Source organism: Triticum dicoccoides, chromosome 2A (genome assembly GCF_002162155.2).
Source record: "Triticum dicoccoides isolate Atlit2015 ecotype Zavitan chromosome 2A, WEW_v2.0, whole genome shotgun sequence".
Classification (NCBI taxonomy): Eukaryota; Viridiplantae; Streptophyta; class Magnoliopsida; order Poales; family Poaceae; genus Triticum; species Triticum dicoccoides.
In genome coordinates this window covers 50,742,918-50,815,006 of record NC_041382.1, presented here as the reverse complement: position 1 = coordinate 50,815,006, position 72,089 = coordinate 50,742,918, and the positions used below count along the sequence as shown (strand labels likewise).

At 48.0% G+C, this 72,089-nt stretch overlaps 2 protein-coding genes and 3 pseudogenes across 2 annotated transcripts; all 5 read left to right on the top strand.

Moving 5' to 3' along the window:
* The first annotated feature begins 37,228 nt into the window (after positions 1-37,228).
* Positions 37,229-38,828, top strand: LOC119358900 (annotated as a pseudogene).
* Positions 38,829-42,360: 3,532 nt separating this feature from the next.
* On the top strand, positions 42,361-44,497 carry LOC119358899 (L-type lectin-domain containing receptor kinase SIT2-like). Its single transcript, XM_037625294.1, has one exon. The coding sequence runs from the start codon at positions 42,388-42,390 to the stop codon at positions 44,464-44,466; it is 2,079 nt and encodes a 692-aa protein (XP_037481191.1). The 5' UTR covers positions 42,361-42,387; the 3' UTR covers positions 44,467-44,497.
* Positions 44,498-49,564: 5,067 nt separating this feature from the next.
* Positions 49,565-51,512, top strand: LOC119358898 (scar-like domain-containing protein WAVE 5). The gene is made up of 4 exons (XM_037625293.1): positions 49,565-49,757; positions 49,837-50,214; positions 50,337-50,471; positions 50,580-51,512. The coding sequence occupies exons 1-4, from the start codon at positions 49,591-49,593 to the stop codon at positions 51,115-51,117; spliced, it is 1,218 nt and encodes a 405-aa protein (XP_037481190.1). The 5' UTR covers positions 49,565-49,590; the 3' UTR covers positions 51,118-51,512.
* Positions 51,513-52,979: 1,467 nt separating this feature from the next.
* LOC119358897 lies at positions 52,980-56,000 on the top strand (annotated as a pseudogene).
* Positions 56,001-59,349: 3,349 nt separating this feature from the next.
* On the top strand, positions 59,350-61,404 carry LOC119358896 (annotated as a pseudogene).
* Positions 61,405-72,089: the final 10,685 nt, after the last annotated feature.

Genomic DNA, 72,089 nt, shown 5'->3' with positions numbered 1-72,089 from the left:
TCTCTTAATGATGTGATCCCGTTAATCAAATAACAACTCATTGTTCATGGTTAGGAAACATAACCATCTTTGATTAACGAGCTAGTCAAGTAGAGGCATACTAGTGACACTTTGTTTGTCTATGTATTCACACATGTATTATGTTTCCGGTTAATACAATTCTAGCATGAATAATAAACATTTATCATGATTATAAGGAAATAAATAATAACTTTATTATTGCCTCTAGGGCATATTTCCTTCACCAACACCCCTCCAATTTGCCCAAAACCCATCTAACTCTGCTCCATCACCTAGAGCGTTCGATCACGATCGCGTGGCCGAAAACCGCACCTCATTTGGACTCTCCTAGCTCCCTCTACCTATAAAACTAGCCCTCCTCCAAAAAATCCGGATCCCCCCTCGTCCAAAACCCTAAATCTCAGATCCGCCGCCGCCGGACACGTCCGATGGCGCCGGACACGTCCGGGCCAACCCCGCCGCCGCCACGTGGCACTCCGCCATTGGTCTGCGCCGCCGCCCCCCGCTCCGGCCCGGGAGGCCCGCAGCCGGCCCCCGCGAGCCCGCTCTCCGCCGCCTGCCTCCTCCTCCCCCGAGCCGGCGAGCTCTGCCCGAGCCGGCGAGCTCCGCCTGCTTCTCCTCCTCGTCGCCGGCCGCACCACGCCGCCCCGCCTCCTCGTCGACGCCGGCCCGGCCCCGCGTCGCCAAGCCGCCGCCCGGCCGCCACCGCCATCACCACCGCCGCCTCGCCGCTCCACCGCATCCGGCCGGCCCTCTCTCCTTCCTCCAGCGAGGTCTCGTCGCCGGCGAGCTTCGGATCCGGCCGGCTACAGTGCCCCGACCCCGCCTCGATTTCCGCGTCGGGCAAACCCTAGATCTGGAGGTTGATTTTTCGTCTAAGTCCCGAAATTCCAGATCCAAGTGCTCATGTTCATGGCCTCGTAACTTTGCATCCGTAGCTCTGATTCATGCATATAGCATATAAAAATGTTCATCTCAGAGAGTACATCATTTCATTCCATTGCATCATTTTCATTTGAGTTCATCTTGATGCCCAAAATGCTGTTAGAAGAGGGCTACTTGAGATATTCGTCAGATCTGCTACTCCATTTAGTTTTTTGTCATTTTTGCCATGATTATTGTGTGCATGATATGCCCTGATGCTCTACATATGTTTTGTTAAGGGTTTTGTAATCTTTCCATAGGTGCAACCCATGTATTTTTGTGATGTGTGTGGTGCCTAGTGCAAGCTTGCAAAGTGGTGCACTTGATAATTCTGTTTTCAGGGACTTAGCATTTCCACCAAGTCCTTGAGCTGTTTAGTTCATGATGCCATATGTTCATGTTGTTTCCTAGTGATCCGTGCCTCTTTTGAGGATGATCAGTAAGGATGTTTTATTAATGTTGTTGTGCTATATCCATCCATGTCTTTGGTGGCAATTATGGAGCACCCTAGCTTGAGTCAATCGAGCTCTACTTTTGCTACTTTGTGAATCTGGGCAGATTGTCAACTTGTTTGCAATTTTGCCGATGATGTTGTAGTTGATCCGTGCATGCCATACTATTGTTCTTGCCATGTCTAGCTTGCATTTTGTGCCTTCTTAAGGGATGTATGCTTATCTTATCATGACTTGCACCGTAGTGAGTGCATTGAGCTCGTTATCATGCCTACTTGAGTTATGTTTCAGCATGTGCCAGTTTTCACTAAGTCTGAAAACTGATTATGTTTTTGCTATGTTCCCATGCTTGTAATTGTATTTTCTGATCCCTTTTGGCTCAAGGTCACTAAGGGACTTTTGTTAAGATCTTTGAGTAGCTCCATGCCATGCTTTACTTTGCCATGTTTAGATCCTGTAGCATGTAGTTTTGTTGCTCTGAAGAGTGCTACCTGATCTGAAATTCCAGACAAGTGTTAATTTCACTAAGTCTGAGATCTGTTTGCCATATGCATTTTTGCCATGCTTGTTTGAACCTGTTAATGGATTAATTGACCGTAGCTCAGTGCTAGACTTTTGTTAAGCATCTTGAATGCATCACTACCATGTATTTTGTTGTCTTGTTTGGGTGCTGTAGCATGTTCATCTCATTGCATTTAGATGGCTACTTGCTGTAAATCGCAGACCGGTGTCATATTTGAATCGCTTGCCATTTTTAAACCGTAACTCCGATTCCGGCGTTCTTTATATCGTTTTCAATCGTTTTCATCTCATCTTTCCAGTGGCACACTTGGATTTCCATGTTGAGGCCAGGATCTTGCATTTCCTGTCATATCTTGCATTTTGCATCCCGCATCGCATCCCGCATAGCATACCATCCTTGCATCATTTTGTTTGAGTCTTGCACGTGGTTGATTGTGTCCTTGTTGCTTGTTTGTCTTGTTGGGTAGAGCCGGGAGACGAGTTCGCAAACGAAGAGCTCGTTGAGTTTGCTTTCGAGGATCCAGTCAACTCTGACAGCTTTACAGGCAAGATGATCATACCCTCGAAATCACTACTATCTTTGCTATGCTAGTTTGCTCGCTCTTTTGCTATGCCAATGCTACGATGCCTACCATTTGCTTTCAAGCCTCCCAAATTGCCATGTCAAACCTCTAACCCACCATGTCCTAGCAAACCATTAATTGGCTATGTTACCGCTTTGCTCAGCCCCTCTTATAGCGTTGCTAGTTGCAGGTGAAGATTGAAGGCCGTTCCTTGTTGGAACATTTATTTTACTTGTTGGGATATCATTATATTGCCATGTTATCTTAATGCATCTATATACTTGGTGAAGGGTGGAAGGCTCGGCCTCTCGCCTAGTGTTTTGTTCCACTCTTGCCGCCCTAGTTTCCGTCATATCGGTGTTATGTTCCCGGATTTTGCGTTCCTTACGCGGTTGGGTTATAATGGGAACCCCTTGATAGTTCGCCTTGATTAAAGCTTTTCCAGCAATGCCCAACCTTGGTTTTACCGTTTGCCACCTAGCCTTTTTCCTTGGGTTTTGCAGACTCAAGGGTCATCTTATTTTAACCCCCCCGGGCCAGTGCTCCTCTGAGTGTTGGTCCGAACTGAGCTGCCTGCGGGGCCACCTCGGGGAAACTTGAGGGTTGGTTTTACTCGTAGCTAGTCTCATCTGAGTGTGCCCTGAGAACGAGATATGTGCAGCTCCTATCGGGATTTGTCGGCACATTCGGGCGGTGTTGCTGGTCTTGTTTTAACCTGTCGAAATGTCTTGAAGAACCGAGGTACCGAGTCTGATCGGAACGTCTCGGGAGAAGGTCTATTCCTTCATTGACCGTGAGAGCTTGTCATGGGCTAAGTTGGGACTCCCCTGCAGGGATTTGAACTTTTGAAAGCCGTGCCCGCGGTTATGGGCAGATGGGAATTTGTTAATGTCCGGTTGTAGATAACTTGAACCTTAACTTATTTAAAATGAATGAACCGAGTGTGTTACCGTGATGGCCCCTTCTTGGCGGAGTCCGGGAAGTGGACACGGTGTTGGAGTAATGCTTGCGCAGGTTGCTCTCTAGTTTCTCGTTCGCGCTTTGCCTTCTCTTCTCGCTCTCTTTTGCGAATAAGTTAGCCACCATACTTGCTAGACGCTTGCTGCAGCTCCACGTATATTTACCTTACCATACCTATAAGCTTAAATAGTCTTGATCGCGAGGGTGCGAGATTGCTGAGTCCCCATGGCTCACAGATTACTATTACACCAGATGCAGGTCTAGATGATTCTGCTCCAGGTGACGCGCTCGAGCTTAAGTGGGAGTTCGATGAGGACTCTCAACATTACTATGTTTCCTTTTCCTGATGATCAGTAGTGGTGCCCTGTTGGGGGTGATCGGGACCATGTCGCTTGTTGGGTTGTCTTTTATTTTGGCGCCGTAGTCGGGCCATGAGTGTTTGGATGATGTAATGTTATTTATGTCCTTGATTGACGTGGCGAGTGTAAGCCAACTATGTTCTCCCCTTTTATTATTATATTACATGGGATGTTGTGATGATTGCCTGACTTGCGACATATGCCCTCAATGCGATTATGTCTCTAAGTCGTGCCTCGACACGTGGGAGCTATAGTCGCATCGAGGGTGTTACAACATGCCTCCCTCCGAAGACGAGGCAAGCCTCGGCGATGAAGAATTCGTCGTGCCAGAGGATCCCGTCGAACAAGAGCGCTTCAAACGCCGGCTTATAGCCACGACAAATAGCCTTAAGAAAAAGCAGCAGCAGCTTCAAGCTGATAAAAATTTGCTAGCTGACAGATGGACTGAAGTCCTGGCGGCCGAGGAGTATAAACTCGAACGCCCCTCCAAGAGTTACCCAAAGTGCAGGTTGCTACCTCGACTGGAGGAGGAAGCACCGAAACCTACATCCCCAGCGTATAACGCGGCTGATCGGCCACCTCGTGGCCGCGACAAAGAGACATTCCAGCCAAAAGCTCAGCCCGCACCCCGACGTCATTCAAATAAAAAGGTAGGGGGAAATACGCCAGACCTGCGAGACGTATTGGAGGAAAAAACAAAACATGCAAGATCGGTCTACGGATCAAGAGGGCGCGCCACTATGCGAGACGATAATTGTCACGCCGTATATAGTAAAAGTAAGTCCGGCCGGGCCGAACACTGCGGGAAGGACTCATTCGAGCTGCGTCGCGATATAGCCCAGTACAGAGGCGCCACACACCCCTTATGCTTCACAGACGAAGTAATGGATCATCAAATCCCAGAGGGTTTCAAACCCGTAAATATAGAATCATACGAAGGCACAACAGATCCTGCGGTATGGATCAAGGATTTCCTCCTGCACATTCACATGGCCCGCGGTGATGACCTACACGCCATCAAATACCTCCCACTCAAACTCAAAGGACCAGCTCGGCATTGGCTCAACAGCTTGCCAGCAGAGTCCATTGGATGTTGGGAAGATCTGGAAGCCGCATTCCTCGACAACTTTCAGAGCACTTACGTGCGACCACCAAATGCCGATGACTTGAGCCACATAATTCAGCAGCCAGAGGAATCGGCCAGGCAATTCTGGACACGGTTCCTAACAAAGAAAAATCAAATCATCGACTGTCCGGATGCAGAGGCCCTAGCAACTTTCAAGCACAACATCCACGATGAGTGGCTAGCCCGGCACCTTGGTCAGGAAAAGCCGAAATCTATGGCATCCCTCATGACACTCATGACCCACTTTTGCGCGGGAGAAGACAGCTGGCTGGCTCGCAGTAATAACATATCAAAGAACCATGGTACTTCGAATACCAAGGACGGCAATGCCAGGTCACGTCGCAACAAGCATAAGCGTCGCAGTAACAGCGACAATACCGAGGATACGACAGTCAATGCCGGATTAAAAGGCTCTAAACCCGGTCAGCGGAAAAAGCCATTCAAAAGAAGCACTCCGGGCCCGTCCAATTTGGACCGTATACTCGATCGCTCGTGTCAAATACACGACACCCCCGACAAGCCAGCCAACCACACCAACAGGGACTGTTATGTGTTCAAGCAGGCCGACAAGTTAAATGCCAAAAACAAAGATAAGGGGTCACATAGCGATAACGGGGAGGAGCCCCGACAGTCGAACACCGGAGGACAGAAGAGGTTCCCCCCACAAGTGCGGACGGTGAACATGATATACGCAACCCACATCCCCAAGAGGGAGCGGAAGCGTGCGCTCGGGGACATATATGCGTTGGAGGCAGTCGCCCCCAAGTTCAACCCATGGTCCTCCTGTCCGATCACCTTCGATCACAGGGACCACCCCACTAGCATCCGTCATGGCGGATTCGCCGCACTGGTCCTAGACCCAATCATTGACGGATTTCACCTCACTCGCGTCCTAATGGACGGCGGCAGTAGCCTGAACCTGCTTTATCAGGACACAGTGCACAAAATGGGTATAGACCCCTCAAGGATCAAACCCACTAAAACGACCTTTAAAGGCGTCATACCAGGTGTAGAGGCCCATTGCACAGGCTCAGTCACACTGGAAGTGGTCTTCGGATCTCCGGATAACTTCCGAAGCGAAGAGTTAATCTTTGACATAGTCCCGTTCCGCAGTGGCTACCATGCACTGCTCGGGCGAACATCTTAGTACTACCAGGATGAATCGTGAGAGGAGATTCATGAGCCTCCTTAAGGATCAGTTGCCGAAGATGTTGATTCTTGGGAACTACCAGGCGGTTCTCAAAGAAAACAACACCTCGATCATCCATAGAGAAACAACCAATAATACCCTTGGCAATGTTTCTCTTGATCCGGGTAATCCCCGTATCATGCTTCTAGGCTTCTATGATATGATCCACAAGAGTAGGTTTCGCCACCAAGGTAGAAAGGAATCCATGAGGAGCAATGTGAAGGTTAAGCTTACATAATTGCTCATGGAGAAGTGGCTAACCCTGTTGCAACATGAGATTGCTGCAATAGGACTTACGACTTAGTGCATCAGCCATGACATTGGCCTTACCGGCAGTGTAAGTAATCCCTAAGTCATAGTCTAAAATTAACTCCAACCAACGTCTTTGCCTAAGGTTCAAATCTGGTTGGGTGAAGATATACTTGAGACTCTGGTGATCGATGTAGATCTCGCAACGTTTACTAAGAAGGTAATGTCGCTATGTCTTAAGTGCATAGACTACGGCTGCAAGCTCTAGATCATGTGTAGGATAATTCTCCTCATGTGGATGCACCTATCGAGATGCATAGGCAATCACATGATGATCCTGCATAAGAATGCAACCTAGTCCCTGTCGTGAGGCATCACAATAGATAACAAAGTCCTTAGTGAAATCCGGTGGCACAAGTATGGGAGCAGAAGTCAGGCGTCTTTTCAGTTCCTGAAAGCTGTGCTCACACTGTGGGGACCACTCAAGCTTTTTATCTTTCTTGAGAAGTTCCGTGAGAGGTTTGGCCACTTTGGAGAAGTTTTCAACAAAGCGGCGACAATAACTGGCTAGACCAAGGAAACTCCTAACTTATTTAACCGATTCGGGTGGATTCCAATCAAGAACGGCCTGAACTCTCTCAGGATTGACAGCAATGCCCTTAGTAGAGATCACGTGGCCGAGATAGGTCACTTCTGGCAACCAAAATTCGCACTTGGAGAACTTGGCATAAAGGCGGTGCTCTCTGAGTTTTTCTAGCACAAGTCTAAGATGTTCGGCATGCTCTTCCTCATTCTTCGAGTAAATAAGAATATCATCGAGGTAAACCACGATGAACTTATCTAAGTACTCCATGAAGATCGAGTTCATCAAGTGGGAGAATGTAGCTGGAGCATTGGTTAGACCAAAGGACATGATGGTGTACTCGTACTGGCCATAATGAGTGACAAAAGCCGTCTTAGGAATGTCCCCATTTCTGATCTTGATTTGGTGGTAGCCTAACCTCAAATCCATCTTGGAAAAGCTGTGGATCCAGCGAGCTGATCATACAGATCGTTGATCCTGGGGAGCGGATACTTGTTCTTTATCGTGACCAAATTAACGGGACGATAATCTACAACCATCCGATCCGTACCATCCTTCTTCTTGACAAAGAGGACATGACAATCCCAAGGAGAAGAACTAGGATGGACGAAACCCTTTTGCAAGGACTCATCAAGCTGTTTCTTAAGCTCAGCTAGCTCTAAGGGTGACATCTTGTAAGGTCTCCTAGAAATTGGGGTGGTTCCTGGGATAAGATCTATGACAAACTCTACATCTTTGTCAGGTGGAATGCCTGGCAGTTCCCCTGGAAATACATCCGGGAAGTCACGGACTACCGGGATATCCTCAAGGTCTGGAAGAGGGCTAGCATTAAGTGAATAGAGTTGGCACTTTGCAATCCTGGTGGAGACAGTGACTATCTTGCCAGATGGGTGTGTAAGCTGAACAGACCTAGTGTAACAATCAATCTTGGCGTAATGAGCTTTAGTCTAGTCCATACCCAAGATGATGTTAATATCTGAAGAATTGAGGGCTACAAGTGATGCAAGGAATACAAGTCTGTCAACAAGGATTTCATGACCATGGCTTATTCTGGTGGTTTGCCATCTAGACCCTGGGGTCTGGATTTCAAGCGGAGTTGGCATATCACAAAATGACATGTCGTGCAAATGAGCATAGCCTTCGGAGATGAAGGGGTGAGATGCTCCAGTATCGAACAAAACCGATGCTGGATGACAATTGACAAGGAGTGTACCAAGAACGACATCCAGATCATCATGAGCGTTTCTAGCTGCGACGTGATGCACATGTCCATGTTCCGTGGAAGCTGACTTGACACTGATCGTCTTGTGTGATGGCTTACCACGACCAATAGACTTCTCGGGCTAGGATGGAGCATAACTGGCTTGAGAGCAGTCACGTGCATAGTGTCTTGGCTCTCCTCATGTGAAGCAAGTCCCTGAAGTAGGACATGGACCCGCATTGACAAGCAGTCTACCAATAGGCCTGGGTGGAGCGTACTGCTTAACTGGGTGAGGCACCACATAAGATGGCCTTGGTGAATATCCGGGTGGAAGAGCGGAGTTCGGAACCCAAATCCGATGCTTCTGAGAGCTAGAGCCGGAGGAGGAACCCAAATCACGGGTGTGCTTACGAGACTCCTCGTAAGTGAACTGAGCTGTCTCTGCATTAATGGCCTTGTTCACAAGAGCCTGGAATGTATTGCAATGATGCAGGTGAAGATCACAGCATAACTTGGGGTTGAGACCCTTCCGGAACCTAGCCCGCTTCTTGGCGTTCGTGGACACCTCTTCTGTACCATAGCGGGCGAGGTTCTCAAACTCTCTACTGTAAGCATCAACAGCCGTCTTACTCTGGGTGAAACTATAGAACTCTTCTCTCTTGCGATCGATGAGGGCTTCAGGAATGTGATGCTCACGAAAGGCCTCAGTGAAATCTCTCCAGGTAGGAATCTGACCAGCTGGAAGCGTAGCCTCATAGTTCTGCCACCAAAGACTAGCAGGACCCTCTAGGTGATATGTAGCATAGGTGACCTTGTCACGTTCAGCTACGTTCACAAAACGCAGCTTGTGTGTGATACTACGGAGCCAGTCATCTGCATCGAATGGCTCAATGGCATGATGGAAGATGGGTGGGTTAAGGCCTATGAAGTCGGTGATGGAAACCAACTTATCATTCTGATGCGTGGTGTTCTGCTCAATCCGCGCCAACAAGCGGTTAGTCTCACGCTTGTTCATCTCAACCTCTAACATGAACTTTACCAATGAAGACTGATCGGAAGGATCCTCATCCCTACCATCTCTGTGGTTCAGGCTACAAGCAACGGAACTTCGGGTAACTGACGACATTCTGGGAAACGAAACCAAGGACGGGATCAACATCAACTATGGGATGGAGAATATAGCACAAGGGAATTAGTATCTCTCGAACTCCTAGGACAATTTCGGCAGCATAACGGCAGTAAAATGCTCAAAATGAGACATCCTGCAAACAATGGGGTAGTACCATACTTAACATCATCACTCAAGGTTCTGTGATACTACTAAACAACTACACCAGAAGTACTCAAAAACTAGAATATGACTCTGATCAACCAATCCTAAGAGACTATGGAGTAGTAACACGTGATCCTGATAGACGGAAGAGAAAGCCTAGTTCCTTAACCCCGTAGGAAAGATAGGATGATTCAGATCAGAAGGACATGAGGTATAAGGAGTAAAAAGAGCCTTACGTTCCCTTCCACAATCAATTCCCCTATATAACTAAAGAATTTCTAGACTCAACTTCGACCAGTTTGGCTTGGTAATCCTACAGGCAGTCAGGCTCTGATACCAAACCTTTCAAGAACCCAATCCTAAGTCACATTGATCTAACATGTAACACATCATATCACTTTGCGGCCTCATGCACGGTATTCCCATGGGTGCCACCATACCTGGCCCGAGACCGTTTGCGCCTTTTGGCTCACATATATGATAGTGTCGCTAGCATCCATATGACAGAGAACCCGGGCCGACATGACTAGTCGTGAACCCAAAGTGGCACTAACTTACAGGGACATGCATACATGACCCAGCAACGAACGTGTCGATCATCAGCGAGTGAATTCGGGCAATAGCAACAGGGCTAGCAGGACTCCGGGAATCTGGGCTGTAGCAGGCGAACAGGACTCTGAAAGACACCGCGTGACATTTCCCCGAAGGGACAGACACAGGATCAAAGAAGGACACATGCCGGCCAGTCTAAGTGTTCCGGAGCAGTAGCAACTGGGCTAACAGGACTCTGGTAAACCGGGCTGTAGCAGACTACCATGGCTTAGTGGAAGCACTAGACTACATTTCCCCATAAGAGAGGCTACCAAGGATAGACAACTAGGTTGTTGGATCCCACACATACCAAGCATTTCAATCATACACACAATATGCTCGATATGTGTAAATACAACATGGCATCACAACAAAACTCTATGACTCAAAGTATTTATTCATTAGGCTCCGAGAAGCCAAGTATTACAAACATGGGTCTCATGACCCAATAAACAGAGCATACAAGCAACAAGCGGAAGCATAAACATGTATGAGTACAGACAACTACAAATGAAAAAGGCTGAAAAGCCTAACTATCTATAAGACCCTCCCAAGGGTACAAGATCGTAGCTGAGGTAACAAGCTACTCGTCGAAGTCCAAGCGGAACTACTAGTGAGACAGATGTCTCATCTGCAAAACATAAATTAAGCAAACGTGAGTACAAAGGTACTCTGCAAAACTTACATCAGATCCTATCATACATGCATTAGTATCAAGAAGGCAATGTGGGGTTTAGTTGCAGCAAGCCAGCTTTGAGTCAGTGGCTATCCTGTTCTATGAGTACGAGTATGTTTTTTGAGGTGAGAAAGCGCACACGAGTCCACTAATCACCACATCGATACACTACTATGGATTCATTCCTGTCTCCCTATGAGAAGGACATCCATAGCACACACACTTGTCTTGAGCATTTAGAGTACCCACTTCAAGTTGTCTATGTACCACGTAAGCATCCAAGAAGTCAATAACCGCGGACCCGACTATTTGAATAGATCATGTTAACCCTGCAGGGGTGTACTTCTTCACACACGCTCTCACCACTTACCACCATCTACATGTCATGTATCTCGGCAACCTTCAAGCGGAAGCCTGGCGAGGGTGTCGGCCACGACCTGACTAACCACACAAGACTCTAGTCCAGGTTTATTGCCTATTCGGGTTCCATCCACAAGGAGATTCGGCCAGGGTTTCACTCACGGCCCCAAACGATATGTGCAGGGTTCCCAAGCCCACCAAATGGGTGCCACTTGGTACACCGGGCCACGGTGCCTAGTCTGTCCCAAGTCCACCTTGCCAGGTGCCACTCGGTAGAAAAATAGCACTACCAACAAACACCAGAAACTAGTTGCGACTCCTGGACAGAGGTCAAGTTGGTTAATAAGTCGAGAGGGGTCGAGTTACCGGAACCCAATGCATGGTAGTAGCTGGTCATGGGACATCATACACAGAACTCGGTTCTTAGGGACGGTTCCAGTGAGACAACCCACCATGTACTCCTACATGGCCTCTCACCGCTACCTTTACCAAATCATGTTCACACACTTAACTCTCAGCATCAGAACATCATCACACTCCAATCCATTCCCAGTAGAAGGCATGGCATGGTAGGAACACAACATGGCTCAATCAACTCCTACACATGCTAGTGGGTTTCAACTATTTACTATGGCAGTGACAGGTCATGCAGAGGAATGGGTTCAACTATCGTAGCATAAAGTAGCAGTTGAATTGTTGTTGTCCTAATGCAATAAAAGAGAGCAGGAGCGAGAGAGTGGGATTGTATCGGAATAAACAAGGGGGTTTTGCTTGCCTGGTAGATCAACAGGGGGGCATTGCTCCTCTGACAGGTACTTTGGAACGGTCTCCGGAGCAGGACCTATCGAGAAGGACGGTGTCGACAATCAAAACACAAGTAGATGCAACAATTCGATGCAAGAACATGGCATGAATATGCGATGTTGTTTGAGCCAATGCAACTAGCAGTTATTTGGATAAAGTCCATTTGAACCAAAGGTTCAAATGCAACTCCAAAATAAGCTCTTATAAATGCCATTTATATGTTTTCACTTATACAGTAGGTATAAGTTCGTTTGTCATGCATGAAACTAGTACAAATGGATAGATTGAATTTTTCTGATATTTTTTCATATAGAAATTATTACAATCTGAGCTATGGTTGAATTTCTATGAATTTTTGAAGTTTATATCATTCTCTAAAATTTCCTGATTTGTTTTAATACCAGAAAAGAATAACTGCGTCAGCATTGCGTCATGCCTGCGTCAGCAGGTCAACGGCGCTGACCAGGTCAAACCTGACGTGTGGGGTCCACATGTTAGTGTCACAATTAACTAACATGGTTAGTTAACACTAATACTAACCTAACTACAAATTAGCTAGGCAGGACCCACATGTCAGTGTTAGGGGTTAATTAGCTAAATGGTGATTAGCCCTAAGCTAATGACCAGACCCACAGGGCCCACCTGACGGACCGGCGAGGTCAAACCGGTCAAACCCGCCGGCGTTTAACCGCCGGCGAGGCCGAACACGGCAGAGGGGCACGGAAAACACCCTCCGGTGACCATTCGGGTGACGGAGACCACCTACGCAAAGCCCAGGCTCGCATGCATCCAGTGGGTCACGCGGGAGACCATGGGGTGGTTGGAGCTCGCCGGAGCAGAGCTCACGGCGGCGACTGGAGCACGGCCAAGTGCGGGTGAGGTGATGCAGTGCACGGGGAAGCGAGCAGAGAGGCTCTACGGCCTCCTGGCATCACCAGGAACACGGTGACGCGTGCGGTTGCAGGCTGCGGTGGCTTGAGCGACGGCAGCGACATGGACGGCGGCGAGAAGCTACGGCCATGGTGAGGATCGGGGCTATGGCGCAAGAACGGCGAAACAGAGAGAGGGGAACGAATCAGAGGCTCACATCGATCTCGATGGCGTCGTTAGCGAGCTCGAGAACACACTGGAGGAGGCGGGGCAGTGAAGACGATCTCCGGTGGCCGGAGATGAAGGCGACGGCGGCCCTCCAGGGCTTCCCGTGCCGTGTGGCTTGACGGAGAGGACGAGGAAGACGCGGCGAAGCTCTTGGACTCATCGGAGAGGCGAGGCCGTGGCGGTGGGCGCGGCAACAGCGAACGGCGGCGACGATAGCGCTCGGCCACGAGGTGCAGAGCAAGAGGGAGGCAGCAGAGGAGGGGATCGACACGAGAGAGAGTGAGAGGGGTCCGGGGTGCGTCATGGCAACGTCCGGAGAGACCGGGGCGTCGAGGGGGAGGGCAGGCAGGTAGGTGGCGTGGCGCCCATGTGCGCGGGCGGCGAGCGCGTGCCTCTCGTCCTCCTGGCGCCAGGAGGACGACGACTAGCGCTGCCAGTTGGCTGGGCCGGCCTGTTGGCCGCTGGGCTGCTAGGTAAGAGGCCCAGGTAAGTTCCTCCATTTCCATTTGTTTCTGTTTTCTATTTCTGACATTTGTTTTTAATTTGATTTTTAACCAAACTAATTTTTTTGCTTCTGATAAATTTTTGTAGGGACTAGTTGGATTAATCCAAAGCCCTTCACCAAAAATCAGAAGTATTGGAGCTACTAAATATTTTATATGAATTAATAGCCCCAATTCAAATACAATATGAATTGATTCAAAAATCGAAATGTCAGGGAAAAATGTGCATCACCTCTGGTTACTGTTTCCAGCATTTTCCAAAAATGATGAACATTTTTGAAGACATTTGAAATCAGTGAAAATATTTTTAGTTGGACCTGGTGGATTCCTTTTGATGCTAGGGTTTGAACACCCCCCATTTCAAGTTCATTTGAAAATTAAACATGATGGAAGCAACAGTAGCTAGCCTAGAGCATACTAGAACTAGGGATGTGACAAACGGCCTCATAGATCGCACGGTTCTCCGCAACGAAGTTAGTGTTCGCCGCGGCAATGGCAGCCATGGCCTCCTCGTTCGCGCACTCGTCGTCTATCTGGCCTTCCCCCAACTGATGTTGCTATAGGAGGAACAAGTTGTACCGTTGTTTCACCTGCTCCTGCTGGAATTCCGTCATGAAGCCGGCATGCACAGGCGTGGGCTTCGGTGCGCTGTCGTCGGAGCCCGTATCTATCATGGGGTTGTCATCGCCAGAGACCTCGCGCGAGCCGGCGGGCATGCCGGCCTCGATCCGCGTGGCAGGATGGCTCTGTCAAGCGGCGACAAGGGCGGCCAACTCGTGCTTCATCTCCGTTGAAAAGCTACCCCACAGAGCATTGCCGCCTGCAATCATGGCAAAAGTGGTGCAAGGGAGGAGGTTGTGGAGCGGCTTCTGTTGTGGTGTGGAATAAGTCGGGTGTAACCGCCTTTAAAATAGAGGATTCCAGTGAGGCCAGGTGTTGTGTCAAAACCGGCGGATCTTGGGTAGGGGGTCCCGAACTGTGCGTCTAAGGCGGATGGTAACAGGAGTCAGGGAACACGATGTTTTACTCAGGTTCGGGCCCTCTTGATGGAGGTAAAACCCTACGTCCTGCTTGATTAGTATTGATGATATGGGTAGTACAAGAGTAGATCTACCACGAGATCAGAGAGGCTAAACCCTAGAAGCTAGCCTATGGTATGATTGTATGTTGTAGTTGTTGTGTCCTACGGACTAAAACCCTCCGGTTTATATAGACACCGGAGAGGGTTAGGGTTATACAAGGTCGGTTACAAAGGAGGAGATATCCATATCCGTACTGCCTAGCTTGCCTTCCACGCCAAGTAGAGTCCCATCCGGACACGAGACGAAGTCTTCAATCTTGTATCTTCATAGTCTAACAGTCCGGCCAAAGGATATAGTCCGGCTGTCTAGAGACCCCCTAATCCAGGACTCCCTCAGTAGCCCCTGAACCAGGCTTCAATGACGATGAGTCCGGCGCGGAGTATTTTCTTCGGCATTGCAAGGCGGGTTCCTCCTCCGAATACACCACGAAGGAATTTGAATACAAGGATAGTGTCCGACCCTGCAAAATAAGTTCCACATACCACCGTAGAGAGAATAATATTTTCACAAATGTAATTTGCTGACTTGTTTTGGCAACACGACATTGTGTCATGGCCCGATGATTATTCGAACCGTTTCCTTTGACTAGCCCTGCACATAACGCGAGGCAGTTTTTTTTGACACGTCTTGTCAAAGCAGAGATCGTGTCCCCTTATCACAGGATTCTCATCAATACGGGCGTGGGTAACCCAACAACGCCATTAATTATGGCGCTTGGGGGATAAGCGAGTTTTACCAGGCTAGTGGGGACGCATAGTTTCGTCCGCCCATATAAAGGGATAAGGATTCACCTCCTCATCCACGCCTTCTTCCTCCTTTGCTCATCCATTTCCGCGCACTCGAGCTCCAACACCCAAGTCCGCACTTCCCGCCTCGACCTTCTCCAACCATGTCCGGAGTGGGAGGTAGGTGGATGGTCTCCTCCGTCACGGAGGGACACATCAAGAAGCTGAGGAGAGCCGGATACCTGCCCGACGACATCGCGCACCGGCTCCCAGATGAGGGGCAGCTCATTCCCACCCCCAGGCCCCATGAGAGGGTAGTGTTTCTTATCCATTTCCTCCGCGGACTGGGATTCCCTCTCCACCCATTCGTCCGGGGGCTCATGTTCTACTACGGCCTGGATTTCCACGATTTGGCGCCAAACTTCATCCTCAACATCTCGACGTTTATCGTCGTGTGCGAGGCCTTCCTCTGCATCAAGCCCCACTTCGGCTTATGGCTGAAGACCTTCAATGTCAAGCCAAAGGTAGTGAGTGGCCGCCAGGCAGAGTGCGGAGGCGCCATGGTGGGCAAGATGCCCAATGTCACATGGTTCGAGGGCTCCTTCGTGGAGACCGTAAAGGGGTGGTAATCGGGGTGGTTCTACATCACCGAGCTGCGCGACCCTAAATGGGCAGCGGCCCCCGAGTTCCGATCTGGCATCCCCACGTGGCTCACCTCCTGGAAAGAGAAGGGCATGTCCTGGGGTAGTTCGGGAGAGCTGGCCGGACTCCAAACATGTATTCAAAACATGGTGAACAAGAAGCTCAAACTCGTCAACGTAGTCCAGGTCATGCTCATCCGCCGGATCCTCCCTTGCCAACAATGGGCTTTCAACTTGTGGGAGTTTGACCTGGCCCAGCACCAAACTCTGAACATGCTCTTCGACACAACTCACGAGGATGCTTGGAAAGTGCTATTCAAGGGTGCCGAGGTTCCCCCTTCCACTACGAGGATCGCGGATTCTGCGCGAAGCGCCAAGCCAGTGCGGTAAGCTGTTTTACCTCTCACAGGATACTAGTTTTTCATAGTTTGATTCTATGCGGGATCTAAACTCCCATACCTTTGACAGGACTGGCAGGGGACGGCCGGACAGATCGACTGTCCGGCTCCTTTGCCCGAAGGCCCAGCGGATGCTCTTCTGACGAAGATGCTGATTCCGGCCCCTTACAAGGTGCCGAAGAAGACCAAGAAGGCCAAGGGAACCCGAAAGAGTTCCCGACACCAGGCGTCATCGGACTCATCGTCCGATAACTCTACGGCACACTCCTCCCCCAAAGACGAGGAGGAATAAGAAGATGCTCCCCCTCCAGTTGGGGGAGACAAGAAAAGGAAGGCCGCCCCAACTGGGGAGGTCGAACGGTCGAAGAAGGGAAGGACTCTCCTTCCGGACAGTTCCACCACCGCCGCCAAAGGCGAAGATGAGTGGCTGCTCAGGGCCAAGCCCCTGGCGAAGTCGTAAGTATCCGGATACCAGAGTAACTCATAGCATTCCTTAGTCGCACTGCTTCCCCTAACGCCGAATATGATTATGCAGGCCGCCACGAGCTAGTATCGATATATCGTCGGATGGCTCCCTGGGCTCGTCGGATATGGATAGTGATCCACTCCCGACCGCCACCTCCCCTTTCCCTGCGGACGACGCCGAGGTATTGTCTCAAGAGGCACCGGGTCGAGGGGAGATGGTCCCGGAGGCGCCTCAAGGCGACCTTCCGGACTACGGGGGCAAAAGGGACGAGGCCCCTGAGGGCTCCGAGTTTGGCCCTCAGCCAAACACCGCGCGCGGAACCTCCAGTGGTTCCGGACTCGGGCAGGCGGCCTCCTTCCAAGAGGGGCAAGACGCCTGTGCCGGTCACCTCTATCCATCCAGAGGCACCGGACAATCTATTGGGAGCGCTTCGCAGCGCTTCCATCGACGAGGAGCACCGCACTATTATGAGTGCGGTGGTCCAGAAGGTTCAGTCCGCCAAGAGCGGATTGACTGAAGCCTGTGCTAGCCTTCTAACAGGCTTTGAGGTAAGTGTTAAAATATAGGAAAAATATTACCACATAGACAGTAGCCCCTGATGCTCTGTTCGGTGTTCAAAAAAGAAAAGCCGAATAGAGGATCAAATAATACCGCAGGAGTCTAATATAAGTATGTCAATATGCGTATGCAGGCTTTGCTGTTGGCCTCAGCCGCACTGACTGCGGAGGTCGCCACACTGAAGCAGGACCTCGAGGGGTCCAAGAAAGAGCTCGGCCTTGCCAATAGGCAGCTCGAGGAGAACAAGGGTAAGTAATACCCTGTCTATGTATATATTGTTGGGGAACGTAGCAGAAAACAAAAAATTTCCTATGGTTTCACCAAGATCCATCTATGAGTTCATCTAGCAACGAGTGATCGGATTGCATCTACATACCTTTGTAGATCACGCAAAGAAGCGTTCAAAGAACGGGGATGAGGAAGTCGTACTCGACGTGATCCAAATCACCAGAGATCCTAGCGCCGAACGGAAGGCACCTCCGTGTTCATCACATGTACGGTCAGCGTGACGTCTCCTCCTTCTTGATCCAGCAAGGGAGAAGGAGAGGTTCATGAAGATCCAGCAGCACGACGTCGTGGTGGTGGATGCAGGGGGTCACCGCAGCAGGGCTTCGCCGTTATACTGCGAGAGGGAGAGGTGTAGCAGGGGAGAGGGAGGCGCCAAGACTCAAGGGTGTCGCTGCCCCCTCCCTCCCCCCTTTATATAGGCCCCCTAGGGGGGGCGCTGGCCCTAGGAGATGGGATCTCCTAGGGGGGGCGGCGGCCCACCCTAGGGTTGCCAACCCTAGGCGCATGGGGTGGGCCAAGGGGGGCGCACTACCCCACTATGGCCTGGTTCCCCTCCCCACTTTGGCCCATGGGGCCCTACGGGATGGGTGGCTCCACCCGGTGGACCCCAGGGACCCTTCCGGTGGTCCCGGTACAATACCGGTCACCCCCGAAACTCTCCCGATGGCCGAAACTGCACTTCCTATATATAATTCTTCACCTCCGGACCATTCCGGAACTCCTCGTGACGTCCAGGATCTCATCCGGGACTCCGAACAACTTTCGGGTTACTGCATATTCATATCTCTACAACCCTAGCGTCACCAAACCTTAAGTGTGTAGACCCTACGGGTTCGGGAGACATGTAGACATGACCGAGACGGCTCTCCGGTCAATAACCAACAGCGGGATCTGGATACCCATGTTGGCTCCCACATGCTCCTCAATGATCTCATCGGATGAACCACGATGTCGAGGATTCAAGCAACCCCGTATACAATTCCCTTTGTCAATCGGTACGTTACTTGCCCGAGATTCGATCATCGGTATCCCAATACCTCGTTAAATCTCGTTACCAGCAAGTCACTTTACTCGTACCGTAATGCATGATCCCGTGACCAGACACTTGGTCACTTTGAGCTCATTTTGATGATGCATTACCGAGTGGGCCCAGAGATACCTCTCCGTCATATGGAGTGACAAATCCCAGTCTTGATCCGTGTCAACCCAACAGACACTTTCAGAGATACCGATGGTATACCTTTATAGTCACCCAGTTACTTGTGACGTTTGGTACACCCAGAGCACTCCTACGGTATCCGGGAGTTACACGATCTCATGGTCTAAGGAAAAGATACTTGACATTGGAAAAACTCTAGCAAATGAACTATACGATCTTGTGCTATGTTGAGGATTGGGTCTTGTCCATCACATCATTCTCCTAATGATGTGATCCCGTTATCAATGACATCCCCATGTCCATAGCCAGGAAACCATGACTATCTGTTGATCAACGAGCTAGTCAACTAGAGGCTCACTAGGGACACATTGTGGTCTATGTATTCACACATGTATTATGATTTCCGGATAACACAATTATAGCATGAATAATAGACAATTATCATGAACAAGGAAATATAATAATCATTTTATTATTGCCTCTAGGGCATATTTCCAAGAGTCTCTCACTTGCACTAGAGTCAATCATCTAGTTACATTGTGATGAATCGAACACCCATGTTTTGCTCTAGGGCGAGGTTTAGTCAACGGATCTGCTACATTCAGGTCCGTATGTACTTTACAAATCTCTATGTCTCCATTTTGAACACTTTCACGAATGGAGTTGAAGCGACGCTTGATATGCCTGGTCTTCCTGTGAAACCTGGGCTCCTTGGCAAGGGCAATAGCTCCAGTGTTGTCACAGAAGAGAGTCATCGGGCCAGACGCATAGGGTATGGCTCCTAGGTCGGTAATGAACTCCTTCACCCAGACTGCTTCGTGTGCTGCCTCCGAGGCTGCCATGTACTCCGCTTCACATGTAGATCCCGCCACAACGCTTTGCTTGCAACTGCACTAGCTTACTGCCCCACCATTCAAAATATACACATATCCGGTTTGTGACTTAGAGTCATCCAGATCTGTGTCGAAGCTAGCGTCGACGTAACCCTTTACGACGAGCTCTTCGTCACCTCCATAAACGAGAAACATTTCCTTAGTCCTTTTCAGGTACTTCAGGATATTCTTGACCGCTGTCCAGTGTTCCTTGCCGGGATTACTTTGGTACCTACCTACCAAACTTACGGCAAGGTTTACATCAGGTCTGGTACACAGCATGGCATACATAATAGACCCTATGGCTGAGGCATAGGGGATGACACTCATCTCTTCTATATCTTCTGCCGTGGTCGGACATTGAGCTGAGATCAATTTCATACCTTGCAACACAGGCAAGAACCCCTTCTTAGACTGATCCATATTGAACTTCTTCAATATCTTATCAAGGTATGTGCTTTGCGAAAGACCTATGAGGCGTCTTGATCTATCTCTATAGATCTTGATGCCTAATATATAAGCAGCTTCTCCAAGGTCCTTCATTGAAAAACTCTTATTCAAGTAGGCCTTAATGCTGTCCAAAAGTTCTATATCATTTCCCATCAAAAGTATGTCATCTACATATAATATGAGAAATGCTACAGAGCTCCCACTCACTTTCTTGTAAACGCAGGCTTCTCCATAAGTCTGCATAAACCCAAATGCTTTGATCTTCTCATCAAAGCGAATGTTCCAACTCTGAGATGCTTGCACCAGCCCATAAATGGATCGCTGGAGCTTGCATACCTTGTTAGCATTCTTAGGGTCGACAAAACCTTCCGGCTGCATCATATACAGTTCTTCCTTAAGATAACCGTTAAGGAATGCCGTTTTGACGTCCATTTGCCATATCTCATAATCATAGTATGCGGCAATCGCTAACATGATTCGGAAGGACTTCAGCTTCGCTACGGGAGAGAAAGTCTCATCGTAGTCAACCCCTTGAACTCATCGATAACCCTTAGTGACAAGCCTAGCTTTATAGATGGTCACATTACCATCCGCGTCTGTCTTCTTCTTAAAGATCCATTTATTTTCTATGGCTCGCCGATCATCGGGCAAGTTAGTCAAAGTCCATACTTCGTTTTCATACATGGATCCTATCTCGGATTTCATGGCTTCCAGCCATTTGTTGGAATCTGGGCCCGCCATCGCTTCTTCATAGTTCGAAGGTTCACCGTTGTCTAACAACATGATTTCCAAGACAGGGTTGCCGTACCACTCTGGTGCGGAACGTGTCCTTGTGGACCTTCGAAGTTCAGTAGGAGCTTGATCAGAAGTATCTTGATCATCATCATTAACTTCCTCTCTAATTGGTGCAGGCACCACAGGAACATTTTCCTGAGTTGCGCCACTTTCCGGTTCAAGAGGTAATACTTCATCAAGTTCTACTTTCCTCCCACTTACTTCTTTCGAGAGAAACTCCTTCTCTAGAAAGGATCCATTCTTGGCAACAAATATCTTGCCTTCGGATCTGAGGTAGAAGGTATACCCAATAGTTTCTTTAGGCTATCCTATGAAGACGCATTTTTCCGACTTGGGTTCGAGCTTTTCAGGTTGAAGTTTCTTGACATAAGCATCGCATCCCCAAACTTTTAGAAATGACAGCTTAGGCTTCTTCCCAAACCATAATTCATACGGTGTCGTCTCAACGGATTTTGACGGAGCCCTATTTAAAGTGAGTGCGGCAGTCTCTAAAGCAAAGCCCCAAAATGACAGCGGTAAATCGGTAAGAGACATCATAGATCGCACCACATCCAATAGAGTGCGATTACGACGTTCGGACACACCATTACGCTGAGGTGTTCCAGGCGGCGTGAGTTGTGAAACTATTCCACATTTTCATAAGTGTGCGCCAAATTCGTGACTCAAGTATTCTCCTCCACGATCTGATCGCAAAAACTTGATTTTTCTGTCACGTTGATTCTCAACCTCACTCTGAAATTCCTTGAACTTTTCAAAGGTTTCAGACTTGTGTTTCATTAAGTAGACATACCCATATCTACTCAAGTCATCAGTGAGGGTGAGAACATAATGATAGCCACCACGAGCCTCAACACTCATTGGACCGCACACATCAGTATGTATGATTTCCAATAGGTTGCTTGCTCGCTCCATTGTTCCTGAGAACGAAGTATTGGTCATCTTACCCATGAGGCATGGTTCGCACGTGTCAAATGATTCGTAATCAAGAGACTCTAAAAGTACATCTGCATGGAGCTTCTTCATGCGTTTGACACCTATGTGACCAAGGTGGCAGTGCCACAAGTATGTGGGACTATCATTATCAACCTTACATCTTTTGGTATTCACACTATGAATATGTGTAGCATTACACTCGAGATTCATTAAGAATAAACCATTCACCATAGGAGCATGACCATAAAACATATCTCTCATATAAATAGAACAACCATTATTCTTGGATTTAAATGAGTAGCCATCTCGAATTAAACGAGATCCTGATACAATGTTCATGCTCAAAGCTGGTACTAAATAACAATTATTGAGGTTTAAAACTAATCCCGTGGGTAAATGTAGAGGTAGCGTGCCGACGGCGATCACATCGACCTTGGAACCATTCCCGACGTGCATCGTCACCTTGTTCTTCGCCAGTCTCCGTTTATTCCGCAGCTCCTGCTTTGAGTTACAAATGTGAGCCACTGCACCGGTATCAAATACCCAGGAGCTACTACGAGTACTGGTAAGGTACACATCAATTACATGTATATCACATATACCTTTCGTTTTGCCGGCCTTCTTGTCCGCTAAGTATTTGGGGCAGTTCCGCTTGCAGTGACCACTTCCCTTGTAATAAAAACACTCAGTCTCGGGCTTGGGTCCATTCTTTGGCTTCTTCCCGGCAGCTTGCTTACCGGGCGCGGCAACTCCCTTGCCGTCCTTCTTGAAGTTCTTCTTACCCTTGCCTTTCTTGAACTTAGTGGTTTTATTCACCATCAACACTTGATGTTCCTTTTTGACTTCTACCTCTGCTGATTTCAGCATTGCAAATACTTCAGGAATGGTCTTTTCCATCCCCTGCATATTGAAGTTCATCACAAAACTCTTGTAGCTCGATGGAAGTGACTGAAGGATTCTATCAATGACCGCGTCATCCGGGAGATTAACTCCCAGCTGAGTTAAGCGGTTATGTAATCCAGACATAGTGAGTATGTGCTCACTGACAGAACTATTTTCCTCCATCTTACAGCCGAAGAACTTGTCGGAGACTTCATATCTCTCGACCCGGGCATGAGCTTGGAAAACCATTTTCAGCTCTTCGAACATCTCATATGCTCTGTGTCGCTCAAAACGCTTTTGGAGCCCCGGTTCTAAGCTGTAAAGCATGCCGCACTGAACGAGGGAGTAATCATCAGCACGTGTCTGCCAAGCATTCATAACGTCTTGGTTCTGTGGGACGGGTGCGTCACCTAGCGGTGCTTGTAGGACATAATCTTTCTTGGCAGCTATGAGGATGATCCTCAGGTTCCGGACCCAGTCCGTATAATTGCTGCCATCGTCTTTCAGCTTGGTTTTCTCTAGGAACGCGTTGAAGTTGAGGACAACGTGGGCCATTTGATCTACAAGACATATTGTAAAGATTTTAGACTAAGTTCATGATAATTAAGTTCATCTAATCAAATTATATAATGAACTCCCACTCAGATAGACATCCCTCCAGTCATCTAAGTATAACATGATCCGAGTTAACTAGGCCGTGTCCGATCATCACGTGAGACGGACTAGTCAACATCGGTGAACATCTTCATGTTGATCGTATCTTCTATACGACTCATGCTCGACCTTTCGGTCTTTTGTGTTCCGAGGCCATGTTTGTACATGCTAGGCTCGTCAAGTCAACCTAAGTGTTTGCATGTGTAAATCTGTCTTACACCCGTTGTATGTGAACGTTGGAATCTATCACACCCGATCGTCACGTGGTGCTTCGAAACAACGAACTGTCGCAACGGTGCACAGTTAGGGGAAACACTTTCTTGAAATTATTATGAGGGATCATCTTATTTACTACCGTCGTTCTAAGTAAACAAGATGCAAAAACATGATAAACATCACATGCAATCAAATAATAATAGTGACATGATATGGCCAATATCACATAGCTCCTTTGATCTCCATCTTGGGGCTCCACGATCATCTTGTCACCGGCATGACACCATGATCTCCATCATCGTGTCTCCATGAAGTTGCTCGCCAACTATTACTTCTACTACTATGGCTAACACGTTTAGCAATAAAGTAAAGTAATTTACATGGCGTTTCTCAATGACACGCAGGTCATACAAAAAATAAAGACAACTCCTATGGCTCTTGCCGGTTGTCATACTCATCGACATGCAAGTCGTGATTCCTATTACAAGAAAATGATCTCATACATCACATATATATCATTCATCATTCATCACAACGTTGGCCATATCACATCAAAGCACTTGCTGCAAAAACAAGTTAGACGTCCTCTAATTGTTGTTGCAAGTTTTACGTGGCTGCAATAGGGTTCTAGCAAGAACATTTTCTTACCTACGTAAAAGCCACAACGTGATTTGTCAACTTCTATTTACCCTTCATAAGGACACTTTTCATCGAATCCGCTCCAACTAAAGTGGGAGAGACAGACACCCGCTAGCCACCTTATGCAACTAGTGCATGTCAGTCGGTGGAACCAGTCTCACGTAAGCGTACGTGTAAAGTCGGTCTGGGCCGCTTCATCCCACAATACCGCTGAAGCAAAATAAGACTAGTAGCGGCAAGAAAGTTGACAACATCTACGCCCACAACAAATTGTGTTCTACTCGTGCAAGGAGAACTACGCATAGACCTAGCTCTGATACCACTGTTGGGGAACGTAGCAGAAAACAAAAATTTTCCTACGGTTTCACCAAGATCCATCTATGAGTTCATCTAGCAACGAGTGATCGGATTGCATCTACATACCTTTGTAGATCACGCGCGGAAGCGTTCAAAGAACGGGGATGAGGAAGTCGTACTCGACGTGATCCAAATCACCGGAGATCCTAGCGCCGAACGGACGGCACCTCCGTGTTCAACACACGTACGGTCAGCGTGACGTCTCCTCCTTCTTAATCCAGTAAGGGGGAACGAGAGGTTGATGAAGATCCAGCAGCACGACGGCGTGGTGGTGGATGCAGGGGGTCACCGCAGCAGGGCTTCGCCGTTATACCGCGAGAGGGAGAGGTGTAGCAGGGGAGAGGGAGGCGCCAAGACTCAAGGGTGTCGCTGCCCCCTCCCTCCCCCCCTTTATATAGGCCCCCTAGGGGGGCGCCGGCCCTAAGAGATGGGATCTCCTAGGGGGGGCGGCGGCCAAGGGGTGGAGTGCCCCCCAAGCCAGGTGGGGCGCCCCCCCACCCTAGGGTTCCCAACCCTAGGCGCATGGGGTGGGCCAAGGGGGGCGCACCAGCCCACTATGGGCTGGTTCCCCTCCCCACTTTGGCCCATGGGGCCCTCCGGGATGGGTGGCCCCACCCGGTGGACCCCCGGGACCCTTCCGGTGGTCCCGGTACAATACCGGTGACCCCCGAAACTCTCCCCATGGCCGAAACTGCACTTCCTATATATAATTCTTCACCTCCGGACCATTCCGGAACTCCTCGTGACGTCTAGGATCTCATCCAGGACTCCGAACAACTTTCGGATTACTGCATATTCATATCTCTACAACCCTAGCGTCACCGAACCTTAAGTGTGTAGACCCTACGGGTTCGGGAGACATTTAGACATGACCGAGATGGCTCTCTGGTCAATAACCAACAGCGGGATCTGGATACCCATGTTGGCTCCCACATGCTCCTCGATGATCTTATCGGATGAACCACGATGTCGAGGATTCAAGCAACCCCGTATACAATTCCCTTTGTCAATCGGTACGTTACTTGCCCGAGATTCGATCGTCGGTATCCCAATACATCATTCAATCTCGTTACCGGCAAGTCACTTTACTCGTACCGTAATGCATGATCCCGTGACCAGACACTTGGTCACTTTGAGCTCATTTTGATTTTGCATTACCGAGTGGGCCCAGAGATACCTCTCCGTCATACGGAGTGACAAATCCCAGGCTTGATCCGTGTCAACCCAACAGACACTTTCGGAGATACCCGTAGTATACCTTTATAGTCACCCAGTTACGTTGTGACGTTTGGTACACCCAGAGCACTCCTACGGTATCCGGGAGTTACACGATCTCATGGTCTAAGGAAAAGATACTTGACATTGGAAAAACTCTAGCAAACAAACTATACGATCTTGTGCTATGTTTAGGATTGGGTCTTGTCCATCACATCATTCTCCTAATGATGTGATCCCGTTATCAATGACATCCCCATGTCCATAGCCAGGAAACCATGACTATCTGTTGATCAACGATCTAGTCAACTAGAGGCTCACTAGGGACACATTGTGGTCTATGTATTCACACATGTATTACGATTTCCGGATAACACAATTATAGCATGAATAATAGACAATTATCATGAACAAGGAAATATAATAATCATTTTATTATTGCCTCTAGGGCATATTTCCAACATATATAAAAGAAGACACGATTGCAAAATGACAGGATCATCGTATATTTGCCAGGGGCCACGACCGAGGTGGCGACCCTGAAGCAAGCGCTAACCAAGGCTGAAGACAAAGCGGCCAAGGAGCGGACCGAGCGGGAAAGGCAAGAAGCACGGGTGGGCGAGGTGCAGCAAGAGCTCCAAGCTCTCGTGTCGAAGCATGAGGCGTTGGAACGTGACTCGAAGATGCGAGAGTCCGAGCTTGCCGCCGCCCGTGAAAGTGCAAAGAGTGCCAAGGCCGAAGCGCAAGGCCCTCCAGGAGATTGATGCGATGAGGAAGATAGCGGCGGGTAAGGCATTCTATATGCAAAGCAAGCATGTGAAAGTAAATTACCTATTACTTACCCGAATCCGGAGCTCTCTAGGAGCATTCGTAGATTTGTCCCGCAGCGTGTCGGATGCCGCACAGTTTTACCAGGCCGAGGAGGGGAGCTCAACGGAGAAGTTGTTCTGGTCTCAGTATACTGGGACCAGACACCCGGTGCCTATGAGCGACCAGCTGAAGCAGCTGGTCGAGCTACACAAAGCGGCCGAACAGGCCATGAAGGGCTTTATAGTCCAGTTGTGGCCTGGCGACACCCTTCCGAACAGCTACTTCGGCCTGGTGAGGCGGCTTGTGGACGCTTGCCCACGGCTGGAGGTCGTCAAGCGGACTATCTGCATCGAAGGTGCACGCCGGAGTTTCGCCCGCGTGAAGGTGCAATGGGCCAAGCTAGACGCCGTGAAGCTGATCAAGGAGGGACCGCCGTAGGGCAAGGAGCATCACACCCCCAGAATTTATTATGAGGGTGTCCTGAAGGGTGCCCATCTTGTAGCAGACGAATGTTCAAAGGATGCAATATTTGAGTAAACTTGCTCGTGTGATCCTGTATGATGAAAACTTGTTTCATATGCGCTATGCAACGCTTGTTTGAATTTAAAATATTACCTTCTGTTTGGTTGTTTATCCAATCTGAGAGATGGCTAGTCCTCGGCTTCTGCCCCCATGCCGCGAGTGCTGGGGTGTTAGGGATAAACCTGAGCACTCTTGTTCCCATTTTTGGGTCCTTCGAGGGAGGTACTCAGCACAGTGAACAAGGCAACCGGACTAATAATGCTTTATCACTCTCACTTAGCCATAGAGTTCTATAATTTTAAATTTCAGCGAAGCCCCTGGTATTCGGAAGGCCGAATTCGGGGCGTGATACACGCCTTTAAGCCGGAAAGGACCGGCTCCTCGCTCTAAGCGGCATAAGTCTTTAGGGACTCGAAACCTCGCCGAACAGCGACAAGTCTCTCGCCTTATCATGATAGTCAGTTTTAGCTTTCTCTACTGAGGTGCTTAGCCCAGCAGAACCGGGGCACAATTGCAGTAGTTCTCCTAGCGCTACCTTAGCCGATGGAGCGGAACGTAAGATATCAAAACATAGGAGCCGGGCAAACCCAACATTTGACGAAAGACATGATTCGGAGCTGATGCATATAATGCTATAAGTTCGGGGTGCCGCACTTATTAAAGTGTTCGGACTTCTCACACCAAATTGTGGGGTACTTAAGCCCCTGGTGTGTTGGCCGTACCAAAGTGTACGGTTGCAAGGTGTCATTAATGAACACATATATATAAAACAAGAATGCAATGATAGTCGTAATGTTATGCGTTGTTTATTCAAAGAGGTGCGTTAAAGCAGAATGATACAGATAGTGCGATAAGCAAAAAGTAGGACTATGTCCCTTCCAAGGGCAAGCTGAGGAATAGTATTAAAGCAAATATTTCACTTCGTTATCATAATCCACCTGGGAGTTCCGTGGTGTGACGTAGCTTTCTGCCTCTCTTGGTTGCTGCATCATGTGTTCGGCAATCATGCTACCGGACAAGGTTTCCAGAGATTAAAAGTCCTGAAAGAGAAAAATAACAAAGCGGGAAGCCCCTAGTGCGGTTTAGGCCGCGTCTTGGAGCGTGCCGTAGTTGTGCCCCCTCCCCACCTGTGCCCATGGTATTTTTAATGCGTAATTATGTATGTGTGGCACGGATTTCGCCGTTTGGCTAAGACTGGGGTGGGGGCGCATTGCTACGCGAGCTAAGATCATGCCAGGCGGTCTAGTTGCCGATTACTCCGAGCGCGCTTGAAGGTGTCCGGGTCTTGAAACGCCGAACTGGTGGATTGCCTTGAGAGGCTGCTTCGCGCTTCTGCTGCGAGGGCCGCAGTGTGCTCCTCCGTTCGGAGAGAGCGCTCTGTGTTTCCATTAACTGTAATAACCCCACGAGGTCCTGGCATCTTAAGCTTGAGGCATGCATAATGCGGTACCGCATTGAATCTCGCAAATGCGGTTCGCCCGAGCAGTGCATGATAACCACTGCGGAACGGGACTATGTAGAAGATTAATTCTTCGCTTCGGAAGTTATCCGGGGATCTGAAGACCACTTCCAGTGTAATTGAGCCTGTGCAATGGGCCTCTACACCTGGAATGACGCCTTTAAAGGTCGTTTTTGTGGGTCTGATCTGTCATAGCCCCAGTTCAGCCCTTGCTTGCCTTTGCTTGTTCATCATGCCATCATGTTTAAATTCCAAAGAAATTTGAAATGGGGATTGTTGAAACCCTAGCACCAAATGAATTTAACTAGGTTCAATAAAAATATTTTCAATAACCCAGAATGCCCTTTGGAAATGTTCATGATTTCTGTTAAAGGTAAAAACCTCTTCCAAAAATGATGAACATATTTATAGGCTATTCCTGGATTTTTGAATTAAATTATATAGTATTTGCATTTGGGCATTTAATTGCTAATAATATTTTAAATGCTCAAATAATCACAAACTAAAATGTTTACTGTTGGATATATCTTAAACAGTAGCCATGATTAGTTTCATGATTTTTGGAAATCCCTTAGCATTTTAATTAAGTCAAAATAATTGCAGAAAAATAGAAAACAGAAACAATTTAGAAAAGAGAGAGAGAAGGACTAACATGGCGTTTACCTGAGGCCCACTTACCTGGTGGCCCAGCAGAATCGGCCAGCCCACCAGGGGCGCCTTGGTCTTCTTCCACCTTTGCCAGTAGGCAGAGGCGTGTCGACGCCAGCGCGCCCGAGGCCTCCACCTCCTCCCTCCCAGCCTGCCTGGCTCCTCCTCGATGCACCAGGCGACGCCACGCAGCCCTGGCCCCTCTCACCCTCTCCCGTGCCCCTCCCCTCCTCTGGTTCTCTCTCCCTCTCGCGCCAAGCACCACCGATGCCGTTCACCGTAGCTGCAGCCACCGCCTCCCCCTCGCTTCCCTGACCAGCCCAGAGGCTCCTCCTCGACCCCCTCTTTCTTCCACCCCGAGCCACGCCACCGCGGGAGCCCGACATCGCCGCCACGAGTCGTCTTCCCCGAGCACGGCCGTCGGACTCCATCGACGGATTCGTCGCCTTCCGGTCGTCCCCGAGCCCGCTGAGTCCTTCCTCGAGATCATTGTGAGCTCCCACACCTTTCCCCCTCCTCCCCGCACTCGTTCCCTCACTCTGGCCGGCCTTTTCACCGGAGCCGTGAGCTCCTCGCCGCCGGTGATGATGCAGCCAAGACCAGAGCCACCGCAGCTCACTCCCGAGCACGGCAACGTGCTCCACACCTCACCAGGAGCACGTAGAACCCATCAGTTCCCCTCCCGTGCACCACAACACCAAACCTGTAGGTGCCTGAACTCCGGCCGCCGCAGAAGTGCTCGCCGCCGTCAACCCCGGCCATCCCAGCTGCTGCCGCTACCACCACTAGATGCGCGAGAATGCCAGGAAGCCGTAGGAGCAAACCCCGCCTCAAACCGTGGGCTGTAGCGAGATCCCGACGATCTCCGCCACGCGAAATGGTCGTCGCCGGCGAAACTCCGGTGACTGATGACATGGCTCATCATTAGCCACTAATGACCCAGCTAAACCACCTCTAGAGCCACTGCCATGTGGGCCCTTGTGCCAGTTAGGTTAGTTTAATTTTCTGTTTAAAGTTAGTTAAAACCCAGCGGGACCCACACGTCAGCTTTGACCGCGCTGACATGGCGGTTGATTGGCCCCACATGTCAAGTTGACTTTGCTGACGTGGTCGTTGACCGGACCCACCAGTCAGCGTCACTAACCAGCCCCTGTCACTGACCAGTGGACCCCACAGGTCAGGTTTGACCTGGACGGCGCCTGTTGACTTGCTGACGTCACTCTTATGTCATGCTGACGCAGTAAAACCTTTTCTGCATTTTAAATAAATCTAAATGATTTATTTATTTCAGAAAATATCCAAAACTTTGAAAAATCATAGAAAATAATCTATAACTCAGATTGAAAAGATTTATATATGAAAAATTATCAGAAAAATTCAAGGAATCCATCTGTACCATTTTCATGCATGTTTGAGCAAGTTAACCTCACTTTTTAGGATGAAACATGATTAGGGCAAATTTCATAATAGGTTTGGAGTTGGAATTTGATATAGTTTTGAATTCCACTTCAATTTAAATGACTTTCTGTTGCATTACCCCAAATCACAACATATTGCCATGTCATGATCATGCATCATATTGTTGCATTGCATTGATTGTATTCTTCCTTGTTTGCCGGTAATTTCCCCCTCTCAGTAGACGTTGTTTCCGACGACGTGATCGATGACACCGATGAAGAGTTATTCTATCTTCAGAAGTGCCAGGCAAGCAAAACCCCCTTGTTCATTGCGATACAATCCCACTCTCTCGCTCCTGCTCTCTTTTACTGCATTAGGACAACAACGATTCATCTGTTACTTGTTGCGGTAGCTGAACCCCTTTATCCTTTGCATGACCTGTCATTGCCACAGTAAATAGATGAAACCCACTAGCATGAGTAGGAGTTGTTTGAGCCCTGATGTGCCTACTCATTCATGTTTGTTGTCATGCCTGCTACTGCTTAGAGTTGAGTCAGGTCTGATTCATCGGGGGTGAATTGGAACAGTGATGAACATGTCCTACCGTGTGTGAGCTAAGTGTGTGAACACGATTTGGTAAAGGTAGCGGTGAGAGGCCATGTAGGAGTACATGGTGGGTTGTCTCATTGCAGCCGTCCTCAGGAACTGAGTTCTGTGTCTGTGATCCATGAACAACTACTACCACTCATTGGGATCCTTAATTGACCCTCTCGGCTTCTTAATCACCCTAGTACTCTGTCCAGGAGTTGCAACTAGTTTTTGGTGTTTGTAGGTTATGTGTTGGCGGCCGTGCGTAGCGCTGACCCTAGGGGTGGGCTATGATGCGGTAGATACATCGTGGCCGGGCATGCCGGGCGCCCGTTTGGTGTCTCGGAACCCTGTACACATCGTTCGGGGCCGTATGTGGAAACCTCGGCCGGACTCCCTGCGGATGGAACCTGGATAGGCGATAAACCTGGACTAGAGACTTGAGTGTTTAGGTAGGCCGTGGCCGACACCCTCGTTGGGCTTCCGCTTGAAGGTTGCCGAGTACATGTCGTGTAAACGACGGTAAGTGGTGGGAGCGTGTGTGAAGAAGTACACCCCTGCAGGGTTATCATTATCTATTCGAATAGCCGGATTCCTCGTATATGGAAACTTGGACCCCTTGCATAGTTCATAGACAAGTGAAAGTGGATACTCTAAAAATCGCAAGATAAGTGTGAGTGCTATGGATGGCCTTCTCGTAGGGAGACGGGAGCAGTTCCATACTGGTGTATTGAATGGTGAATATGTGGACTCGTGTGCGCCACCTCAAAAGAGTTGCTTGCAGTCGTAGTTCAGGTTAGCCACTGAGTCAAAGCTGGCTTGCTGCAGTTAAACTCCACCACCCCCCCTTGTTGATACCGATGCATATGTAGCTAGTTCTGATGTAAGTCTTGCTGGGTACATTTGTACTCATGTTTGCCTATTTTATGTTTTTGCAGAGAGACTTCAGTCTCCCTAGTAGTACCACTTGGACTTCGACGTTTAGCTTGATACCTCAGCTACGATCTTGTGCCCTTGGCAGGATCTGGTAGATAGTCAGGCTTCTCAGCCTTCTTCATGTGTAGTTGTCTGTACTCAGACAAGTTAAGCTTCCGCATGTGCTTGTTGCTTGTATGCTTTGTGTGTTGGGTCATAAGACCCATGTTTGTAATATCTCGCTCCTCGGAGCCTAATGAATAAATACTTTGAGTCGTAGAGTTATGTTGTGATGCCATGTTGTATTTACACATATCGAGCATATTGTGTGTATGATTGAAATGCTTGGTATGTGTGGGATCCGACAATCTAGTTGTTTATCCTTGGCAGCCTCTCTTATGGGGAAATGTAATCCAGTGCTTCCTTGAGCCATAGTAGTCCGCTACAGCCCGGTTCACCGGAGTCCTGCTAGCCCAGCACTACTGCTCAGATCACTTGACTGGCCGGCATGTGTTTCACTTCGTTCCTGTGTCTGTCCCTTCGGGGAAATGTCACCCAGTGACATCCGGAGTCCTGCCTAGCCTGCTACAGCCTGGGTTCCCGGAGTCCTGTTAGCCTAGTGCTACAGCCCGGATTCACACGCTGCTGACCGACATGCTCGATGTGATTCATGTATGCCTGTCCCCATAGGTTAGTGCCGCTTTGGGTTCACGACTAGCCATGTCGGACCGGGTTCTCTGTCATATGGATGCTAGCGACATTATCATATACGTGAGCCAAAAGGCGCAAATGGTCCCGGGCCATGGTAAGGCGACACCCGTGGGAATACCGTGCGTGAGGCCGCAAAGTGATATCAGGTGTTACCGGCTAGATCGATGTGACTTGGAATCGGGGTCCTGACATGATCCTTGAGGGGTCTATACCCATTTTGCGCACTGTGTCCTGATAAAGCAGGTTTAGGCTGCTGCCGCCATCCATAAAGACTCGAGTGAGGTGAAATCCATCAATGATTGGGTCTAGGACCAGTGCGGTAAATCCTCCATGACGTATACTAGTGGGGTTGTCCCTGCGATCGAAGGTGATCGGACAGGAGGACCATGGGTTGAACTTTGGGGCGACTGGCTCCAACGCATATACGTCCCTGAGCGCACGCTTCCGCTCCCTCTTGGGGATGTGGGTTGCGTATATCATGTTCACCGTCCGAACTTGTGGGGGGAACCTCTTCTGTCCTCCGGTGTTCGGCTGCCGGGGCTCTTCCTCGTCATCGCTATGTAGCCCCTTATCTTTGTCTTCGGCAATTAACCTGCCGGCCTGCTTGAACACCCAACAATTCCTATTGGTGTGGTTGGCTGGTTTGTCGGGGGTGCCGTGTATTTGACATGAGCGATCAAGTATACGGTCCAAACTGAACGGCCCGGAGTGCTCCTTTTGAATGGCTTTTTCCGCTGACCGGGTTTAGAGCCTTTGAATCCGGCATTGACTGCCGTATCTTCAGTATTATCGCTGTTAATGCGGCGCTTATGTTTGTTGCGACATGACCTGCTATTGCCGTCCTTGGTATCCGAAGTATCATGGTTTTTTGACATATTGTTACTGCGAGCCAGCCAGCTGTCTTCTTTCGCACAAAAGCAGGTCATGAGTGTTGTGAGGGCTGCCATAGATTTCGAATTTTTCTGACCAAGGTGCCGGGCTAGCCATTCGTCGCGAATGTTGTGTTTGAAAGCTTCTAAGGCCTCTGCATCCGGACAATCAACGATTTGATTTTTCTTTGTTAGGAACCGAGTCCAGAATTGCCTGGCCGATTCTTCTGGCTGCTGAATTATGTGGCTCAAGTCATCGGCATCTGGTGGCCACACATAAGTGCCCTGAAAGTTGTCGAGGAATGCGGCTTCCAGATCTTCCCAATAGCTAATGGACTCTGCTGGCAGGCTGTTAAGCCAGTGCCGCGCTAGTCCTTTGAGCTTTAGCGAGAGGTATTTGATGGCGTGTAAGTCATCACCGCAGGCCATTTAGATGTGGGGGAGGTAATCCTCGATCCATACCACAGGATCTGTTGTGCCGTCGTATGATTCAATATTTACATGTTTGAAACCTTCTGGGATTTGATGATCCATTACTTCGTCTGTGAAGCATAAGGGGTGTGCGGCGCCTCTGTATTGGGCTATATCGCGACGCAGCTCAAATGGGTCTTGCCTGCTGTGTTCGGCCCGGCCGGATTTACTTTTACTGTATACGGCGTGACGTTTATCGTCTCGCATAGTGGCGCGCCCCCGTGATCCGTAGATCGATCTTGCATGTTTTGCTTTGTCCTCCAATACGTCTCGCAAGTCTGGTGTGTTTCCCCATGCTTTTTTATTTGAATGGCGTCGGGGTGCGGGCTGAGTTTTTGGCTGGAATGCCTCTCTATCACGGCCACGAGGTGGCCGATGAGCCGTGTCATATGCTTCTTCCTCCAGTCGAGGTAGCAACCTGCATTTTGGGTAACTCTTGGAGGGGCGCTCGAGTTTATATTCCTCGGCCGCGAGTACTTCAGTCCATTTGTCAGCTAGCAGATCTTGATCAGCTTGAAGCTGATGCTGCTTTTTCTTAAGGCTATTTGCCGTAGCCATAAGCCGCCGCTTGAAGCGCTCTTGTTCGACGGGATCCTCTGGCACGGCGAGTTCGTCATTGCCGAGGCTTGCCTCGTCTTCGGAGGGGGGCATGTAGTTATCATCCTCCGCTTCTCCATCTGCCACTCTCTCGGGAGGGCTGGCTCTTCCATCCTCCTGCTCTCACTCTTGCTGGAGGGGGTTATTGTTGTCTTCGGTACTATCCGTAGTGTTATTAACTCTTGTGCCGGTATCACCACTTTTGCTTTGGCGGGACTTAGAGCGGCGCCGCTGATGTCGGCGTTTGGGTTGCTTCTTGGAGGGGTCATCCTCTGTTGTCTCGTCGCCATTGCCTTCTTTGGGTGTATCCACCATGTATATATCGTATGATGAGGTGGCTGTCCAGTGCCCTGTGGGTAGTGGTTCCTCTTCGTCTCCCGCATCATCGTCCATATACCATCGATGTCTTCGGAGTCGAGTCGAGCATGTCGGTTAAGTCATCGACAGTGGCTACTAAGTGGGTGGTGGGTGGGCCGTGAATTTCTTCATCGTCCGCATCCCAGTCCGGCCGGACATAGTTCGGCCAGGATCCTCCTGACAAGGAGAGAGACCTTAATGAGTTTAGTATGTCGCCGAAGGGCGAGTGCTGAAAGATATCCGCGTAGGTAAACTCCATGATCGGCGCCCAATTGGATTCGATAGGAATGGGCGCAGTCGGTTCGGAGTCCGTGGCCGGAGAAAGATCCGGCAGTTTAACAATACAACTCTCGTGCAAGGTAAGGTCGATGTTCGGCTCGATCGCCGCTGAGGGTAAGGCCTCCGTGGCGGGGTCCATCCACCCGTCCATGGGCGGCGCAACTGGCTCCGAATTGAGGGTCGGAGCGGTTGCCGGTGCGATCTCCTGAACACTGTCTGATGGTAGAGCTAAATCGTACTCATTATGACCGCGTGACGCACAAGGCAGATGCTCGAATCCGTCGAAGATCAAGTCTCCGCGGACGTCGACCGTGTAGTTTAAGCTTCCAAACCTAACCTGGTGGCCAGGGGCGTAGCTTTCAATCTGCTCCAGATGGCCAAGCGAATTGGCCCGCAGTGCAAAGCCGCCGAACACAAAGATCTGTCCGGGGAGGAAAGTCTCACCCTGGACTGCATCGCTATCGATGATAGTAGGAGCCATCAAGCCTAACGGCGATGACACAGAGGAACTCTCAATGAAATCAGCAATGTTGGTGTCAAAACCGGCGGATCTCGGGTAGGGGGTCCGAACTGTGCGTCTAAGGCGGATGGTAACAGGAGGCAGGGAATACGATGTTTTACCCAGGTTCGAGCCCTCTTGATGGAGGTAAAACCCTATGTCCTGCTTGATTAATATTGATGATATGGGTAGTACAAGAGTAGATCTACCATGAGATCAGAGAGGCTAAACCCTACAAGCTAGCCTATGGTATGATTGTATGTTGTAGTTGTTGTGTCCTATGGACTAAAATCCTCCGGTTTATATAGACACCGGAGAGGGTTAGGGTTACACAAGATCGGTTACAAAGGAGGAAATATCCATATCCATACTGCCTAGCTTGCCTTCCACGCCAAGTAGAGTCCCATCCGAACACGAGACGAAGTCTTCAATCTTGTATCTTCATAGTCTAACAGTCCGGACAAAGGATATAGTCCGGCTGTCCGGAGACCCCCTAATCCAGGACTCCCTCACCAGGCGTCCGGATGCATCAAATGCCGGTGCCAGAGTGGGTTTCTCGGCCGACGAGCTTGGTTATGGCGGCATACAGACGGATGAGACATTGAACGAGCGTGGTAGATATACGTCCCTTCCCGTCCAGTAAGGCGTCTCCGGCATTGAACATGCTTGGACACTGGGGATGCATCTGCTCTGTGGCCAGCTTCAATGGGAAGGGGCCGCTCTACAGTTACATGAATGCGGGCCACTGGCACCAGGTGGGAACACGCACGAGCGAGGGGGTGGGGTGGGAGGGGGGGGAATGAATGGGTCAGGGTGGTCAGAAGCGAGCATGGCTTTTGTCTCCGGTTTATGAAAGAAAATGCATTTCGACCGTGTTATGAACCGACGCAGAACTGCGTTAAATGGCACAATACGCCCAGACCGCACGATCTGAACCGTTGCGGCCGGTTCAAAGATCAGCATTGGAAATGTCCTAACCCCCCATATTAATTTTCAAGATGCCTGCATTGCTAAGTGAAGACTCAAGAACGACGACTTGAGTTGAGATCTGTGGCTGCTCGGCATGGCCGGTTGACTCACGTCTCCTAGAAAACGATTGCATATTTCGGCAACATGTGGATGTGGTGTGTAGACGCTGCAGTCATTTTTGGACAGCAGGGAAGACAACACCGTTTCCATGCATTCCAATTTCAGTCGGTAGACGTACAACTCGGAAACTCTGATAAGGGGAGAAAGTTCGCTTCACCGCGCTACCTACCGTTCAGAAATCCCAAGCACCATAGCCAAAGACAAAGAGACCGGCGAGCGGCCCCTCTGCGCCATGCTTCTTGTCGAGCCTTACCACTTGGTCCCTCCGCTCCTGCTCCTCGTCGCTGCAGGCCGCTGCCTCGCGGCCACCGATGGCGGCGGTGATGACGGTCGGCAGTTTGTCTACTCTGGCTTCACGGGCACGAACCTGACGCTCGACGGCGCAAGTTCAGTTATGCCTAACGGCCTCCTCTTGCTGACCGATGGCAGAAAGGTGAAAGGCCACGGCGTCCACCCGTTCCCGCTGCCGTTCCGCACCGCGTCGTCGAATGCCACCGGCTCCGTGCGGCCTTTCTCGACCACCTTCGTCTTCGCCATCTCCAGTCAATATGACGACGTGAGCAGCGACGGCATCGCCTTCTTCCTGGCCGCGTCAAGGGAGGTGCTCTCCACTGCGTCGCCAGGCCAGTTCCTCGGCCTCCTCAACGAAGACAATTAATATTGGCAACAGGAGCGCCCACATCTTCGCCGTGGAGCTAGACACGTTCAAAGATGACGAACTCCGTGACATCAACGACAACCATGTCGGCGTCGACGTTGATAGCCTGGTGTCGATTGACTCCGCCAACGCCGGGTTCTATATATGATGACGGCACCGGGATGTTCCAGAACCTAAGCCTAATAAGCCGGAAGCCCATGCAGGTGTGGGTGGACTACGACGGCAGGGCCACGGAGATCACCGTGACCATTGCTCCGTTGGGCGTGGCCAGGCCCAAGAGGCCCCTCCTGCGGACCACCGTCGACCTCTCGGGGGTGGTGCAGAACACGGCGTACGTCGGGTTCTCTTCGGCGACGAACTTCTTTCCAACACGACACGTCGTCCTCGGCTGGAGCTTCCCGTTGGATGCGCCAGCCCCTGCACTGAAACTCTCAATGTTGCCGGCCTTGCCAAGGACCTTGTTGTTCGACATTCAGTCCTTCTCCATGTCATTTTTTATCGTTCTGGCCTTAGCATCGGTGTCGCTGGTTTCGGTAAGCATCCTAATCTACATATGTGTAAGACGGCAGCGTCTCAAGTTCTCTGAGGTGCGTGAGGACTGGGAGGCCCCGTTTGGCTCGAACCGATTTTCAAAGACTTGTTTCATGCGACCAAAGGGTTCGGTGACAAGAACCTACTTGGGAGGGGAGGTTTTGGAAGTGTCTATAAGGGTGTGCTTCGCAAGACTGACATGGAGGTCGCCGTGAAGAGGATGTCACATGATTCAAGGCAAGGAGTAAGGGAGTTCATTGCCGAGGTGGTGAGTATTGGTCGTCTTCGACACCGAAATATCACGCAATTGCTGGGCTATTGCAGGCGCAAGGGGGAGCTTCTCCTGGTATATGACTACATTGAAAATGGTAGTCTTGACAAGTACCTACACACAAGAAATGGCCCAACTCTATGTTGGTCCCAGAGGTATTCGATCATCAAAGGTGTGGCGTCAAGTTTGTTATATCTACATGAGGATTGGGAGCAGGTCGTCATCCACAGAGATGTAAAGGCAAGCAATGTGCTCTTGGATGGTAAGATGAATGGAAGGTTGGGCGATTTTGGTCTTGCAAGGATATACGACCACGAAACCACCGCTGAAACCACCCATGTGGCTGGCACCATGAGATATCTTGCGCCAGAACTCTCGTGCACCGGGAGGCCAACACCACTCTCTGATGTATATGCATTTGGCGTGTTTCTCCTAGAGGTCACGTGTGGACAAAGGCCAATATTCATCAATGAGCAAAACAACCGGGTATTGTTGGTCGAGTGGGTGCTTGAGCACCACCACAATGGTTCTATCCTTGACACAATAGATCCACGACTCGAAGGGGAATTCAACGCGGATGAGGTAACCATTGTGCTCAAACTGGGTTTGCTATGCACGTACCCATCGCCCAACGCATGACCTATCATGCGAAAGGTCATGCAATACCTCGACCATAGTCAACCGCCTCCTGATTTATCACCGACCTACATAAGCTACATCATGATGGCACAAATGCAAAATAAAGGGTTTAATTCACACAACATCCCGTGTTCTCAGCATGCAATGAGTGGTATGTTGACCAATCAATGTATGCATAAGTACAAGTCGTTAAGAAAGATTTCATGCACGGGTTTGAAGGTTGGAGTGTACAAGTACTCAGACAAGTCATTGCTCAGCTTGATGACATGTTACTATGTCCACCAAATGAATCGATAACAACAGATTGCGTTGGAATAGATTGATTGAAGTTAAAGAGTGTGCATGTACATATGCATGCTTCAACTGGATCACGATGTGAACTAACAGTGAGAGGATGACTAGATTGTTGTCGTGATCGAGGCTCAGGGCACTGGGTTTGGGCCTACCTGATCTTTGTCCGGTGGCATGCTTTTTTGAACATGTAGCATTTGTTGTGTTGTTGCCTGGAGGAATTGGATCGTTGCCATTTAAATGCTTGGAATCACAAGTCATGGGTAAGTTTAGCCTCTTTTTTTTTGATAAAGAAGATGAGAGAGCTACTATCCATGACTTGTGATTCCAAGCTGAAAGAATTCAGGAGAGGATGTTCATGCTGATGTCACCAATGGAGATGCTACTGGAGAGCTGTTTTAGTCGATAAAAGGAGCCTGAAGAAAAAAGTCACCGAGAAACACTAAGGAAAGAACCTGTTCCATAATCAAGAGGAGAAGGAAAATGTGGTTGTTTGTGGATCCGAACAGCTAAAAAAAATGTCTGAACATTCTCTTCCTACAAATGTAACAAGGCATATTAGGATCATTCTGACAGAATCGTATCCATTTTGCACAGGGCTGGTCACACTCGTCAGGTAACAACACCGGCAAATTTTAACATGGTCCCTCTTACCTTCTTTTTTTACATGTGAAGTAAGAAGGTAAGAGTCAATCAAGCCATTTATTGATGAGATCAACGGCTAAGATCTATTTTATACTTCTACCTTTTATGTGAAAAGAGGGAGTAAGAGGGACCATGTTAAAACTGCTCAACAACACCAAGTTCAGTTACGTTTCCGACTTGAGCGAAACAAATCAGTCATGAATTTCTGATTGTTCATCGTAAAGTCAGGCTCACATATATGGGTGAACGAGAAAATGATAGTGATGATTGATACCTTGAGTGACAGCCAGGTAGAAAACGCTAGCATGAGAGGCACCAATAATTTGACGATCTAATGACCAGAATTTTTCCCTCGAGCGCGGTCGTCACAAGTGGTCATGTACGCGTTACACGCACTCACTCGGCTCGACAAGTGTTCAAGAATAACGGCAGGTTGCCCCGCAAGGACCACAACTTGATACTTCACACTGCAGTCTACTCACGCGTCTCAAGAACGACGACTTGATACTTCACTGTAGTCTCAAGACTTCATAAGACAGCAGAGCAGAGAGCACAATTTCTGGACCCCATCCATGCGTTTCGATTTCATCAGCCGTTACCAGAGACCAGCCTGCGGTCCTTCACGCCACACTGGTTATACAAGAGCCATGCTTCTCAAGTCTTGCCTGTTGGGACGCAGATTTTTTGAACACCTGCACCCAGGTCCATTTATCTTAGCTCTTCATTATTGCTTTGAGATCTGTGCAACACAACTAAAATTTTACATGTAAAATTTTCTTTTTTGTTTCTCTCATATAGAACATGTCTTGAATCTAAAACTTTGCAGCACAATAAAGCTTCCTAACTAGAACGTGAGATAAAACTTTCATATTTTTTGGCCCGACATAAATTTTAAAAATAAGATTTTTTAACCAAAAAAATCTTAATTCGTATATTTATATTGGACGAAAAAATCTGAAAGTTTTATCCCACATTCTAGATAGAAATCTTTGTTGTGCTGTGGAAGTTTGAAGTTTAAAACATGTTCTACGGGAGAGAAACCAAAAAGAAAAATGTGCTTGCACAAATCGCGATGCAAAAAATGGATGGCTAGGATAGACAGGCCTAGGTGCAGGTGTTCTAAAACATATTTCGTTGCCAGTTGGGCACACTGCTCCTTCTGGTGGCTGTCAGCCTCGCCGCCACCGGCGGCAAAGATAGGGATGAAGGTCAACAGTTCGCCCACTGTTATGTTATGCTCTAAATTCAAGTATAAAGAGAAAGGCTAACTTCTGACGAGCGAGCGGAGCGAGGCCCGTCGCCGGTAGGCTTGGTACGGATCAGTATTGACCTAGGATCACTTGTGTCATGTACACCTCTTGTGAGCCTCCGCACGAGATAAGTCGACCAGTTGTAAATCCCCGGTATTTGTAACCTCTCCCGATATAGTAAGTCTGGCTGGTTGGTGCCCGTGATTTTTTTCCCTTCGTATTGAAGGGGTTTTCCACGTTAAATCTTATGTTCCTTGTTTGTTTTCGTTCTTCGTCGAGTTGATTTGCCTATTGTATTTCTAACACCCACAACAGCTTCACGGGAGCGACCGTGACGCTCCAAGGCGCGGTCGTCACGTCGAACGGCCTCCTCGTGCTCACCAAAGGTACCAGCCTGATGAAAGGCCAGGCTTTCCACCCGTCTCCTCTGCTGTTCCGCACCGAGACGAACGGCACCGGCGCCGTGCGGTTCTTCTCCACTAGTTTGGTCTTCGCCATCTACGGGCCGTACCCGTACGAGACCCTGAAAAGCACCAAGTTCAGCTGCGCGCGTTTCCAACTTGAGGGAAATAAATTGATTCTGAATTTCTGTTTGTTCATCGTAAAACAGGCTCACATACACGGATGAAAACCAAAGTGACAGCTAGTAGAATACGCTCTCATGCGAGACGGCGAGACGCACCATTAATTGGACGATTTGATGGCCATATATATCCTGTCGAGCACGGTGCCTAACATTGACATCACAAAAATGGTCTATCATGCACGCGTTACACGCAGCTTGATGAAATAGCCACTGATCTACTGTGTCATGCATGTACCTCAAGACTGAAGAACGACGACTTGAGACTTGTGGTTGTCCGGCCTGGCCGGTCGACTCACGTCTCCTAGAAAAGGATCATATTCAACCACATGTGGTGTCTAGACAGTGTGCATTCACTCTTAGACAGCAGGGCGGAGAGCACATTTTATAGACACCATCCATATGCATTCCCATTTCAGTCCATAGGGCTACCAGAATTCTCATCACCCCAAGGCCTTTAGCCAAGGATACGAGAGCCATTTTTCGCAAAAAAAAAAGAAGAAAGAAAAAGGATACGAGAGCCATGCTTCTCAAACCTTACCTCTTGATCGCTCCGCTCGTCATGCTCCTCATGGCAGCCGGTCACTGCTGCCTCGCGGCCACCGGCAGCGGCGGCAGCGATGACGGTCGGCAGTTCGCTCTCAACGGCTTCGCGGGTGCGAACCTGACGCTCGGCGGCGCGAGCATGGTCATGCCGAACGGCCTGCTCATGCTGACCAACGGTGCCACCAGAAAGATGAAGGGCCATGCCTTCCACCCGCCCTTGCTGCTGTTCGGCTCCGGGTCAAACGGCACCGGCCCTGTGCGGTCCTTCTCGACCACCTTCGTCTTAGCCATCTTCGGCCACGGCCAGCACGCCGACCTTAGCGTCCGCGGCCTGGCCTTTTTCATCTCTTCGTCCTCGGAGGTGCTCTCCACTGCGTTGTCAGGCCAGCCCTTGGGCCTCAGCAATGGCAACCAGAGCGCCAACATCTTTGCCATGGAGTTCGACACGCTCTATAATGCCCAGTTCAATGACATCAAGAACAAGTACGTCTGCGTCGACGGTGATAGTCTGGTGTCCCTCAATTCCGCCAACACCGGGTACTACGACGACGGCACCGGGCGGCTACTAAACCTATCTGTGATAAGCTGGAAAGCTATTCAAGTGTGGGTGGACTACAACAGCAAGGCAATGGTGATCAGTATGACCATGGCTCCGTTGGGTGTGGTCAGGCCCAAGAGGCCCATGCTGCAGACCACCATCGACCTCTCTGGCGTGGTGCAGAGCACGGCATACGTCGGCTTCTCGTCGGTGATGCGCAATATCACCTCCGGACACTTCATCCTCGGCTGGAGCTTCGCGCTGGATGGGCCGGCCCCGGTTCTTGACATCTCGGTGCTGCCGGCCTTGCCATCAGCCTGGACGAAGACCAACTGGTCCAACTCACCGCCCATTTCCATGTCGCTGAAGCTCGTGCTGGCCTTAGCGTCGTTGACGCTGGTTTCAGTTGGCATCGGAATCTACGTCACTGTAAGATGGCGTCTCAATTGCTTCGAGGTGCAAGAGGACTGGGAGGTTTCGTTAGGCCCCAAGAGATTCTCTTATGAAGTCTTGTTTCACGCGACAGAGGGGTTCAATGAGAAGAACCTGCTCGGGAGGGGAGGTTTCGGGAGTGTTTATAAGGGCGTGATTCACAAGCCTGATATAGAGGTCGCCGTGAAGAGAATGTCACACGATTCAAGGCAAGGGGTAAAGGAGTTCATTGCCGAGGTGGTTAGCATTGGTCGTCTTCGACACCGAAATATCGCACAATTATTGGGCTACTGCAGGCGTAAAGGTGAACTTCTCCTGATTTATGACTACATGAAAAATGGTAGTCTTGACAAGTACCTACACACAAGAAATGGCCCAACTCTATGCTGGTCCGAGAGGTACTCAATCATCAAAGGTGTGGCATCAAGTTTGTTGTATCTACATGAGGAATGGGAGCAGGTCATCATCCACCGAGATATAAAGGCAAGTAATGTGCTCTTGGACAGCAAGATGAATGGGCGGTTGGGTGATTTTGGTCTTGCAAGGATATATGACCATGAAACTGCTGCTCAAACCACCCATGTGGCTGGCACCATGGGATATCTTGCGCCAGAACTCTTGCGTGCCGGGAGGCCAACACCTTTCTCTGATGTATATGCATTTGGCATGTTTCTCCTAGAGGTCACATGTGGACGAAGGCCAATCTTCATCAATGAGCAAAACAACCGGGTATTGTTGGTCGAGTGGCTGCTTGAGCACCACCACAACAGCTCAATGCTCGACACAGTGGATCCACGACTCGGAGGGGAATTCAACATGAAGGAGGTAACCATCGTGCTCCAATTGGGTTTGCTATGCACATACCCATCGCCCAACGCGCGGCCTGTCATGCGAAAGGTCATGCAGTACCTTGACCATGACCAATCGCCTCCTGATTTATCACTGGCCTACATAAGCTACATCATGATGGCCCAAATGCAAAATGAAGGGTTTGATTCACACAACATGCCATGTTCTCAGCCGGCAAGGAGTGTTGCCACCGTGTCGGGTGAGTCTTCAGTGACAATTTTGCGAGAGGGAAGATGAGGCATGTATGTAATTGACCCCCCCCCCTCTCTCTCTCTCTCTCTTGCTTTTGCTAATTTGATAAAGGAGCCAAGGAGTTGTATTAAAAAGTTTTTAAGAAGTTTTACTCAGTTATCCGGCACTGCTTCGTGATGCGTGTTGGGACTATCTGTTTTCCATTATATGGATTTTTTTTTGCGGGGGTCATAGCTTCGAACGTTGGAGTGTAGAGGTACTCTGACGAGTCCTTTATCAGCCCGACAACCTAATATTTTGTCCACTGAATGAATCGGCGGGTAATAACATATTGTGTGTTCATGAACGGCTTAATTGAAGGTCAAGAGCGTACATGCACATGATTCGATTGGGTTTCGAACTAACCCTTGGAGGATAACTTTGGTTGTTCTCGTGATCTTGAGTTCGTGACTGGGTACCGAGGACACTAGCAACCTGATCTTGGTAGTTAATGTTTGTTGTATTGCTGGCTTGAGGAATTCGATTGTAATGCTACTCCTACTTTCGGTCAGAAGAATTTACTATGGCCGTAATCTTTGCAGAGACCCGGTACAACCCCCCTTCTAAAACGTATAAAGGGTAATATAGTCATTTCACATGTCGTACTTGGTTTTGTGAGTATGGTGCGTAGCCCCCGGGACGTATACGTAGAGAAGATCACCCGCCTGGGCTGGCCCATGAAGATAGCGTGTAGCAGCGCTTCAAAAATAAAACCGCGCTTGCAAAAATTCAAACTCAGGACCAACTGATTTCAAGAAACGTGTTACAACCAGCTCGCCTAGCCAATGTTCTTGTCTAAATATCAGCGCGAAGCCTTAAGGATAAGAACAGTGCAGAATAATTTTAAACACTTTCAACGCAAAATATTTTTTTGAAAACAAAACATGATTTTTTTGTGAATCCCAATCACTTTTCAGATTCTTGAACAAATATAAAATAAACTGAAACAGTTTTTTAAAACCATGAACAGCTTTGAAACACGAATATTTTTTAAAACCGGGACATTTTTATAATTCAAATTTTTATGTAAACACAAACAATTGTTGGAACGTGAACTTTTTTGCAACTCCAGAAAAGGAATGAAAAAACAACAAAAAAATTTGTAATTGCGAACAATTTTTGTAACAGAAGCATAAGACCATCATTTTCTGAACATTGATTAATAAATATGAATATTTTTGAAATTCTGAAAATTGGTTTTAAAAATATTCTAAATATTGAAGGTTGAGTTGTCACTAACGATGCTCAATAGGCGAGACCATAACGTTATTTGCTTCGCTCGTTTTATCCATTTGGTTGACAACTTAATGCGACGAGTGCCAATTAGGAAATTCCATATGTTTCGGGAGTAGCATCAAATAGACGGCAGCACACGCAGGAGGCCGACCGACTGGGCTGGCCCATTGGCGCTCACAAAAACAGAAAATAATTCACCAATATGATAGTTTTAAGTAACTATTTTTATTATGAATTTAAATATTTTTCCCTTCGAACCTAGCATGGATGCAACCCATGGGCATGCCCACCTGCTAGCAAAAGTTGGGATCGTTACAAGAATGTCCCAAAAAAACACAAATGGAAATGGAAATGGCCCCAATTTTCTTCATGGCTTGTATGACCAATTCAAGGTACCATGCCAAGTTTCTTGGGTTTTCGAAAAGTTTTACATTTTCTGGTGTTTTCTTGGTAAAAAAAGATCGATAAATGACTGGACGTGTCACAACTTGCATACTATGTCGAAAATTGTTCAAACCTGGCATAGATGCCTACCTTGGGCATGCCCACCTGCTTGGAAATTTGGGGTCATTTCAAGAATGTCCAAATAGACCTGTTCAACGGAGAGTGTCCGGGTATGCCATAAAGGTCCGTTCGAGAGCATGTTGTTTCTCAACATCCTTTAGTTGGCCCAATTTTTTTCATGGCCTTTTATGACCAATTCAAGGCACCAGTTCAAGTTGTCTGGGTTTCGACAAGTTTTGCCTTTTCTGGAGTTTTCTCTGTCAAAAACTACTGATAAATGGTCGAAGGTCTCGCGACTTGCATACGGTGTCAGAAATCGTTCAAACCTGGCATGGATGCATATCATGGGCATCCCCACCTGCTTGCAGAAGTTGGGTTCATTTCAAAAATGTCCAAACATTGGTTTTTCTTTTTAATAACCGAATTCAGATCAGGTTTGGTATTAAACCGTATAATTGAAAGAAAAAACAGAAATCCAGGCATCCAGTATGAGGCTCCCTCACGCGTGTCACCCAACACCAAAGGCTCAATCGCGCGCATGTGTCCAACCATGCAGGATACGAAGGGCCCAATGCATGCTTTGTTTCCCACATGAGAGCTAAACCAGCTAAGCTATTGCTAGGCTTCATTGTCCACCTAATTGCAAAACCCAAGGGCAACTACTAGTACTTTTGTGGGCAGGCAGAGCATGCAGCGGCAACCGTCTTAGTTGTTTACTACCACAACACGTAGGTATGCTCAGAGGATAAAGGTGGTCATGGATATTAGAGGACGACACAAGGGAAGCGCTAGTAGTTGTGTCGTAGCTTTTACGTGTGCGCTACAAAAAGATTTTCATTATAAACTGAAATCTAAACCCAATCAGTTGGTTAACGAAATATCGATTTATTGAATTGGGTTGCCATTTTCGGGTTTTAGGTTTGCTAACCAAAATCAAAAACACATGGTAAAAACGGAAATTTCAATTTCTACCACCCTGATGGGTGATCTCATCACTCCGGTGAGGCACCTATTTGGCCGGCCCAAGCGTTCGTGGATTTGAAATAAGTTCATCAATGCTGGAAAAAATATCCATGTTGAAAATTTTCCAAAAAAGTCCACCAAAAAAGTTGAAAAAATAAGCTGGAGAAAGTGAAAAGGATTAAAAAATAGGACAAATTCATTATTTTTTATTTTAAAAGGTTCACTCATTTGAAATAACTGGAAAAAATAAAAAGGAAAAAATGGAAAAATACAATAAAAAAGGGAAACAAACCAGAAGAAAGCAAGTGTTCAAGTTGTGTTCATAAAATTGTTCAGAATGTTACTTCTTAAGTTTGCACGCTCCTCATATCTCTTTAAAATTATTGAAAATGTTGTTCAAAAGAATATTCCTAACATTTTGAACTAACATATCTCTTTAAAAAAAAATTGAAATGTTCATGCTAGAAAAAATATGTCATGCTTCTAAAAAAATGAAATTTTTGAAAACTATTGGATATTAAAAGATTACTTGATTTGTAAAAATATATTCCGAATTTCCAACAAATGTTTGATTTTTTTTGAAAAGGTGCCTAAATTCTGGATTAGTGTTAGTTCTTAAGTATGTGCACTCCTTGTTTTGCAAAAACATTAGTCAGCTTAACTGATATGTCGCTCACGGTTGTTGAAAGAGATCTGTGGTTAGATTCCTGGCTGGTTCATTTCTTTTGTGATTTTTTACAATCTGTGAAAAGGCGTGTTCCCTGGTGTTAGTTTTTAAGATTTCACAATCATTGCTTTACATAGTCACTAGCTGTGTCAATTGGTGAGCCACTCAAGCTTGGTGCAAGAGGTTTGTGGATTGAATCCTGATAGCTCCACTTGTTTTAGGTTTTTTTTTTCAATTTTTACAACCTGTGAAGGGGCGCGCTTACTACAACCATCACCATTGGGCCCGGCCCAGTCCGGTGGGGGTTGGGTGTCGTATACATCTTGACGGAAAAAAAAACTCATCATCAACTAAAAAATCAAAAAAAGAACATCCTACCCTTTCTCATGAAGAGGTATAAATAAATCTCCACCGTTGATGTGTTTAGGGTGGTTGTACTGAAGAAGAAGTGATCTTTGATTATTTTGAAGCTGGCTTGTAAATTGAGAGCCTTTTAAACGGTAACAATGCATTGTTCCGGAGAGTAGGAGGAGGTACTACCTAACAATTTTGCGTATATGCTGGCTACCAATCCGGTATAATCTGTGATGCTTAGGGCATCTACAATGCGTGACGCTTGTAGGAGGCGCCAGGATCGAATTCCTGTTTGATCGGTGGTTGGACGAGAGAATCCTGGCGTCCGGTGCCATATCGACACAAAAGTAGGAACCAAGCGCTTAAGCGTTTTCTATCCTGGCGATTAGCGTAACGATTGGATTTTTTAGCGCCTACTAATGCGCCTGGCGTTGGAGCCGACGGACTCTTAGATGATTTTCTAATTATTTTATTTCCCTAAACGCCCGTACATGCGTTCACCATTGGAGATGCCCTTATAGGCCGGACAGTGAACAGTGTCATTTACATGGATTGGAAACTGCATTCACCTCCAGGCCCTGCTTCATATAGAATGCTCAACAGTCGACAATATCATGCTGGGACTATCAGCTACATAGTGCAAGCAAAATGATAAAAAACCCCAGCCTGAACTTCATGGTGATATCACCTCTGATTGCAATGGCTATCAGTCAAGGTACACATGGAGTATGTGATTGCATAACCCGAACTTAGAATACTTAAACCAAAATTGGCACGGTAAACCGTGCAGCTAATAAGTAGGTTGTGCGACCTCGCGACTCGTGGCACTGGCTTGGCCTAGATGATATTTTGTCCGGCGGCATGGTACAAAAGCAGCTAGCTAGCGTTTGTTGTGTTGTTGCCTCAAAGAGTTGGATTCTTTTCATTTTAATGCATGGAGATCGCCAATTCGCCAGGCATTATTTTCATCTCCCTTTTCATCAGGAAGCATTAACATGGCAAAAACGCAATATCCCTTCTCTATTTAGAGGTTGGCTTGTCATAAATGGAGAACCTTTTATACGGTAAGAACCTAACGACCTTCCGTAGCTTGTTGTTGTAGCGCCAATGAATGTACTACAACGTTGAGTAGCCGCAACGCGAGTGCGGTAGAAAACTGTATTCCGTACGTACTCACATGGCGCGGTGCACAAGCATGCGCAGTACGTAGGATACGGTGGTACCTCCTCCTACTCTCTGCTCGGGGACCGCCCGTGCCGTGCTCCGCCATGGTAATGGCTACATGTCAGTCGCTTGTCACGAGCCATTTGGACTTCTATAGATGAAAGGCATAAAGCCCGACTTCAAATTAATGAAGCCATTTGGACTTAGGAAGGAAGAATAAGCATCCATCGAGTAGCACCTGCATGCATGCGCGCATGGAGCAGAGTGCTCAGCTTCTGACGCCAACACTGTCAAGGCCCAAGCTCACCACCAAGGCCGACGAGCTCCCCGAAGCTGTCGTCCTCGAGGATGAGGGCGCCGCCATGGCCGGCTTCGTGGGCCTCCTCCGCCAGCTCGGGGACCTCGCACAGTACGTTGCTCCTGTCCCTCCGCCCTGCTGCATGTCTGCAACTGCACTAGTTCAGCTTCAGCTTCCCCATGATCTTCAGGCTTGCCGCGGAGGTGTTCGACGGCCTGCACGAACAGGCCACGGCGGTGTCCGCTCGGGCGCGCGGCCTCACGCTGGGGACGCGGCGGCTCGAGGCGGAGCTGACGCTCGTCGAGGAGCGGCTCCGCCGTCGTCGGAGTGCACGGCCCTGCTTCGTGCAGCAGCAGGACGTCGCCGTTGCCTGCAGCAATTCAGTCTTCTCTTCAGGCATTCGGTCAGAAGGCTTGTGTCGTGTCGCAGGCCACGGCGTGCACCGGCGCCGCGCAAGTGCCAGGCCGGTGAACCACGGCGTGATTGTGGTGGGAGGAACGAAGCCTCGTTCCATCGCGGAGCACATCCGGCGATGCCGCGGGCCTCCGCAGCTGTCCATGCTTGACAAGTACTCCCTCCGTCCCAAAATAAACGTCTCACTCTTAGTATAACTTTGTACTAAAATTAGTACAAAATTGAGACAGTAGGAAAACCTCAGCAGCTGCCTCAAAAACTTTGATTCGGTTGCAGGTATGATGCCGGCGGCGAGGGGGCGTGCCTGAAGCGATACACGGACCCGTCCTTCTTCAGAGCCCAGTCTGCCAAGCATGAGCTTTTCTTGCAGGAAACCAAACCAAAGCTTCAGAGTTCACACAAATGCTCCAAGTAAAACTTTTTATTTATTTCTGAAGCTCATTTCTCCCATTTCCATCTTCCGGTCTCAGCTTTCAATCTTTAGCATCCAAATTAACGTCCAATTTGTACCTCCTGCAGATTCAAAACAGATGCCTTGCTCGATATGCTCCGGCAACTGAAATATCGACACATCATCGGAAGAATCAGGCGTCAAATGCACAGCTCTCACAATCAGGATTCGCCAGAAGATGAAGCATCCGAAGCACACGTTTTGTCTCCATCGGATTCGCCTGAAACGTCAAATACCAAAGTGCCATGCCCTTCGGTACCAGTGAACAAGGAGAGAAGCAGTGACCTCGTGGAGAGGACAAGTTCGTTCAGGGCATGGCTCTCTCCGGATGCAGCTTCTACTCATGCGTCTGACATCATACAAGAAACCAATGCTGATGGATTTGCCAGCCATGGCGCAAACAAGGCCGATGACAATGCCAACATTGCGACAAATGCTCGTAGCGCCCTTATCAACTTCATCGCGTCAAGGGTCGAAAGCTCGCCGAGGAAGCTCTCTGTCAGGAAGCATAGTGATCCTTTAACGGAATCCTTCCGGAACATGGCTAAGAAGGTGCTGCTTGAGAATGAATCAGCACATTCGTCACAACGAACTAGTGAATTCTGAAGACATGCCAGATCCAGATGAAGTTGCATTTTACAGCAAAAGCGCCGAGGAGACTTAACAAGAGGCGACCTCGGAGCAATGTGACGATCCTTGTGAATAACCTTCCACCTGCTAGCGTCGATGAAGAAGCAAGCGGCGGCATAAGTGATCAAAACCCAAAAGGGACTAATCTGCATATGTTGGATACCAGTCCGCTATTGAGTTGTGATGCTTCTGTGCCGGACAGTGAACAGTACCATTTACATGTACTGTCGTTGCTGCCTATTCCTCCGATGTAATGACTATTTTTTTCCCGGAGAATCGGCCTTCAGGCCCCGCTTTATATAGAAAGCGCAAGTGTCGACAACATCCTTCCGGGATTATCAGCTACGTAGTGTAAGCAAAAAAAAAAACCTACAGCCTTAACTTCATGCTGATATCACCCGTGAACTGTGATTTCAATGGCTATCACTCAAGGTACATAAGGGGTCTGTTATTGCAATGGGAGATTTTAAGGTGCATTATAATACACCATCGCAAGTCACCCCAGTCGGGTCGCGGCGCCAGATCCTTCCCCGACCCGAGAGGCCACATCATCCTCATCGACGTGCATCAACTTTTTCATGCCGGATCTTCGCTGTAAGTGCCTAGCCATCTCAAATCTTTTCTGGTCCCTTCTGCATATAGAACCAATAGGGGTCGGATTTGATTCGGGTTTAGGATATGTCATGTGTTAGATTAGCCGCGCGCAGGAAAAAATGACTATATTGCGCGCGCGATCGAAACTGGCGCTCTAACAGACGCACTAAAATCTCGCGAGCGGTAAAGTAGGTTCAGCGCGTTGGAAAAACGGCATCGCACGCTGCTTATTTGGTGCGCCTGTTCGCGCGAGCTGCAAAATCTGGGTTGCTGCGGGTGGGGCCGCCAGATTGGGGGGCCGTGTTTTTGCGCTTCTGATAAAGCAAAACACCAGCCCAGCGCGCCAAAACAATATTTTGGCGCTGCAAAAAAGATTTAGCGCGCCGGGCAACCGCGCATCTGTTGGAGATGCTCTAAAAAGTCTATGATTGCATGGCTTGAACTTAGAATACTCAAACAAAAATTACCATGATAAACCGTGCAGCTAATGACAATTTCATTCATTTCAAGCTATCCGAAAACATAAGACTGGAAAGATTCAGCAAGGATGTTCATGTTGATACCATCCACCGAGACGCAGGGTGCGGACATATATTTCTCGATAAAGGAGCCTGAAGAGATTGGTCATCGAGAAACATTCAGAAAAGCTCGGAGACCTCCTGCACTACGTTGCTCCTGTCCCTCCCCTTCCTCCTATAGCATACGTATAATTTTGCGTTCGATTTTCATATCATAGGTGTGTGCTCTTCAGGATTGTCGCCAAGACGACCAGGCCACGGCCGCTGCCACAACGCGCGCTGGGTCATTTCGCACTGTGTCAACCCACACAACTAAAAAAGCACACGTATACGGATGAACACGACATTGACAGCGATGGTATGGTACTTGGGTGACACGCATGTAGAAAACGCTGGGATGCCTAACGCGAAATTAATTGGACGATCTGACAAGTGATGACCATATTTTCCCCGTCTAGCACGGTGCCGAATAACACCGACATCACAAAATGACTAGATCCAACCAAGCATTAAGTGAGTGGATTGTCAGTTTGTCACCGGGCATTGGCCTGAAGCGTAGGTAGCACGCACGTACTAGAAGTCTAGAACGACGACTTGAGACTTGAGGTTGCCTTGCCTGGCCGGTTCACTCGCGTCTCAAATTGAAAAGTATTGCATTCAACCACAAGGGTTCCAATATAACCACACCTCGGAAGCACTCATAAGGAGATAAAAGTTGTCCTCTTGGCCGTCTACAGTTCAGAAATCCCAAGCACCATGGCCAAGGACAAAGAGATCGGCGTGCGGCCTTTGTGCGCCGCTGGTGATAGGAGAGCCATGCCTCTCGAGACTTGCCACCTCGTCGCTCTGCTCCTCTTGCTACTCATGGCTACTGGTCGCTGCCTCGCGGCCACCGGCGGTGGCGGCACCGATGACGGTCGGGAGTTCGCCTACAACGGCTTCACAGGCGCGAACCTGACGCTCGATGGCGCCGCCTTCACACCGGATGGCCTCCTCATGCTGACCAACGGCACCACTCAGGCAAAAGGCTAGGCCTTCCACCCGTCCCCGCTGCCGTTCCGCGTCGAGGCGAACGCCACCGGTGCCGCACGGTCCTTCTCCACTACTTTCGTCTTTGCCATCTACGGGCAGTCCGCCAACCTAAGCAGCCCCGGCATGGCCTTCTTCGTTTCCGAATCCAATGAGGCGCTCTCCACTGCGATGCCACGCCAGTTCTTGGGCCTCCTCAACCACACCGATGGAGGTAACCGGAGCGAGCACATCTTTGCCGTGGAGTTCGATACGCTCTTCAACGACGACTTCCGCGACATCAACAACAACCACGTCGGAGTCGACGTCGATAGCTTGGTGTCGGTCGTATCCGCAGTGCCCGGGTACCTCGATGACTTCGGATATATATAATGGGTACGGCCCAAATTTCAATAACCTAAGCCTGACCAGTGGGAAGGCCATGCAGGTGTGGGTGGACTACGACGGCCGGGCCACACAGGTCAACGTGACCATGGCTCCCTTGGGCGTGGCCAGACCCAAGTACCCTCTTCTGCAGACCACCGTCGACCTCTCGGGTGTGGTGCTGAGCACGGCGTGCATTGGCTTCTCGGCGGCAACGGGCGCACTCGCCACAGGACACTTCGTCTTCGGCTGGAGCTTTGCGCTGGATAGGCCAGCCCCTGCGCTGAACATCTCAGCGCTGCCGGCCTTGCCGCCGTTAGCCTGGCCCAAGCCAAAGTCCAATTCCAAGATTCTGGAGATAGTGCTGGCCGTAACGTCGGCGACGGTGGTTTCCGCCATAGGCCTCGGAATCTACATATTTGTAAGCAGTGGCGGTGCCAGGATCAAAACCTTGTGATGTCAGGTTTTGTACTAGCGAATTTTTGTAGACAAATTAAATAGGAACACAAAGGATTGTAATTCCTTTTTAAAGATAGTTAGTATTTCAAATTTATTATCAGTGTTTCTTTCAATGCATTATCTTTGAGCTATTTTAATATTTTAATTATAAATGTATTTTCGAAAAAAGTATACATTTGCAAGTACTATCGTCATAGCTTATTATCTTTGACCATGTTCATGTTTTTTTTGCTGATACATAGATTTGAGATATATGAAATGGCGTTTGAATTAAAAAAAGACACAATAAAACTGAATGTGAAAAAATGTTCGAACAAGACAACTAGAGTAGATGGGCAAGCGTAGAACATCTGACCTTCGGAGACAATGCTCATGGAATAGATTAAACGAATACAGATGTAACTAGAGGCTCAACATCTTGAGAAAGAAAATACATGATTTATATAAGAGCTGATGATTTTTAGATTTAACTCTTGGCGATTGCGGAGTCGAAAAGAAGCAAGAGACTGGTACAAATGGAGAATAGACTTCGGTACTATTGCATGTCCTCAAGTATCCCACATAAGTGTGTATTTCCTCAAAATTTCATATATTTAGACCAATATCTAATGCTATTTCTATAGTTATTAGGACTTCCATTGCAAATTTGCTTTTTTTCCAGCCAAAAGTTACCCAACACAGATGACGAGTTGGCCTGTTTAGGCATTTTTAGAAATTGTTTATTCAGCAGCTCAGTACCCATACATGGGAGTACTTGACCTGTGAAATTCATATGTAGTCAAGTGACCACACAACCAAAACGTGGCTTCGCCACTGTTTGTAAGACGTCTCACGTACTCTGTGGTGCATGAAGACTGGGAGGTCCCGTTTGGCTCAAATCGATTCTGTTATAAGGACTTGTTTCATGCAACCGAGGGGTTCAGTGACAAGAACCTACTTGGGAGGGGAGGTTTCGGAAGTGTATATAAGGGTGTGCTTCGTAAGCCTGGCATGGAGGTCGCAGTGAAGAGAATGTCACACGATTCAAGGCAAGGGGTTAAGGAGTTCATCGCCGAGGTGGTGAGCATTGGTCGTCTTCGGCACCGAAATATCACACAATTGTTGGGCTATTGCAGGCGTAAGGGGGAGCTTCTACTGGTATATGACTACATGGAAAATGGTAGTCTTGACAAGTACCTACACACAAGAAATGGCCCAACTCTATGCTGGTCCCGGAGGTATTCGATCGTCAAAGGTGTGGCATCAAGTTTGTTATATCTCCATGAGGATTGGGAGCAGGTCGTCATCCACAGAGATATAAAGGCAAGCAATGTGCTCTTGGATAGTAAGATGAATGGAAGGTTGGGCGATTTTGGTCTTGCAAGGATATACGACCACGAAACCACCGCTGAAACCACCCATGTGGCTGGCACTATGGGATATCTTGCACCTGAGCTCTCGCGCGCGGGGAGGCCAACACCCTTCTCTGATGTGTACGCGTTTGGTGTGTTTCTCCTAGAGGTCACATGTGGACGCAAGCCAATCTTCATCGATGAGCAAAACAACCGGGTGTTGTTGGTCGAGTGGGTGCTTGAGCACCACCACGACGGGTCAATGCTCGACACGGTGGATCCACGACTCGGAAGGGAATTCAACACGGAGGAGGTAACCATCGTGCTCAAATTGGGTTTGCTATGCACGTACCCGTCACCCAATGCACGGCCTATCATGCGAAAGGTCATGCAGTACCTCGACCATGGTCAATCGCCTCCTGATTTATCTCCGGCCTACATAAGCTATATAATGATGGCCCAAATGCAAAATGAAGGATTTGATTCACACAACATGCCATGTTCTCAGCCCGCAATGAGTGTCGCCACTGTGTCGGATGAGACCATTTTGCGAGAGGGAAGATGAATCATGTATGTAATTGACCTCTCTCTCTCTCTCTCAATATCTCTCTCTCTCTCTGTTTTCACTAATTTGGTGGAAGGAGTTGTATTAAGAGGTTATGCTTTGTTGCTGTCAAACAAAAAGCTATGCTTGTGGTTCGGCATAGCTCCGTCCTGCATGTTCGAAGTGTACCTTCACTGTTCGATCCGTTCAAACGGCTGAGTAGGTGCTACAATTAAGAAAGATTAGAGTGTACACGTGCTCTGACGAGTCGTTGTCTCGTTGACCAGCCTGTCAACCTGTAGTTGTGTCCACCAAATGAATCGGCCGGTAACAGCACATTGCGTGTTCATGCACAGCTTGATTGAAGGTCAAGAGCGACGTGCACATGATTCCATTTGGTTGTACGCGCCGTTGTATGTCCTTTGATTTGAGCATCGCCCAGCTTCTGACGCTACTGTCAAGGCCCAAGGTCGCCACCGACGGCAACGAGTCCAGCCACACCGAGTTGTCCGAGGCCGCCATGGCCGGCCTCGTGAGCCTCCTCCGTCAGCTTGGAGACCCCGCACAGTACGTTGCTCCTGTCCCTCCGTCCTGCTGCATACTACAAGTCTGCAACTGCACTAGTTCAGCTTCAGCTTCCCCATGGCTTTCTATACGTACGTGCGGCTACGTACTGCAAATTCACCAGACTAGCTTTAAACCTGATCTTCAGGCTTGCCGTGGAGGTGTCCGACGGCCTGCACGACCAAGCGACGGCGGTGTCCGCTCGGGTGCGCGGCCTCACGCTGGGGGCACGGCGGCTCGAGGAGGCGCTGCCGCTCGTCGAGGAGCGGAATGGACGGCCCTGCTACCTGCACACACACGCTTGTGTACTTCATCGGCCAGAAGTTATCCCGTCGCAGACCACCGTGTCGATCGGCCGCCGCCGGTGATTGTGGTTCCTTGAGGAACAAGGCCGTGTTCCATCGCAAAGCTCATCCAGGGCCGCCGCGGGCCTCCGCAACTGTCCATGCTGGACAAGTAACACTTCTTTACTGAAAATTAAGCAGCTCAATATGAGCTTTTCCCTGGTTAATTTTGGCTTGTTTTGGGTGCAGGTATGATGCTGGTGGCGAGGGAGCGTGCTTGAAGAGATATACCGACCCCTCCTTCTTCAGAACCCACTCTGCACAGCATATAAACCAAACCAGACCTTCAGTGTTCAGACATCCATTCGAAACCTCCTGCCGAGGAAGCCCACCATACAAAATACTCCATGTAACACTTCTTAAATTTCCCTAGCTCATTTCTCGCTTTTTCCAGCTTTCTTTTCGGTGTTCATTCTTTAGCATCCAAATTAACCTGACATTTGAACCTCCTGCAGATTCAAAACAGGTACCTTGTCCGATACGCTCCGGCAACTTAAATACCGTTACATGATCAGAAGATTCAGACGTCAAATGCACACCTTACACAATCAGCATTCGTCAGAGAGTGAAGCATCGGAAACACACATTTTGTCTTCAGCAGATTCGCCTGAAATGTCAAACACCGAAGCGCCATGCCCTGCAGTACCAGTGACCAAGGAGAGAAGCAATTACCTCGTTGAGAGCTCGTTCGGGGCATGGCTGTCTCCAGGTGCAGCCTCTACTCGTGCGTGTGACATCACAGAAGACAATGGCGCCAACAAGGCCGACGAGAATGCCAACATTGCCACAGATGGCCGTAGTGCCCTTGTCGACTTCATCGCCTCGAGGGTCGAAAGCCTACCGAGGAAGCTCTCTGTCAAGAAGCACGTCGACCCGTTAGCAGAATCCTTGACTTGACAGAAAATTTTCCTAACTACAATCAAGTGCATTCTGAAGACGCACCTGATCCGAATGAGGTTGCATTTTATACCAAAAGCACTGGGGACACTCAGCTAGAGGCGACCTCGGAGCATTCCAGCTATGAAATACCTTGTCCACCTACATCGTTGAAGAAGCAAGCGGCGGTACCACCGATCGCAACCTGAAAGGGGACCAATCAGTGTTTCTTGGCTACCAATCCGGTATTCAGCTGTGATGGTTCTGTGCATGGTTTTCACTTTCAGTTTCAGAAAAAATTCAGCACCAACCCAAATTCAGCTGTGATCCTTATGCGGTTTGCATTTCGGTCAAAGGACTGAAATATTCACTTGAATTCAATTAAATATTTGATTTTTTATAATCATTTTGAGAAATATTTGAATTCCTGTGTACTACTGAAATATTTTGACCAAAAAGTAAATAAGTAAGTGTCTACTGAAATTATTGAAATTAAGTGAATTTCATCGAAATCTCACTGAAATTGAAAACCATGCTTCTGTGCCGGACAGTGAACAGTGTCATTTACATGGACTGCATACACCTTCAGGCCCTGCTTTATACAGAAAGCACAACTATCGACAACATTCTGCTGGGATTATCAGGTACATAGTGCAAGCAAAAAACAAAAACTTCAGCCTGAAGTTCATGGTGATATCACCTGTGATTGCGACGGCTATCAGTCAAGATACATAAGGGGTCTGTGATTGCATCGCTTCAACTTAGGAAACTTGAATCAAAATTACCATGATAAACCGTGCAGCTGATGACAATTCATTTCAAGTTATCCAAAAACATAAGACTGAAAAGATTCGGCAAGGATGTTCATACTGATACCACCCACCGAGACGCAGGGTGCGGAGATAAATCTCTCGGTAAGGAGCTTGAAAAAACTGGTCAGTGAAAAACATTCAGAAAAGCTCGGAGACGTCGTGCACTACGTTGCTCCTGTCCCTCCCCTTCCTCCTACTGCATACGCTATAATTTTGCGTTCGATTTTCATAGGTGTTGCCGCGAAGACGACCAGGCCACGGCCGCTGCCACAACGCGCGCTATGTCATTTCGCACCGCATCAACCCGCGCAACTGCAAGCGCACACGTATACGGATGAACACGACAATGACTGCGATGAAACTTGGGTGACAGGCATGTAGAAAACGCTAGCATGCCTAACGCGCCATTAATTGGACGATTTGGCGAGTGATGACTATATTTTCCCCGTCTAGCACGGTGCCGAATAACACCGACATCCCAAAATAACTACTACTCCATCTGTCCCATAATATAAGAACGTTTTTCTGAAGCGTACGTAGCAAGTACTAGAAGTCTAGAGCGACGACTTGAGACTTGCCTTGCCTGGTCGGTCCACTCACGTCTCAAATAGTACTAGAAAAGTATTATTGCATTCAAGCACAAGGCTCCCACCTCACCACACCTCGCAAGCTCTCACAAGGAGATATCGGCACAGTTCAGAATTCCAAGGCACCATGGCCTAGGACAAAGAGACTGGCGTGCGATCCTTCTGCGCTGCTGGTGATAAGAGAGCCATGCTTCTCGAGCCTTACCACCTGGTCGCTCCGCTCCTCCTGATCATCATGGCTGCCGGTCGCTGCCTCGCGGCCACCGGCGGCGGTGGCACCAGTGACGGTCGGCAGTTCGCCTACAACGGGTTCACGGCTGCGAACCTGACGCTCGAAGGCGCAGTCGTCAAGTCGAACGGCCTCCTCATGCTGACCAACGGCACCATTCAGACGAAAGGCCAGGCCTTCCACCCGTCGCCTCTGATGTTTCGCGCCGAGGCGAACGGCACCGGCGCCGTGCGGTCTTTCTCCACTACTTTCGTCTTCGCCATCTACGGGCAGTACGCCGACCTAAGCAGCCATGGCATGGCCTTCTTCGTCTCAGCGTCCAGGGAGTTGCTCTCCACTGCGTCGCCAGGCCAGTTCTTGGGCCTCACCGACACCGATGGAGGCAACCCGAGCGACCACATCTTCGCCGTGGAGTTGGACACACTCTTTAACGCCGAATTCCGCGACATCAACAGCAACCACGTCGGCGTCGACGTTGATAGCCTGGTGTCGCTCGGCTCCGCCGACGCCGGGTACTATGCCAACGATGACATCGGGAGTTTCCAGAAGCTAAGTCTGATAAGCCGGAAGGCCATGCAAGTGTGGGTGGACTATGACAAGAGGACCACAGAGATCACCGTGACCATAGCTCCCTTGGGCGTTCCCAGGCCCTACTTAACCCTGCTGCAGACCACCATCGACCTCTCTGGCGTGATGCAGAGCACGGCGTACGTCGGCTTCTCGTCAGCGACAGGCGTGCTCACCACACGACACTTCGTCCTCGCCTGGAGCTTCGCGCTGGATAGCCCAGCCCCTGCGCTGAACATCTCAGCACTGCCGGCCTTGCCGCCGTTGGTCTCGCCAAAGTCCAAGGTTCTGGAGATTGTGCTGGCCTTAGCGTCGGCGACACTGGTTTCGGCTATAGCAATCGGATTCTACGTATTTGTAAGACGGCGTCTCAAGTACTCCGAGGTGCATGAGGACTGGGAGGTTCCGTTCGGCCCAAACCGATTCTCTTACAAGGACTTGTTTCATGCAACCGAAGGGTTCAGCAACAACAATCTGCTCGGTAGGGGAGGTTTTGGAAGTGTCAATAACGGTATGCTTCGCAAGCCTGCCATGGAGGTCGCTGTAAAGAGGATGTCACACGATTCAAGGCAAGGAGTAAGGGAGTTCATTGCCGAGGTGGTGAGCATTGGTCGTCTTCGACACCGAAATATCACACAATTGTTAGACTACTGCAGACGGAAGGGTGAGCTTCTCCTGGTTTATGATTACATGAAAAATGGTAGTCTTGAAAAGTATCTACATAGTAGAAATAGCCCAACTTTGTGTTGGTCTCAGAGGTATTCTATCATCAAAGGTGTGGCATCAAGCTTACTGTATCTACATGAGGAATGGGAGCAGGTTGTCATTCACCGAGATATAAAGGCAAACAATGTGCTATTGGATAGTAAGATGAATGGACGGTTAGGCAATTTTGGTTTGGCAAGGATATATGACTATGAAAACACCGCTGAAACCACCCATGTGGCTGGCACCATGGGATATCTTGCGCCTGAACTCTCACGCAAGGGGAGGCCAACACCCTTCTCCGATGTGTAAGCATTTGGCGTGTTTCTCCTAGAGGTCACATGTGGACGCAAGCCAATCTTCATCGATGAGCAGAACAGTCGGGTGTTGTTGGTCGAGTGGGTGCTTGAGCACCACCACAACGGCTCAATGCTCGACACGGTGGATCCACGACTCAGACGGGAATTCAACACGGAAGAGGTAACCATCATGCTCAAATTAGGTTTGCTATGCACATATCCATCGCCCAACGCGTGGCCTATCATGCGAAAGGTCATGCAGTACCTCGACCATGATCAATTGCCTCCTGATTTATCACCAGCCTACATAAGCTACATCATGATGGCCCAAATGCAAAATGAAGGGTTTGATTCGCACAACATGCCATGTTCTCAACCCATAGCGAGTGTTGCCACTGTATCAGGAGAGTCCTCAGCGACTATTTTGCGAGAGGGAAGATGAAGTGTGTATTTAATTGACCTCTCTCTCTGTGTGTGTGTTTGTGCGTGTGTGTGTTGAATTACTAAGAAGTCGTGCTTTGTTGTCCGGCATTGTTGCGTCCTGCGTGTCGGAACTGTCCATTTTATATTATATGAGTGTTGGCTAATCAATATATGTGTAAGTGATTAAGAAAGGTTTCATGCATAGATTTGAAGGTTGGAGTGTACAAGTACATCTGACTAGTCGTTGATCAGCCCGACAACTTGTAATTGTGTCCACCAAACGAATCCGCTGGTAACAACATATTGTGTGTTGATGAACAGCTTGATTGAAGGTCAATAGCTGCATGCACATGATTCTATTGGCTTGCGGCGTGAAGTAACCCTGGGAGGATAACTAGGTTGTTCGTGATCGTGAGTTCGTGATTGGGTACTCCAGACACCACTGGGTTGGGCCCTATAATTGTCCGGTGGCATGTTACAAAAACAGCTAGCTAGCCTTTGTTGTGTTGTTGCCTCCAGGAATTGGATCCTTTTCATTTTAATGCCTGGAGATCACGAGGCATGTGATCTACTTCTACAGGGGTAAGTTAAGCTTATTTTCATCAGGAAGCATTACCATGGCAAAAACGCAATATTCCTTGTGTATTTCCAGGCTGGCTTATCATAAATTGAGAACCTTTCATACGTTAAGAACGTATAAAAGTAAGAACCTAATGATTTTCCGTAGCTTGTAAATGCATTGTACACAGTCGATGTGTCGCCAACGGTGCGTGTAAGTACGGTTCCATCGGCAGTGTTGTGTTGAGTAGCCGCAACGCGAGTGCGGTACAAAACCATAACACCCGTATTCCGTACGTATTAGCATCAAGCGGTGCACAAGCATGCGCAGTACGTACGGTGCCTCGCTCCTACTCTCGGGGACCGCCCATGCCGTGCTCCGACACCTCACCGGGCGCTCGTGGGTGCAGGTTAGTCTCTGTCAGTTTGAGGGCCGTTGTATCGTTCCCTGGAAGTCAGTCAGGGCGGGGAAGTTCCCCCCCTCCCGGCCCTCGCGTCGCCTCCCTGGGCGATTCGGGGGTGACTAGGGTTCCGTGGCCGCCGCCACCCCCCTCCACTCCCTTCACCCCCTCGCCGCTACCAGAGATGGCCGCCGGGCAGCCCGCGCGGGCGCCGGTGAAGGTGGTGGCGGGGATCTTGGCGCTCCATCCCCTCTCGGAGGCCTGCGGTTCCTGGGGCGGCGGCCCCAACTGGAGAGGCGGCGCCGTCGGGCGGTGGGCGGCGTTCGCAGGGGTGCTGGCCAGCGTGCCTGGCCGCGCGGGCGGCGGGTGGTTGGTGGAATCCTGCCGCGGCGCGATTTCTTCGTCAGATCTGGAGGTTCAAAATCCCTCTCATTGCTACCTCTCTCTCGCCGTCGGTGATGGCTAGTGATTTGCTCTCTGGCTCCGGCGTTGGTGCGCATTGGTGGCCAGCTAGGGGACTGGGGGAAACCTTGGCCGGTCTGGCCAGTCCGGCGGCGGCAACGCCCAAGGGCGCTGTTTTCCTCCATGGGGGCGCAGCCGAGGTCCCCTGCTTTCCACCCCGATCCACCCTGCCCGGGTGCAAACCTTATATCTTCTCGGATTTGGCGGCGGCGGCGCCTTGCGCGTCGTGACCTTGTTGGAGGCGCCGTTAGGGAGGCGGGATGCGGTCGGGAGGCGCTGCAGGTGAGGGATTGAGCTGCCTCCTCTTCATCGTCCAATTCCCTGAAGCTTATCTCTACCTAGTTGGACATGGACCGTGGCGAAGCGGCCGGCTAGGGATATCCCAAATCGAAGTGGCCGCACTATGTCCACCTTTCGATGTTAGGGCGACATTCTTTAGCTCTAGGGTGAGCTTCTCGAATTCCCGACGGTGCGGCGCCTACGAGCCATGGCGAGGGGGTAGGGTCCCTCCTCGGTGATATAGATGGAAGATGATGTTCCCCTTCTTCTCTAGGTGTTCCTGGAGCATGGCCATCTTCGAAGGTCGGCTATGTCCTGCTCTGTTGCTCTGCTCTACTACATATGATCCTGGTGTGGAGTGCTCGGCCTTTGCAAGTTGTAATCTTAATTTCCTTTTCATTAGCTGCTTGTGGAGATTGTAGTCAGCGTTTCAGTCCAGTGTCCCCCATTGTATTGTTCTGACCGCTGTAATTTGGTTGTTTGTTGTAACTCCTAACCGGTTGATGGCTTTGTTAATTCAAAACCGGGCTCTTCGCGAGCCTTCGTTCTAAAAAAAGAAAGTCAGTCAGGGCGCGTCAATGGCTACACGTTAGTCGTTTGTCACGAGCCGTAGTGAGACATCACACAAGCCAGCCATTTGGATCGAGCAGCGCCTGCATGCGCATGGGGCATAGTGCTCAGCTTCTGACGCCAACACTGTCAAGGCCCAAGCTCACCACTGGGGCGTCCAACCTTGCTCATGGCCAGCCCATGTGCCAGCCCATGAATTTTTGGAATTCATGAATTTTTATGTTTTCTGGAATATTTTTTGTGAAATTCACTTTTTGGAATTTGAATTTTTTAAAAATAATTCTAATTTATTTTAAGAAAAGAAAAGTAAAAACAGAAAAAAAGCAAAAAAAGGCAAAAAAAATTAAATCAACTGGGGCGTCCAACCTTGCTCATGGGCTGGCACATTAGGGCACCGGCATGTTCACCACGCAACCCTTAAGCAAACCTAAAAAAAAAGATGCCAGTGAGTCACGTGCTATATAGGACGTCCCAACCTTCAGGCCTTGATTTATATAGAAACTAGTTGCATGCCCGTGCATTGCCATGGAGTAAAAATAGTGATCGTAGAAAAGTGCATTGACAAGGGAAAATCATGTTACTGCCTGTCCCTACTTACTAATCAATGAAACCCGGAAAACAAAACGCCCCCTCACTCCACCCCTTGGGCTATCACGATTGATCCTTTTGTTGAATCCTTTAAGCTACCTTCCCATTGCCTTTGACAAGGGTTGGCATCTAGTACAATGAAGAGAATAATACTCTTTGAGATGAAGAGTCATAAAGGGTAAAATAATGTTACTCTCCGTCCCAATTTACACTGCACACTTGTTTGTCATGATTAAAATGTAACCACCAATTTTACCAACAATATATTAATTATGTGACATAGCTGTTAAAACCTACTTCCTCCATTCGGAAATAATTGACACTCAAACAGATGTATCTAGATAGATATATTCATTTGAGTGTCAACTCATTCCGAACGGAGGGAGTTTTAATATGAATCTTATTTTCCTTTATTCAATCAAAGGCTAAAAGCAATACATATGTGCAAGATTCTTCATGAGAGAACACTTAGTTTCACATACCATTGTAGATGGCAAGATTCTTATATAATCTAAAAACTCCCGCAAAAAATCCCGCGAGAAAACAAACAAGTTAAAATGTCCTTTTATAGTTCAATTCACATATGTCAATGCGAGAACATATATGCAAATACTTAATGTTCTTTCACGGGTTAGATATCCATAATGTTGATTGGAGCCCTTGTTTTTTTTAGTTGGAGCCCTTGATTTAGCAGCCAAGCCTCGTGGCTGAGACTGCTTTGGGTAAAGACATAACAATTTCTAGATGAATATGGTAATTAAGGGCTTGTTACTGAGTCATATAGCTTACTATGCCTTTTTGTATGTGTGGCGAATTAATAAGTGGTTTCTTATTTGAGACGATAAAGTCATTTATTAAGAGTTTTCGCGATTGTAAATGAGGCCATTATTACCACCTAGGCTGTAGCATAGCTTCCACCTAAATTTTTGTCCTCAAGAAATTGTTACGAACAAATCATAAAAGAATATATCTCAAGACAGATAGTAATGCAAGCACCAACACAATGGGGCAACTATGGATATGAGCAAATGACTTGTGTTAAATATTCAATAATCTCTCCGTTCCTTTATACAAGGTGTATTTGTTTTTTGATAAAATTCCATAACGTAAGGTTTATTTCTTCTAATTTCTCATAATCCTCTTTTTAGCCCCGTGAAAAAAAGGAAAGTATCTCTTTACTGATTTTGTGTATCTCTTCTTGTAGTAAAAAAAAAAAAGGAAAGTATCTCTCTCTCGATGGCATGTATCTCTTAGTTTTCTTAACTTACTGATTTACTTGCCACTAACCAATAAATTTTGCCAAGGGTAATTTAGTCCTAACTAATCTATAATTATGTGTCTTGGTCACCGCGCCAAAAATAATACACCTAACATAAAGGAACGGAGGGCGTAATTGCAAACGATATTGTATATAATTCACAAATTGCAGTCAACAACAGTTGTTATTCTGAAAATTAAGTTGACTGCATTTTATTTCTCTATAGAAAAGACATTTAAGCATATAAGTACAAATGAAAATGCCGCCGAAGACTGCCATCACCCCACAAGCTATATGGATTTGAATCATCCACCAGGTCAAAGAAGTTGCCATCGACAAATACAAAAATACACAGAACCTACTGGATAACAGTACATCAATAATCCTGGAACTGGAACACTTTAACACAAAGCGACACAGATCAATAGTGCATTCACATCACTAACAAAATTGCATACATACTTAAAGCATGATCAACAATAAATGTTGCCGTATGAATTAGAAGCAAAGCCGTTAGATCAGAAGAACACGACCAAGAGCCATGTGTCTAAGTCTAATGCTTAAAATAAGTATAGTATACATGCATAAAAAATCCAATCCATATTACAATACATCATAGCATGTATACATAAGCAAGGAAGTGAAACAGAAGTCAATACTTGTCAGAAACAGATAAGACGACGAATGGTAATGGTAGAGCCACAGAGGTCACTGGTGCATGAGGGTATATGTGACGACAAGGTGCGTGAGAGGAATACCATCATATTAACTTAACTTGCATATCTCCCATCCACTTTTGTGTATGACAGCCAGGGCACCAAGAACTAAAAGCATGCATTCCTGACGTCTCCCTTCTGGTAGCTGCCACCCATGTTCAGCTTGCTCCAGTAAATCCTTCCATGGCTCACATTTGCTTCAGCTCGTACTCAGTCTATGTACTACCAGATCAATGGCGATTAGGTAATAAATGTCCACGAGCGAGATGGGGACTGAACCGAAGCAACCGGTACGACGGGAGGGCCAGAGCTGGGTGACCAGCAGTCCAGGACGAGGTGATCTTGGTGGCGACCTCGCTCGTGTCTTGAATCTCTAAGAGAATGAATGGATTGGATAACGAGAGCAGGTGTGCTCCAGCTCAGAATAGCACTTTCAGTATCTTAGCTTGGTCGCACAGTAATTAGTGGATGAATTTTTTACTCGATATGCTTAAGTGAATGGTTCACCATGTGATGAGCGATGCATTGGCCATTGGCCAGTGCTTTATCATAGTTATTCACCATCATTAATTCAATCATACTGCCTGATCGAAAGGAATTCATCCATTCCTGCGTGGGGACTGCTGTAGTAGAGGAAGGAGAGACAAGTATTTCAATATCCTGCCACTAGCAAATGGCCTCATCCAGCCTCAAATACTAGTCTTAATAAGTAGGCCAGAACTTACATGTCAAACTACTACTCCCTCCGTAAACAAATATAAGAGTGTTTAGACGAAAATCCAATTCGGTGCCCAGGCTCATCTGCTCCCGTTCAAGAAACAAATCAAAACAAATATTAGAAAAATTCAAAAAAAATCCAAATATTTTGTGTGGTAGATAATTTGATGCGTGAGGTCCGCTACCAATTTCAACTCATTTGGACATCTGAGTAGATTTTGGCAAAAAAGACAAATCGGGTCAAAACAGTGCATGAACGTCCACACTTGTGTTTAGATCACTACTGTAGTAATCTAAACGCTCTTATACTAGTTACAGAGGGAGTAGAAGTTAGCTACTGTTTCAAAAAAAATCACCAAACGACACTACAAAAGGACTATCCTCCACCTCTTAAAACTTCACCAACAACTTTAGATGCCCAACACGGACCAAACCCACGGTCCAGATGAAAATCCAAAATGTCAGTAAGTGATCGGACAACGTTTCTTCACGGAATATAATCACAATGTGCTCAGCAAAAAGTGTGTCTCCTTCGACTCCAGAGCGAAGAAGTTCTAATCAAGACAAAAATACATAATGAATTGGTAGACTATAAACATGTGGAAGTTGACTGCAGTGGACATTCCACTGACAATCAATGAGATAGATAGATAGATAGATACTACAAATATTATTGTTGTTCTTTAATTTAACAACTAGAGCATTATTTCATCTGCACATGATCACTAAATCCATTATAATTAAACTAATACAAGTTTAGGTCAGAAAATATTAATCGGTACAACTCCTATGATTAGAGCATTTAGACACTGATTGTTACTTCAAACATGCAACAAAATATTATCTTACCTGGTGTGCGGTGCGGACTAAAGAAAGTCACTTAATTCAATAGATATGCGAGCCTTCAGGGGACTAGGAAAAGGAACCTCATTCAATGGAACCATAGGCCATCCAGCTCGTACAATTTCTCTATCGAGCACGAGATACTTATCTACACGCACTTTCCGTCTTCCAAGTTTCAAATTGCCCATAACATGTACATGGGATCCAACAGGAAGTGCCATAACATGCCTAAGCAAGGGGATTTCAAATGTTGTCTGACTCAAAAGATGTATATCTGGACTTGACTTTTGAAAAGTGTGAACCTAGCTTCATATATACTCTTCAACAGAAAGTGTAAACTTACCCCGGACTTTAAACTGCTCGTCAGAACTGACCTCCAGGGGACCATCAAAAGCAAATATGATTGTACAACGAACAACATTCCTGAATGTAATAGATAAGATATTTATGAATCCACCTCTGATGGATATTAAATTGCATCTAGGTTTATCCATATAATCACCATTCAATAACAACGTTGTCTCAAATATTTTATCACACAATTCAGAGTCTTCAGGCCAAAAGTTGACTCACCAGGCACATCCATCTTAATGATCCAGCACCCCAACATCAAAAGTTGACTACAGTGGACATTCTACTGGCAATCAATGAGATAGATGTGAAATAGACACTCCCATTATTTATAATAAACTTTTATACTTACTTATAACTCATTTTTATGATATCACAATCATAGTTAATGTGATTTTGTAGGTAATTTCTGATATTAACTAGATGAAAATTATGGTAAATATTAATAACGGCCTTGTTTAACAAACAAGTTGTGTGCTAAATTTGAAATGTGTGTGTAATGGAAGTTACATTATTTTTGTTTTCTTTCGCTACAATAAACCCTAAAAGATATTTAAAATTAATCTCCATAAATGTGAGAAAAATAAAAACACACAATTAAATTCTTTTGCAGATTTATTTCTTATATTGTCATGGACATAGTGTATATATCTATTTACGTATCTTCAAGTATCCTGGTAGAGATCTCTGAAGCGCATGGTCTAAAAATATCTTGATATCGGTTTATAGTTTATATAAAATAAGAAAATTCAAGAGCATATAATTATTTACAAGGAGCTTGCCACCAAATCATTAGCATGTTGAATTATCCTTTCTAGATTAAATGTGTCTCACATGTCGATAAGAATCCAGTGATACATACATATGGTCTAAAAAATATCTTGATATTGGGCCGTGGTACTTCAATGTGGCGTGGGTGTGTCTTCGGGCGAAATCTCAGCGCTTTGGCGCCGACAGCGGCGATGCCTGTGGGTGTCATGTTGGGGAATGTAGTAATTTCAAAGAAATTTCCTACGCACATGCAAGATCATGGTGATGCATAGCAACGAGAGGGGAGAGTGTTGTCCACGTACTCTCGTAGACCGAAAGCGGAAGCGTTAGCACAACGCGGTTGATGTAGTCGTACGTCTTCACGATCCGACCGATCAAGTACCGAATGCACGACACCTCCGAGTTCAGCACACGTTCAGCCTGATGACGTCCCTCGAACTCCGATCCAGCCGAGTGTTGAGGGAGAGTTTCGTGAGCACGACAGCGTGGTGACGATGTTGATGTTCTACTGACGCAGGGCTTCGCCTAAGCACCGCTACAGTATTATCGAGGTGGACTATGGTGGAGGGGGGCACCGCACACGGCTAAAAGATCAACTTGATCAATTGTTGTGTCTATGGGGTGCCCCCTGCCCCCGTATAAAAGAGCAAGGGGGGGTGCGTCCGACCATAGGAGGAGGCGCGCCGGAGGAGTCCTACTCCCACCGGGAGTAGGACTCCCCCCTTTCCTAGTTGGATTAGGACTTGGGAGGGGGAAGGAGTGGAGGAGAAGGAAGGAAGGGGGGCGCCCCCCTCTCCTTGTCCTATATGGACTAGGGGGGAGGGGCGCGCGGCCAGCCCTTGCTTCCTCTCCTCTCTTCCACCTAGGCCCACTAAGGCCCATTAAGTTCCCGGGGGGTTCCGGTAACCTCCCGGTACTCCGGTAAAATCCCGATTTCACCCGGAACACTTCCGATATCCAAACATAGGCTTCCAATATATCAATCTTCATGTCTCGACCATTTCGAGACTCCTCATCATGTCCGTGATCACATCCGGGACTACGAACAACCTTCGGTACATCAAAACATATAAACTCATAATATAACTGTCATCGAAACGTTAAGCGTGCGGACCCTACGAGTTCGAGAACTATGTAGACATGACCGAGACATGTCTCTGGTCAATAACCAATAGCAGAACCTGGATGCTCATATTGGCTCCTACATATTCCACGAAGATCTTTATCGGTCAGACCGCATAACAACATACGTTGTTCCCTTTGTCATCGGTATGTTACTTGCCCAAGATTCGATCATCGGTATCTCAATACCTAGTTCAATCTCGTTACCGGCAAGTCTCTTTACTCGTTCCGTAGTACATCGTCCCGCAACTAACTCATTAGTTGCAATGCTTGCAAGGCTTAAGTGATGTGCATTACCGAGAGGGCCCAGAGATACCTCTCCGACAATCGGAGTGACAAATCCTAATCTCGAAATACGCCAACCCAACATGTACCTTTGGAGACACATGTAGAGCTCCTTTATAATCACCCAGTTACGTTGTGACGTTTGGTAGCACACAAAGTGTTCCTCCGACAAACGGGAGCTGCATAATATCATAGTCATAAGAACATGTATAAGTCATGAAGAAAGCAATAGCAACATACTAAACGATCGGGGTGCTAAGCTAACGGAATGGGTCATGTCAATCAAATCATTCTCCTAATGATGTGATCCCGTTAATCAAATGACAACTCATGTCTATGGCTAGGAAACATAACCATCTTTGATCAACAAGCTAGTCAAGTAGAGGCATACTAGTGAAACTCTGTTTGTCTGTGTATTCACACATGTATTATGTTTCCGGTTAATACAATTCTAGCATGAATAATAAACATTTATCATGATATAAGGAAATAAATAATAACTTTATTATTGCCTCTAGGGCATATTTCCTTCAGTCTCCCACTTGCACTAGAGTCAATAATCTAGATTACACAGTAATGATTCTAACACCCATGGAGCCTTGGTGCTGATCATGTTTTGCTTGTGGAAGAGGCTTAGTCAACGGGTCTGCAACATTCAGATCCGTATGTATCTTGCAAATCTCTTTGTCTCCCACCTGGACTAGATCCCAGATGGAATTGAAGCGTCTCTTGATGTGCTTGGTTCTCTTGTGAAATCTGGATTCCTTCGCCAAGGCTATTGCTCCAGTATTGTCACAAAAGATTTTCATTGGACCCGACGCACTAGGTATGACACCTAGATCGGATATGAACTTCTTCATCCAGACTCCTTCATTTGCTGCTTCCGAAGCAGCTATGTATTCCGCTTCACACGAAGATCCCGCCACGACGCTTTGTTTAGAACTGCACCAACTGACAGCACCACCGTTTAATGTAAACACATATCCGGTTTGCGATTTAGAATTGTCCGGGTCAGTGTCAAAGCTTGCATCAAAGTAACCATTTACGATGAGCTCTTTGTCACCTACATAAACGAGAAACATATCCTTAGTCCTTTTCGGGTATTTTAGGATGTTCTTGACCGCAGTCCAGTGATCCACTCCTGGATTACTTTGGTACCTCCCTGCTAGACTTATAGCTAGGCACAATCAGGTGTGGTACACAGCATTGCATACATGATAGAGCCTATGGCTGAAGCATAGGGAACATCTTTCATTTTCTCTCTATCTTCTGAAGTGGTCGGGCATTGAGTCTTACTCAACTTCATGTTGGAAATATGCCCTAGAGGCAATAATAAAATGATTATTATTATATTTCCTTGTTCATGATAATTGTCTATTATTCATGCTATAATTGTGTTATCCGGAAATCATAATACATGTGTGAATACATAGACCATAACATGTCCCTAGTGAGCCTCTAGTTAACTAGCTCGTTGATCAACAGATAGTCATGGTTTCCTGACTATGGACATTGGATGTCATTGATAACGGGATCACATCATTAGGAGAACGATGTGATGGACAAGACCCAATCCTAAGCATAGCACAAGATCGTGTAGTTTGTTTGCTAGAGCTTTTCCAATATCAAGTATCATTTCCTTAGACCATGAGATCGTGTAACTCCCGGATGCCGTAGGAGTGCTTTGGTAGTACCAAACGTCACAATGTAACTGGGTGACTATAAAGGTATACTACAGGTATCCCCGAAAGTATATGTTGGGTTGACACAGATCGAGACTGGG

Excerpts from the sequence above, each read along its gene's own strand:
- LOC119358899 (XM_037625294.1), top strand. The coding sequence starts at position 42,388 with ATGCTTCTCAAACCTTACCTCTTGATCGCTCCGCTCGTCATGCTCCTC.
- LOC119358898 (XM_037625293.1), top strand. The coding sequence starts at position 49,591 with ATGCATGCGCGCATGGAGCAGAGTGCTCAGCTTCTGACGCCAACACTG. Across the intron at positions 50,215-50,336 it reads CAGCTGTCCATGCTTGACAA|GTATGATGCCGGCGGCGAGG; the intron begins GTACTCCCTCCG and ends ATTCGGTTGCAG. Across the intron at positions 50,472-50,579 it reads AGTTCACACAAATGCTCCAA|ATTCAAAACAGATGCCTTGC; the intron begins GTAAAACTTTTT and ends TACCTCCTGCAG.